Genomic DNA, 71679 nt, shown 5'->3' with positions numbered 1-71679 from the left:
ATTTTTATTAGCACTAAAAACATTGAATTTGATTGTTTGATCATGCACAGTCATTGTAAGATCACCACTAGCACAATCAATGAGAGTTTTCGACGTGGCTAAAAACGGTCTCCCTACGATAAGAGGTATCTCCCTATCCTCATCTATATCTAGTATCACGAAATCAACAGGGAAGATAAATTTATTGACTTTCACTAGCACATTCTCTAAAATACCTTTTGGGTAAACTAAAGATCTATCGGCTAATTGAAGAGTTATAGCCGTCGGTTCAATTTCTCCTAACCCAAGATTTTTAAAAGTAGAGTACGGCATAAGATTAATGCTAGCGCCTAAATCAATGAGCGATCTAAAATTTTTACCTCCTATAGTACAAGGAATAGTAAACTTACCTGGATCGCCGAGTTTTTGTGGAAGAGGCCGAGTAAGAATTGTACTAATTTGCTCCGTGAGTTGGATCATCTCGTTCCCTTGCAATTTCTTACTTTTCTTCACGAGGTCCTTGAGGAACTTCACCCACTTTGGCATCTTTTGTAGTGCTTCAATGAAAGGAATATTTATGCGAATTTCCTTCAACTTGTCCAAAAATCTTTGATATTCGGCATCGAGCTTCTTCTTTATAAACTTTTGAGGATAAGGAATAGGAGGGACTTGTGAAGGCACCGTCGATGGTGGCTCGTCATGAGATGATTCTTTTTCCTCATTCTTTTTCGGCTTCTCGATTACCGTGCTTCTCTTCTCTTTTCGTGGGGCTTCCTCCAATTGCTTACCGTTCTTCAAGGTGACTGCTTGGCATGTCTCAACCTCGATCTTTTTCGTTAGCAATCTTTGTGGATATGGGATCGGCTCGACCCATTCGGCTACAGTGACTTGCGGCTTGATTTGAATTTCTTCCCTTTTTTCGCTCTTGACATCGATAGCTTGGCACGTCTCGAACTTTTGATTTCGAGGATCTTCCGTATTCGATGGCAATGCTCCCGGCGGGCGGTTCTCTTGCTTCAAAGCTAATTGAGCGAGTTGATTCTCCAAATTTCGCAACGAGGCTTGGGTAGCGTTCATGAATTGGGCCAATATCTCATCCGTGTTTGATTTTTGGGCCGGTGGATTGTTGCCTTGATAGCTTTGTTGAGGAGGGGCTTGATTTTGGAATTGACCTTGAGGTCTTTGATATCCTTGGCCTTGTTGATTTCCTCCATATTGCCCTTGTGATCTCCACCCTTGATTTTGAAATTGGCGAGGCGCGTTGTTGACGTAGTTCAGCGACTCCACATCTTGTTGGCATTGGAGTGTGTAGTGATTTCCCCCGCAAATTTCACAACATGGAGATTCAATTGCTTTGACTTGTTGTGGTGGACTTGCTTTGATGTGCTGCAGAAGGAGTTGATTTTGTTGAGCAATTTGGGTCACTTGAGCTTGAAGGGCCGTAATTGCATCTAACTCCAACACTCCGGGAACTTTCTTGGCTCCACTAACCGTCCTCTCGCTTGACTTGGCAAACCGATTTTGAGCTATTTGATCCAACATGATAAACGCATCGGGTATTGATTGACTCATAAAATTACCTCCGGTTGATGCATCTAAGACGGTTCGTGCATTCTCGTTAATCCCTTGGTAAAAGATGTGGATTTGCCGCCATTGTTCGACTCCATGTGTTGGACACTGCCGCAAAAGAGTTTTAAATCTCTCCCATGCCTCGTATAATTGCTCGCCTTGCTCTTGGACAAAATTGTGAATTTCTCGCCGGATTCTCTCGTCCTTCTCGGGTGAGCTATAGACTTTCATGAAAAGGTTGAGGAGTTGAGGCCACGACGAGATAGAGTGGGGTGCTTGGGACATCAACCACTGGCGAGCTCTTCCTTGTAGGGAGTGCTTGAAGAGAATTAATTGAAGCGCCTCTTGGGAAACGCCGTTTTGACGGTGGGAATTACAGGTATCTAGAAAATTTACAATGTGAAGATGGGGATCTTCACCTGCCAACCCACTAAATAGCCCGTTATTTTGGAGCATCGTCAAAAGGCCTTGCTTGATCTCAAAATTGTGCGCCTCAATGGGTGGATATTGGATGCTCGGGCGGAATCCGTCTAGAGTTGGGATTATGTAGTCTTGAAGTGCTCGTGGACGAACTGCCGGCTGTGCTGGAATTTGAGGGGGTGGGTCTTGGACTTGGTTTCCGTTGGCCTCGAGTAAATTGCCCGCGGCTCGTCTGCGTTCTTCGTCCTCCATTGTGTTGTGTTCGCGTTGAAGTTTCCTAGCCGCTCGAAAAGTACGTTCGATTTCGGGATCAAACGGTTCTCTAGCAAGATCGAGTCTTCTACGCATACACAGTACCTAAAAAAAAAATAAAACAAAAATTAAATGGGTGAATCGTGAAAATTGTTCAAATCTAGAGCTAGAATAAAATAAATAATTAAAATAGTCCCCGGCAACGGCGCCAAAAACTTGTTGGTCGAAAACCTACACGCAAGTGCACGTATCGTACAAGTAATATAGTGGACAATTAAGTCCGGATATCGAACCCACAGGGAATATTTAATTACTTAATCCTAGACGCTAAATTCTACCAATTATTATCAAGCCCACCCTACACAGTCGAGTTTTGAGAGAATAAACTAAATTAAACTAAATTAAAAACAAGCAAAAACAAGAAAGCAATTAAAAACGAAGATTTAATCAAAGTAGACAAGCCTAGGATTTTATTCTTCCCCCTATGTGATTATTACTCCCCCAATTCCCTCAATTATGCAAGCAATTAACCCGGATTATTAACCTGAGATGCTAAAATAATCATAACCCGCTTCCGCGTGTATTACGATTCTAATACTCTAGATTCAATTACTATATTCCTATGCAATTAATTCTAGAACACAGCATTAAGCACAAATCTCAATAATGGCTACCTAAGAGATTAACTATATTCCTATGTTAATACCACAAAGGCTCTTCTACCACAGTTCTAATTATTAACCCGATCTTCCGATTCATGCGATTAACAATAACATAAAAGCACATAAGTTGATCAAGTTCATGCACTTAATAAAACAAGTAGAAGAAATAATCCGGAATTAAAACTTGCATAAAATCATAGAATTGGGTTCATAAATCCCACATAGGGTTCCAAATAAAATCCTAGAAATAAGTAGTTTAGCTACTCATAATTAAATCAAAAACGCAAATAAAATAAATCATAGACGATAAATCTTTGCTTGGAGTCTTCGAATTCTTCGTTATTGCTTTGTTGCTCTTGAAATTGCGTAAAAAGATGGATCCCTAATTGTGTGCTTGGCTTGGTCTTATATAGGGTGAAAAACTTGGGGAAGAAGGCAGTTTCCTTGTACAATTAAGATTCCCTCACTGCGCCAACTCGCCATTCCGGACGGCCGTGTGAGATTTATGCCTAAAATCCGCACGGCCGCGCGGTCTATTCTCCAGAATTCTGCTTTTTTCACTTTTGGCCCATATTTTCTCCAAAATTGCAGTTTTGACCCCATACTTTTCCAATTCTTCAATTTGTACCTAAAATACAATAAATCAACTTTTTAAGCACCAATTATCGTTAAAACACACCAAAAGCTCAAATAAAAAGATACGATAAAGTGTAAAAATATACACTTAACAATAGTATATACAAGTCCTATAGTCATGTATAGTTATATGTAGTCATGACTATACAAGACTACATATGACTGACTATATATGACTAAATATAATTGTATATTCACCTGACTCAAATCACCAATGTAAGTAACCACTACTGGTTAACTTTCTATTACAGACAAACAAAACTCTCACACTTTAGGCATTTCGAATCATCTTCAAATAAATACAAAAAATAAATTACATACGTTTTATAATAAAAAATCAAATTACATGACAAATACAAAAAAACATGATTTTTTTTTTGATAAATTTACTGAACTGAAATCAAGTACGAATGACTATAGTATACCACAAGTTCTATAGTCATGTATAGTTATATGTAGCCATGACTATACATGACTACATGTGACTGACTATATATGACTATATATGACTAGATATAACTGTATATTCACCTGGCTCAAATCACTCATGTAAGTAACCGCTACTGGTTAAATCTCCATTACAGACAAACAAAGCTCTCACACTTTAGGCATTTCGAATCATCTTCAAATAAATACAAAAAATAAATTATAATATGATTTATAATAAAAAAAAATCAAATTAATCCAAAAAAAATATTTTAATATTAATTGTTCACCGATCTTTTAAAACATAGTAGATCTGTGTTTTTTTTTTATATAAACGCAGTAAATATATACAAATCGAACACCACCAATTCCAGATCTGAAATTCACCATTAGGTCTGACTACACATCGTCGGATCACAATTTAAAATTTTCGAATTTAGTTGATTTTTATAAAAAAAAAAAACAATAAAATAAGGTGAAATAGTGAAAAGAATTCAGATCTTAAAAAATAAATTAAAATGGATGGACATTCATAAATTAAAAAAATAACTTAAAAAAGTGAAGTGAATGGTTTAGTACCGAGTTCAAGACGGTGGGAGGATCAACGATGGAAACAAAAGTAGGAGAGAATGGGAAAAAATGCTAGGGGTTAGGGTTTTAAATTCTAACTAAAAGGGCAAAATGGGTATTTTAATTTGCGTAGGGGGTCTATCAAATTAAGATTATATTTTGGGTTTTTTACTAAAAAAGAAAAATTCATAGGACCTATTCTTATATATTTTCAAAACTAGGGGTTATCCCACATTTTCCCTTTAATTTAAAGCTCATAATTATAATATAACATTTATTGTTAATTATTTATCTTTTGATTTCTTTGTTGAATTCCTTATTTTTGCTAAATATAATTAACTGTTATTATATTCCTATAGAGACTGTTTGGTAACACTACTAAATTCATAAACTAAACAGTATAAATTAGTAATATGTTGATTGACAAGATTCCCACTGATTCATACTTGCTATTAATTTTGTAGGTGAAAATTTATTTTTAGATTCTCTATAATATACTATAAATTAGGAGAAAATCATTATTTAATCAAGAATATTATTTATAATAAGAAAACTACAAATAATTAACAATCATGCACATGCACAATGTGTACATAATTAATACATTAAAATAAGCTGACATCACTCTGAAAAATATAGCAACAAACCATTGATATTTACATTCAATTATTTATTTTATTTTTACATAATCACGAATCATTTTATTCACACGTACCGGTCACACGTGCCAAAGGCCTGGACTAGCATTCTTCTTCTTCTTCTTTCTTCCCATTTTAACAAAAACACAGAATTTATTGAAAATAAAAAATAATAATAATAATAATAAATATGGAGAGAGTTTTCACTTCAATGCAACTTCAGAAGAGCAACTATTTAAAGCCCTCTGCTGCAAGTGTCTCAAACTCTGCTCCATGCTAACCTGCACCATCTCCGAAAGCATATTCCTCGCCTTCGCCGTTTGATCCTCACCGTCAATACAGCACATAATATTACACACGATATTCTCCAAAGTCTCCCCTTCAATCTCAGCCCTCGGATAAGGTTTCTCTCTCAACAAACGCAACAGCTTCTGCGCTTTCGTACGAGACTTGACCGTTCCATGTACGGTCAGCTCAAGAAGACCGGGAATCACACCTTCTCCGAGAATCGCCTCTCGATACTTCTCCCTCTCTCTCTCGCACATAGTCAAAAGTATCCCGACGGCATATTCCCTGCTCTGAACCGACCCACCCTCCACCACTTCCACCACCGCAAGTATTGCCCCCTCTTCGGATAAAATTACATTTCTACCCTCGTCGAAATCGACCAATGACTCGATCAAGGCGGTGCATTTTTCCGCGATTTTCGAAGACTTGTTACAGGTTTTGAGCTGAGTGATTAATGGAGGTATAGGGTTTGTTTGGAGGATTAGGATAATATTATCCGGATGGATTGATAAGTTGTAAAGGGCCATTACGGAATCGGTTTTCGCTTGTGGGCCCCCGAATTTTAGGATATTTACGAGTAGAGGGATTGCACCGGAAGCACCGATTATTGGCTTGTTGAGCGGTGATGCGGATAACGTTATCAAAGCTGCAGCTGCGTGCTCTTGTAGGATTACATTTTCTGACTGAAGGAAGCTGATTATCGGTTTCAAGGCACCAGCTTCGATAATATCTATCTTGTTTCTGCAAAAACAAAAAAAAAACGACAAGGAGATTAGGATACAATTAACAATGTATGAAATATTTGAGTTGGGGGTCGAAATCGGAGAGATTAGTTCCGAATTAGCTCTTTCTGAAAAATTCCAATTTTTTTCGGAAGTCAAAAACTAATTCCAATACAGTTCCAAAAAGAAAATGGAAATTGGAGTGAAAAAATTTGTTCCAAGATCGGACATTTTCGGATCGGAATCGGTGGAATTCGGAAATTCCAGTTCTTTAGTCACCTATAACATAAAATATATAATAATGTTGATATTATTAGTGTAATTTTGGAAAATAGTTGGAAAATAGAATCGGGTCGAAAATCAGAATCTAATATGTATCCCAATCCCATTCCTAAAAAATTGAAGAATTCGGAATTTGAATTTCGGAATTTGGAATGAAAAATATAGTTCCGCAAAAAATAAAAAATGGAGCGGAATCGACGGAATTCGGAAATTCCTTTCCGATTTCCACCCCTATATTTGAGAAATCAAAGACAATGTAGGGAATAACTAGCGAACTGCAATATACATTGTTGGAGGTGATATACAAGTTCAATTTCGAAGAACGGGATAAGAATGGTTCATCCAAATAACTGCATTGTGGTAGAATACACTAGCTAGTAACAGTATTTTTCAGTTTTCGAACATACTACCCTCGTTACTTAGATAACCAAAAAAAAAAAAAAGTGCAATTATTGTGGGCAAGAACAAAGATTAACCCGTTGGTGTAAATACGAAACGGTCAAATTACTTTATCCCTAATAATCCCGACTAGCAAATAGTAAAGGGACCCAATATTTCTTACACGAAAAGAAAAGAGAACCTAATCCATGTGGTAGCTTCATAAGCAAGATTAAATAAAGAGCAAAGTTATCATTAAAGAGAAAAGAGAAAGCAACACGTGAAACAACAACAATAAAAAGATCAACCCTTCATCAAAGCTACCTAATATAGAATAATAGAAAACATTCATTCAATATATTTTCCGTAACAATTCGTATTAGTACACGAAATCATTTCAGATCCTTTATACGACTTTTAAAGTTTGAGACCTCGATTTAGTTTTACGCCATTTGCTGGAAATGGAGAACCTAACCACCAAGCACAAGTACATGTTTTTTTTTTCCTGAGTAAAAGTTTCAAATTGTGTTTTGGCATAAAATTCTGAATCAAAATTAATTTGTTCATATCCAAATAATTACTGAATCCAAGTCAAAAAGGTGTATAATAAAAAGGAAAAGTGAGAAGTTAAACCTCTATAAATTAATAGAGCCGGACTAGGAAAATTCTATTAATTTAGCGATAATTCAAATTAAATTATTGGGTTAATGATTTAACACGTTCTCAGCGAGAGAAAATTACTATTTTAGCGAGGTTATTAATTTATTGAGGTTCTACGTTAACAAAAATAAAGTGCTAAATAAAGTGATAATAATTTCAACATCATCCCTAACCCTCAAATTTGGAAAAAGATAAAGAAAATCACAGCAATTCATCCCTACGAAACTGACTTCAATTTTAAATTGACAGTAGAAAAAAATGAACTAATTAATAAATAAATAAAAATTAAATAAAAACGGAACCCTGAAAAGAGAGAGAGAGAAAAGAAATAGCATACTTTTCGTCTTTGACGGCGAGGTTAAGGAGAGCGGCGAGCGCGGCCTCGTTGGCCTCGGCGGAGCTGCATCGGAGCATGTCCACGAGGGGGCCGACGGCGCCGGAGAAATGGCGCCTGGAGCGCTGCGAAGTTTTGGTCAGGCGGCGGATATCCTTCGCCGCCAGCACTCTCGAATTGGGATCGTCCGATTGCAGAAGCACGAGCGTCTGATTGACGGTGGCGGAGGACGAAGACGAGAGGCTAGAGCTCGAAGCACAATCGTCGGCGCCCATTTTTCACTCCCTCTCTCTCTCTCTCTCTCTACCGCCCAATTTGAGTTCCCCTAGAGAGAGAAAGTAAGGTTATAATTTGGGGTTAGTCAGCGGCGGAGGCGGTGGGGGTTAGGCAGAGAGAGAAAAATCCTAGTGAGAGAAAGCAGGGATTAAATACTTGATGGAGGTAACGTAAGTTTGAGAACTCGAGCCGTGGCGTTAAGCAACAGTTACAGTTTCCACCCCGGGTGGTGGGTGGGTGGGGGTAGCCGGGTAGGGTGGTTCAAACGGCCGTTAACTTGCCAGTTAAAAAACACACGTGGCAGTTGGATTTTGGAATACTGGTAGCCCCCGCCTCGGGGGGCGGCTTTTTGTTGTAATTATTATTATTCCCTTGATTTGCAGGTAAAATTAAATTTGGTTATTTTAATTTGTGTATTCAACTAATTAAAAAAAAAACTAATTAAAACTATAGTTTAATACTCTGTTATTATTTATTTATAAAATGTTGCCAAATTAGTGGAGTTTGGAACGCGTGATATTTAACAATTCAAATTTAAATAACAAACCAACACTCATTAGAAGAGTTGATATCTAGCATTTACTAATAGCGTAAAGGTCTACGGTTCAGTCCCCCTCCCCTACTTCCTTTTATAATGAACTTAAATTTACTCAAAAAAAAATTATCTTTAAAAAAAAAATTAAATAACATGATTAGCCTACTGTGGTTTACATCTTTGATATGGATTGCAAGCTATTATACGAGACTGGAAGTTTATCCAGTACACTTATATGGTTGTCTCCGGGTTTCTAAATTTCTAAATTATTGAAATTGAAAGCTAATACTGATGGTTCACTATTTGTCAAGCATGATCGATATGGAGTTGGGTTGATTATTCGTGATTGGGAAGGAAGGTTTAATTTAGCCAAAGCCCAATCTTTTGAAGATTGTATTGATACTCCAACGATAGAGGCACTTGCTTTCCGACAAGCTTGTCAATGGCTAATGGCTACTGGAATCAAACTTCGATAATTTTTTTATTGAATCGGACTGTACTCCTATTATTTCGGCTGTAAATTCAAGTTTTGCAAGGAGTGACAAGTTAGTTAGCTGTTGTATTTTAAGAAAAGATCCATTTAGTAATAATTATCCCTATATTTTAGCACTTCTCTATGTATTCTGAATTCAGATACCATTTATTAGAGTTTATTTGCTTCGTAGTACTTTCTATGTTCCATAATATATATTTCTTTTGAAAAAAAATCATATTCCAAATTATTTGCACTTTATATTTCTAATAAAAGGTTAATTATACTTTCTTTCCAATTTTGTCATTTATCACTCTTAATTAGTTAGTTGCTAAATAATTAATGACAAGGATAAATTAGTAATTTTCTATATTTATTGCTATAGTCTATACATATTTATTGATTTTATTAATATGTGTGCAACTAGCAGAAACGTCATATAATATATGACGGAAAAAATAGTTGATTACATATCATCATCATCAACATTATTATTATATATCAAAGTTAATTATAATTAGTTGATCTATCATGACTAATTGATATTCTAAGGCCCCGTTTGGTTGACAAGATAAGATTAGCCAAGATAAGACTAAATAATCTAATGAGACCCAATTATTTTATTGGAGCTTGAAAGGTCCAACAAAAAAAACTCATTAAAAGGCAAGATAAGCCAAGATAAGACAAGATAAGCCATGATTATATAATTTTGGCGGGTCGACCCGGCAAGTTATTGAGGATACCAAACATCAAATTAAGTCCAACTATTTAGTTAATCATGGCTTATCTTGGCAACCAAACGGGGCCTAACTAATTTAATTCGTATAAAAAAATGAGCTAGAACAAATATGCACAATGCGAACACATTTAGCTGACGTGTCTTTTTCTACGTCACAAATAAGAATTGGACAATGTTTAAATGTTAATATCACTTCATAATTTTCTTTGTCGGAATATTAAAAGATGTTGACATATACCAATATCAACGGTCACTAATCTAATTTACCCCGTGTGGAATTACATTTTTGACCAAAACATTTGAATTGATGACTCTTATTTTAAACGTGCACATTGATCTTTTGATTTATATTAGTAAATTAAGCTATAATTAACTAAATAATTTTGACCAATTTGGAATTTAATTAATCCAATAATCTTTCTCTTAGAGCAACTTCAACCCATTGTTATTAAATGGGGTTATTAAATACTCATTTGATAACCATAATTATACTTTGATATCTCTATACAACTAGTGAACTCAAACTACAAGTATCAAAAAATAATTATCAAACAAATTTATGATTATTTATATATTATTTATTTTTTAATTCATTTTAAATAACAATACAAACCGATTTTTCTAGTAAACTATCCTCAAAATCAATATTAATCAAGTTTTTACCTTTTCAAAACCGAAAAAAAAAATTATATATACGTAGTGATTTTTTTTTCCGTGGAACTTTGTTGAAGCTCTAGAGAAAAAGAAATATATTGAGATTTTTTTTCCAGTGGAAGTAAAGAAAAGAAAACTCAATTATGTTGAGGTTTTTCTTTTTTGAGATTTTTACGTAAAGAAAAGAAAACTCAATTTTGTTGAGGTTTTTCTTTTTTCACGCTCCTATTTTTTAGGAGAATATTTGATAATTATTATTTGGGGTGTATTTTTACTTCTCCATGGATAAATTATCAAAATAGAACTCTATTTTAATAACCCCATTGGAGAAGAGAGTTTTTAAAATTGGGGAGTCAAATGGAGGTTAAAGGATTTGATAATCCATTTAATAACCCCATTGGAGTTGCTCTTAGTTTGAGGAATTGTGTCGTGTTTTAAATGCTACACTGAATGAAATATATGTTATACTTCCTCCGTTTCAAAATAATTGTCGTTTTAGGTTGTTGCGCACATATTAAGAAAATTAATAAATATGTGTGGATTTTAGAAAAATACATATAATATGACTAAAATAACGATGTAATTAATTATATCTCAACTAATTAAGAGTAATAACTAATAAGGACATAGTTGAGAAAACAGTAATTAATGCATCACTGGAATTTTAAAATGACAGATAATATGAAGGGTCTATTAGATATAACCCCCTTAAACATTCAAATAATAGGGGTAGACCCAAATTTATATTTGCCATTTTGATAACAGCCCAAACTTTTCATAATTACATAATTACCCTCAATCAAATCCCACAAAACCCGTTACTTTACCTTTTGAAATAAAATCAAATCCCTTCCTATTTTCCCGTTAAATCACTATCATCCCAAACCCACTATCAAATAAACTGCAAAACCTCCCAGAACAACTTCCCGGTACGGCCGATTGAAGGAGAAGACGTCGGCACTGCCGTGAAACGACGATTTTCGTGCACTCCGAGCAAGCTATCGTAGGTGCGTCGTCGCCACTCGCTGAATCGCTATCATCCATCGATTTGTTGATATGTTTTGGCTAAATCGACAATCAGGTTTGTGTAATTGCAAATTTGTTATAATCGCATACCGAATTCGAGCACTAAATCAGTGATATTGCAACAATTGATGGACAGGACATCCACCAGAAGTGATATCGTCGTTGGCCGCCGCCGTCGCCATCACTGCTCCAATCTACGGTTACTCAAATCTAGAATTACTCAAATCTAGGGTTTTGATAATTCTTCGGCCCATAGTTGATTAACGAGATGCATTGTCGAATTACATCTGTATTAATATACTATCCCATATCATTTAATAGACTATCCCACTGGTATAAGTTTACTATGGATCTCGTTAATCGACTATGGCCCGAAGAATCATCAAAACCCTATATTTGAGAAGTGACGGCGGCGGATTTGTGTTTTAAAATTAATAGACTATCTCATATCTTTTAATAGACTATCCCATGTATCTAATTCGACTATGGGTTTAGTTAATTGACTATTGGAAAAATAATAATATATATGGAAACTGAATAATATGTTTGTTTGAAATACTAATCAGTTAGGGTAATTTTCCTTATTATATGAAAACGATTAAGGTAAATAATAATATATATGAAAAATAATAATATATATGGAAACTGAATAATATGTTTGTTTGAAATATTAATCAATTAAGGTAATTTTCCTTATATCATGTAATAGACTATCTTATTGATCTAATTCGACTATGGATCTCGTTAATCGACTATGGATCCCGTATTATTCAACCACATAGTATATTAATAATTTCAATATAGTACATTGATCTGCTATGATAGTATATTACGGTTATAGTAGTGATATGAATTGTGTTACAAACAATATACCACTGAAATGACAAGAACATTGAGAACAACACCAACATAAAGTATTCCAACATAACCAATAAAATAGTACATTAATAATCTCATAATTTCAATCTAGGGTTTTGATAAAATACATAAAACACATCATAACACAATCAAACCAATATGTCGAGTTAAAACTCTAGTACATTAATAATCTCATAATAGTATAATAAAATGATAATGGTAGTATCATACGGTATTCATAATAGTATACTACTGTATTACAACGGTTTAAAACTTAACCGAAGTTACCGAGCCATTACATCGTAAACACCTCTTTATAGTAACCAACCCACCAAACCTCAACAAAATCCGTACGAAATTCGCCATCGAAAAAACCTAAAATCATGAAACAAAATTAAAATTGCAGAATACTAAAAAATGATTAAATAGACTGCAAATACATTTGAATGACAATACATTAATATCATCAAAAATAAACTTAAAATGCAAAATCCATACGCTAATTTAAAAAAGACTACGAACTATATTTTAATGTACTACCCAACATATTTAAATCGGCTGTTATAAACAAATAAACCAACTATCGATCGGGATCAAAAACATGAACTCGACCACATCGGACAATTATTCCGATTATTGCATAAACCAACTACGAAGCTTATATAAAACAACTCTGGTCCGATCTGCTTGAACCATCCTCTTCTAACTCTGTCAATCCTCTTCCAAACAAACATCATCCGCCAAAAATAACGATGTATAATATGATACGACATTAAAAATGCATAATACTAAAAAATATATTAATATGATAAAAAATAAACTTAAAATGCAAAATTCATACGATAACTTAAAAAATACTACGAAATATATTTTAATGTACTACCCAGCGTCCTAAAATCCGCTATTATAAACAAATAAACTAACTATCGACCGGGATCAGACTCATGAACTCCACGACAGCGGACAACTATTTCAATTAATGCGTAAACCAACTACGATGTTCATATAAAACAACTCTGGTCCGATATGCGTGAACCATCCTCATCTAACTCTGTCAATCATCTTCCAAACAAACATCATCCGCCAAAAATAACGATGTATATATGACGGAATAATTTTGTTAAAAAACGTTCTACTTAATAGAATCAAGTATCAACACAACTCTTAAAAATTTCTAACCACCGTAATCGACAATCCTAGACATTGAGCGAAAAATAAAAACGAATAACGCATTCATACCCGGTTAACAACGTTTAACAACGAACGCTCAAATTCGATCCTATTTTAACGACGGTGCAGAAATCTTCAAAGACGATAAAAAAACGCTGGAACGCTGAAGAGAACCTTCAAAAAATATTGTACACGATTTGATATAACGGCCAATGATCTCACGTAATTTTATTCCGTGATTTTAGGCAACGTATCAGCAAATCTCAAATCACGTAGTAAAGGAAATAAATGTCGTTTAAAAATAAAACAGGAGTATTAAAGGAAAATTATATAATATATTTTGCCAAGTTGGTAAAATTGGGTCTATCTCAAAAAGGGGAAAAAAAATTGGATCTACCTCATTAGAAAATATGAACAAGGGGGTTATCCCTAATAAACCCTAATATGAAATAAGAAAAACGACAGTTACACATACTTATAAGTTAATTTGGAATGGAGGAAGTAGTATATAATTCAACACATACTTATAAGTTAATTTGGAATGGAGGAAGTAGTATATAATTCAACACATACTTATACATACAGGTATGTGGATGTTTACAAAGTGTAAATACAAAAAAATCTCTTCTTTTTGAGAACTTACATCCATCCCTCTGCACATGGCCGTTCCTGAGATTTCGGGGGCCCTAGGCGAGTTTTGAAGATGGTTGAAAAATTGGGCGCTTCTACAATCTATGTAAAAACTTTTTTTTTCTAAAAAGATGAAAACTCTATGTTAATTCGTTTTTGTAAGATATATTGCCAGAGGCAAGGGTACAAATTTTTTATATAGTTATGTTATAGTTTTCGGGGGTTCGGGGGCAGCGGCCCCGATTTTTTTTGAAGGGTAATTTTCATTAAGTAACACTAAAACAAGTGTTAATATGTAAAATTAAATAGCTAATGAACTATAAATAGAATAACTAGCGGCCCCATAATTAGACGAATTATAGAAACAAGTAAAAAACGTTGATCAATATCTATTTATGAATTGAATTCTGAATAATTATTCATATAATATTTTTTTTTTTGAATAAGTACTAATATATAAATAAATGGTATAAAAAAATTTGGGGGCCCTAAACTTTTACGAAAATCTGGGGGCCCTAGGCGACCGCCTACTCCGCCTCCCCTCAACTGGCCCTATCTCTGCAGTTTATAAATTTCTTACATCCAACCTCATAAAAAAGGTGTTAGTGTAAGAAGTCTATAAATTAGACGGGATTTGATCAAATATGAAAACATAAAGTATTTTTTCGTAAAAAAACTTTACTTCAGAAATGATCGTAAGTTAATAGTTATCAAGCTACTTCATTGAATAGAGGTTAATTAGGAGGTTCAACTAGGCACACACCATAGCTTATTTGTTATACAATAAAACAAATATTGGAATATTAATTCATCCTTCGACTAAACTAAACTAAACCTCGTAACATTATCGAAAGATTTAAATACCAAAACGTCACTAATATCCTTCACGAATCCACCCATCGCCGCGTACTCGTCGAAAGCCCGTGGTACCACATTACACCTCAAAAACTCTGGAAAAAATAACCAAAACGCGGTAACCATAACCCACCCAATCGTCAACGGGCCCGAAATTGACTTAGTCAACCGCCACCGGCCGTTGACTACTTTCTTGACTGTCACCTCCGCGGCCAAACACACGCCGTGGAGCACGAAAAACAAGGTGATTTCTCCGCTGGCCCCCCTGTGGCCCATGTAGAAGAAAATCACCTCGTGCATTAAACCAGAGACGAGAAACGATCCCACCATTGCGGGCAGTGGGGCCCACTTCCGGCCCGTGATTGGGGTTGATAGCTGCATAACGGGCTTGTAAACCGTCGGGTGTAGAATACGCGTCACCATAAGATTCCACCTCCGGCCCCAAAATTCCTGCAACGAAGCCGAGAGGTAGGGCTCGTCGAACTGAGGCTCGAGCTCGATCCCGACAAGGGTTTTAGCCAATCCGCCAACGATGGCTAGGATAACCTCGAGCCCGAAATAAATGTGGAGGCTATACAAAACCCACGTGAATTTCGGATGGATCAGATCGGAATAATCATACATTTTTAGAAGCAAGCAGATGAGCAACACCTTGACCGCGTAATTCCACAACGACTTAAGGCCGTGTTTGGATGGGATAATTTTATCCTGGCTAGTTGTGATTAGCAGCTTGGATTTGATGGGGAGGCAAGCGAGAGCGGCAAATCTCGGAAGCGAAATCGAAGGATCGGATAACGGACCCTCTCCGAAGGCGAACATGATCAGCTTGAAATTGGCGAGCCAAGCCAAGAAGAAAGCCGACGAGCCGCCGAGATGCATTGTGTGTAGGCTTAAAGGCAGGATTAGATTCAGGATTATGACCGGGATTACAATCAAGAGCCTGGATAAGCCCTTTGGGACGTGTTTGGCTGCGAAAAAGCAGAAGCAGAGAGAGGCGAAAACGAGTGTCCATACCTTGATGAAGTTTGTTATCTCTCCTTCCGACCAATATTTCACCACTTTGATGATTTGCAGAATCATTTTTTAGATGCTTTTTGTTTCGTTTTGAATTTCTTGTTTTTTTTTTAAGAGCAGATGAATTGGATTGGATTATATATATACCGTGGAAATTGGAACGAAATTTTCGAATTATTATTTTGATTTAATTTTTCTTTTTTAATTATTTCAACTCTTTTTTTAAGTGGGGTGTAGCTTTGGCCGACTCTATTGACTTTGAATACAATTAAGTGCTTTTAGAAAAAATACATCACCATGTTTAATATGAATTATTTATTCATTTTCTATAATTATTAGAATATATATAATATATATATATATATATATATATATATATATATAATCATGTTATTTTAATATTTTTATAACAAACTATCATATGAAACGCATTTATTAGGAGGTTGTGCGCTAAAAATGCGTCACGGTTTTTGTATGTTACTAGTCTTAATAATGAGGGGGTTTTCAGCAATTTGACACAATTTGGGGGCACAATATGCTTGAAGTACTGAATATGCTTCCCTATTTATTGAGTGTAAAGTTTATTCAGTGCACTTCAAATGACTCGTGATTGTGGAGTCTATTGATAAAAACAAAGAAAACTAATATTTCAATAAAATTAAATTATTATGTATGTCCCATATTTTCATCAAACATACAAATCACATTTTGAATGTTTTGTATACATTATATTCAATGTACTACTTTTTTCTTACAACAATGAATTATGTGTGTAAAATTGGGATGCAATTTTTGTGTATACTTTCTAGTTTGATAGGGACATTCACATGCTACAACAAACTAATGTCAACACCAATTTACTCAATCACTAGGTGCAATTAATTACCGACTAAATTAGGTTGTGTAGGGAAGGAAATTGGAACAAAGTTGACAAATTCCACCTCTTTTAGTAATAGCACTTACCTCCCTTGTGGTTTGGACATTTTGCACATGACCCCTTTATGGTATGAAATTAGGTACATAACCCCCTTGTGGTTTTGACATTTTACACATGACCTCCTTATAGTATGAAATTAGCACATAATCTCATTGAATAGAAAATTGGAAAAGATTAAATCACCCCTATCGGCTATCAAGTCAAAAATTCTTGTTTTAATTTAAAAATACTTATTCTATAAAATTAAAAGCTTAATGTACTTTTTTTTAAAATGTGAAATATAATATATTATTGTGATTTTTTTTTACAGCACAAAATATATATATACTAGTTATTTTACTATTGACAATTTATTTGATTCAAAAATCAATTTAAAAATCTTTAACATTATTATTAATTATGATTATTATATTACTATTTTCTTTATAATATAATATATTATACAATCGTACAATAATTACTATTATATATCTTTTGTGCTATATAATATAATATTTTATATTATAGCAGAGTATAGCTGTTATCGAACGTTAATTTTTTTATGAAACAAAGTCTTTAGTTTTTTATTCTCTTGGAAAAATCTAAAAAAACATTTCTCTAGAGTTGAAATGAAAATTAAATAAAAAAAATATATGTGCCGTAAAATAGAAAAACACAATAATATATTATATTTCTCATTTTACAAAAAAATATATTAAACTTTTTATTTTATAGAATAATTATTTTTAAATTAAAACAAGAACTTTTGACTTGATATAGGTAATTTAGTCTTTTCCAGTTTTCTATTCAAGGGGGTTATGCGTTAATTTTCATACCATAAGGAGGTCATGTGCAAAATGTCAAAACCACAAGGGGTTATGTGCCTAATTTCATACCATAAGGGGGTCATGTGCAAAATGTCAAAACCACAAGGGGGTTATGTGCTTAATTTCATACCATAAGGGGATCATGTGCAAAATGTTCAAATCCCAAGGAGGTTAAGTGCTATTTACCCTATTTATAAATTCAAAAGTTATGGTTTCCCGAAAACCCGAAAAAAAATTTGAAACGAAATTGGAATACATATTAGACTCCTACTCTGATTTCAATTTCCGAAAAATCATATATATATATATATATATATATATATATATATATATATATATATATATATATATATATATATATATTTTTTTTTTTCAAAAATTTACTCGTATAATATCAATATTATTATGTATTGTATTGTATATAATAGGAGACTAAAAATACAGAAGTTCAAATTCCATCAACTCTGATCCGAAATTTCTGAGTTATGGAACAAGATTTTTAATTGCATATTTTCGAACTCCAAATTTCAAATATTCCGATTTAAAAAAAAAACATAATTGAAATTGGTTTTCACTTTTAAAAAAAATTGAAACTTTCCCAAAACTTTTACCATACAAAGAGTCTACAATCAACTAACCAACAATACGAGCAAGGTTCGTAAAAAGACCCTCTAAACCCAATATGAGATGCTACACCCGATGAAAAACATCACGTTGTTTTGCACTATAAATCTATACAAATAACTACCCACGAAACACACATACACATGGGTGTGTGTGTTATTATGTGTAGATCAATGGTGCTTCATCACCCGGAGTAGTTCACCGGATGTAGCATCTACAAAACCCGTAATCCAGATAAATAGGGCATGCCCGATTCTGGCATAAAACTCCACCATATTTCCCAAACTTCAATAAGTACTTACAAATTCAACAAGTACTTTTATGCATAAACTCACTTCAATATAAGGTACTTACAATATTCAATAAGTACTTTTATGCATAAACTAACTTCAATACAAGTACTTACAAATTCTAAGGAAATACTTTGCAGACAAAAGAATAAAAGAAACTAAAGAGAGAATGTATTGAAAATTGAGAGAAAAATGTCGCACAAGAAAGATACTACCATCCACAAAGTTCTTGCAACGAGTTTCAATTTCGTTCTTCAGATAAAAGAGCTAAAGTAAAATAAAATCCATCGATAAGAAATTCAATTCAGCAAAGGGGTAAAACACAATAAGAAGTAACATAATTACTGCCTCACAATGACTTCATGGGAAAACCCGAGATCATGCTTTGGACTTCGGAACGAAAAACTTGGCTTCCGGTGAACAACGCAACGAAAACCTGTTATGAAATGAAATTACGAATATATTTACGCATATATATATATATATATATATATATATATATATATATATACATTAAAGATAAGCAAATGTTAAATAAATATACCATCGGCAGTACAACAACTCAGTTAGCCACTGAAGATGAAGCCGGTACTCTGATCTGAGGAATCACGACACTGTTTAGCCTGAAACTTGTACACAAAGATGTTACCGTTTCTATGTAAAGATTGCATTGTTCATAGACTATAAACACTAAATTCAAACATTGAAATATTTGAAAATTGATGTAAGGTGTCGTTAAAGTAAATGCTTACGGAGATTGGTTGTTCCGAAGGTGACGGAGCTATTACCGGAGATGAAGCTAGGGTTCCGGAAGGTTCCGTGGAAGATTCCGGATGCATCACTTCGTGAGAAGCAAATGGCGCTAGTATGCTATGTTGTAGATTTGCATTAGCATTGACTTCTGTCTTAATAATCGGCAAATTTTCACCATTATTCTCCGATGAATGATTGACGTGCTCCGATGGGATCCCGCCAGCTGGCACATTGCCTGTCTCAGCAATCAGCAAAGTATCACCATTATTCTCCGATGAATGATTAACGTGCTCCAATGGGATCCCGCCAGCTGGCACGTTGCCTGTCTCAACAACCAGCACAGTTTCACCATTATCCTCCGATGAATGATTAACATGCTCCAATGGGATCCCGCCAGCTGGCACGTTGCCTGTCTCAACAATCATCAAAGTTTCACCATTATTCTCCGATGAATGATTAACGTGCTCCAACGGGATCCCGCCAGCTGGCAGGTTGCCCGTCTCAACATTCACCAAAGTTTCACCATTACCCTCCGATGAATGATTAACGTGCTCCAATTGGATCCCGCCAGCTGGCACGTTGCCTGTCTCAACAATCAGCAAAGTTTTATCATTATTCTCCGATGAATGATCAACGTGCTCCAATGGGATCCCGCCAGCTGGCACGTTGCCTGTCTCAGCAATCAGCAAAGTTTCATCCTTATTCTCCGATGAATGATCAACGTGCTCCAATGGGATCCCGCCAGCTGGCACGTTGCCTGTCTCAACAATCAGCAAAGTTTCATCATTACTCTCCGATGAATGAATAACGTGCTCCAATGGGATCTCGCCAGCTGGCACGTTGCCTGTCTCAGCAATCAGCAAAGTTTCACCATTACCCTCCGATGAATGATTAACATGCTCCAATGGATTCGGATTCACTACATTGGGTATAGTTCCACTGTTGACTTTTTGTCTCTTATTAAGACCAACATCCTCGTCCAATGGGATCCCGCCAGCTGGCATGTTGCCTTCATTGACACTTGATGAATCATCATTGCATGCTTTTCTCTTATTAATCAAGGAAGTTGCATCGATATTTTCCAACGAGTTCACTTCAGGCGGCGGCGCATTGTCACTCGATGGATCTTTAGCCTGCACTTCGTTAGGTGTAGTGTCGAGCTGGACGACCGCCGAATTGTTGACCGTCTTTGCATCGTAAAACCTAAATTTGGACCTGACAATTTCCGACATTGTGGTGTCGGATTCAGATTCTGCAAATAATGACGGTTTGCGGATAAGTTTCTATCTAGTAATAATGTAAGTCGTAATAGCCAAGTTTGTACAAACTCACCCAAAATAGATAGAATCGCCGAACGTGCTGCAAATTGTTCGGCCTCCTTCCTATTTCTTCCAGCAGCTCCAACATACGTAACACCGCCTAAATTCAAGGACGAACCAAATACGGGAACCGATAATTCCTTCGATTCATTAGTCAAATACGAAGGCAAGTCAATATTCATCTTCACAGCATACTCGTTGATTATCGATTTGCAAAAGGTTGCGTTCTGTTCAACAATTGAAAAAGGTTTTAGTTTATGGACAAAAAGTCGGTTAACGTAACCATTAACGTAACGACAGAATCATTAAATACACAGCACAAAACATTTCGAGAATTAAATACATTCTTAACGTGGGACCTACCGCGAGTATACGCGAAGATCCCTCGTTTTTCACTTTCTCTCGAAGGCCGATCAATGCGTGCTTGGCGGCATCCTGTTCCGATGCTTTCCTATTTGAAAAGGTATTGGGAGATGTGAAGCAAACTCCGTCCACCCAAACCCTAGATCTGAATTTGGATGCATGTTGAGCTCCTTCATTGAAAGTTTCGTATATCGGAAGCGGCATAGAAGCTCTATGCGTGTATTGCTGTAAGCGATTCTTGTACCAACTTTCCTTGGGAACACCTATATACAATCGAACACAATAAAAAACAATTGCCGATTGATAATTAACACAATCAAGTATAATAATTCAATCATAATTGTTTGTTATTGATGCAATTAAGATCACTCACGGTATAATAACATCTAATTCCATTTATTTTTCTACAGTCATCAAAGATTAAAACCAAATAAAAAATAAAAATAACAAATTAACCAAGCCCGGGAGAAAAACACACACGAATTTAGGTTAGCTAATTTAATTAAAAAAAACGAATACTTAAAAAAAAAAAAAAAAAAAATTAACGACGGCAGTAAAAATCTAACAAAAGCAAAGATGCTTTTACACATGATTTAATAGAAAATTGAAACAGGAATGAAGATAAAATGAGATAATTAATTGTATATATATGTAAAAAAAAAAAAAAACTAAAATAAAATCAGCGAATTTAGGGAAAATCAGCTGAAAGCAGGTAAGAAAAGCATGAAATTAGGGATTGGGCGGTACACGGCGGCAGAAGCAGAGAGGGGAATTTTACCAGGAAGCGGCGGCGGCGAAGCAGGCGGAGACATGTTTAACTAGGTCTGAGTTAATTAGGAGCTGACTCACTCTGATTTCAGCAGAATGGTACGATGGAATTTGCTATTTATACGTGTGAGCTCATCACTGCATTACATTTCTATTTAATCTCAACTTTATATACTTTCTTCTTTAAATCACTAAAAAACCTTCCCATGGTTTTTTTTTTTCTTAAAATATATATATATATATATATATATATATATATAATAGGAACTACCGAATCTGCCCTTAGTAATTTATGCAGTATCACTAGCAAACCCATTTAAACACAGCCGCCGCGCCATTTGCCGTCGTCGTCGTCTGCCGCCGCATTTCACGTCATCGAAATTACGGTTGAGACTTAAAATGCTAATCGAAAATAGAATTTTTGGTTTACGAAGTTGAAGATTATTCGTATGTTTTGATTTTTCTTTTTTTTTTTTTTGGTGCTTAAATCGAATTTCGAAACTCTAAAATACGGAAATGGATTTTGAAAACACAAGTATGGAAATGAATAATATAACCGGTCCGGTTATCGAAGAAGAAGACGACTAATTGTTTTTGGTGACGACCAAACGTAGCGGATACTCGTAAAAATTATGATATCATATTATTAGCATTACTATAAATACCTCGTAACAAAATCGTCATTTTAAAAATTCAAATAAAATACCAAAATCATTACCATCAATAATCGGATACGCATTGACCATTGAAATTGTATAAAAAAAATTAGTAAATTTGTTCAAAATGTACAATTTAATCAGTAATCCATAAATCATCTTCAATATTTACATAGTTAAACTTGGTAACATTAAAAAAATCACATTAGAAAGTATCGACTAGGATGATGTGTTCAAGGTCGTTCCTGAGAATTCGGGGCCCTAGGCGAGAGTTAAAGAATAACTCAAAAAGGGCGCCCCTATTTGAAAAACATAATTTGTTTATAAGGATGTTCGAGATTAAATATAGTAAAAGAATATAAATAACATATCATAAAAGTGATGAACTAAGAGATTACGGGGGTTTGGGGGCAGCGCCCTAGATTTTTTTTGGAAATGTATGAATATAAAATAACTAAAAATATGAAAAAAATTCAACATTAACCAAATGATTTGCTGGTTCACTTCCTACCATGACATATAATCTCTATAGCAAATAAACTTCATAAATATTTTATAAAAACAAACTTGAATAAACTAATGAATATTAATTCAAATTTTAGGAATAAAAATAAGTAATTAAGACATTATAAAATTTAATATTTTGGGGCCGAAGGTTAAGAAAAATATAAAATATCTACTTGATCATTAACTTTAAATTTATTTTAGAATTGATGTTTCAAAATATTATATATAATAAATTTTAAATATAAGTATGACTACTGATATATAAAGTGTATATAAAAATATTTGGGGGCCCTAAATTTTTGTAAATATTCGGGGGCCCTAGGCGACCGCCTACTTCGCCTCCCCTCAGAACCGGCCCTGGCATGTGTTGCTACTTCCATATCGATTATCGACTATCGCATGCTTCAATACGTGTTTTATTTTCTAACCTATTTTTCATAAGTTTAAGCTTCAAACTCCCGAGTTATAAAAGTATCAATCGGTCAATAATAATATATAAAATATTAAGTAACTAAACTTGAACTAATTATATGGTCGAATTGAATCCAATGGCTAAAATCAAATATGCAATGTATCTTATATCTTATATCTTATATATAAAAGAAAGAAACGCTAGGGTAACCCTAAGAAACCCTAATGTCATATTTGTCATTATTTTTTTTTTAATTTTTATCAAAATTTTATCTCCTTAATATTATTTTAAATATTATTTTCGAATTTTATCATATTTGTATACGCTAAATATTATTTTAAATATTATGTTAAATATTATTTTTGATTTTTATCAGACTTTCATCTCCTAAATATTATTATAAGATTATATTTTTTAATTTTATCAAATTTATATCTCCTAAATATAATTTTAAATATAAGTTTCAACTTTTAGCATATTTTTATCTCCTAAATATTATTTTCGAATTTTATCAAATAATTTTCAACTTTTAGCAAATTTTTATCTCCTAAATATTATTTTCGAATTTTATCAAATTTATATCTCCTAAATAATATTTTAAATATTTTTTTCGAGTTTTATCATGTTTTTATTAGGTTTTTAGCTCCTAAATATTATTTTCGTTTTTATCACATTTTGTCTCCTAAATATTATTTTCGATTTTTTATCAAATTTTTATCTCCTAAATATTATTTTAAATAATATTTTTGATTTTAATCTTATTTTATCTCCTATACATACATATATATCTTATATATAAATCAAAGAAACGCTAGGGCAACCCTAAGAAACCCTAATGCCATATTTGTAATTATTTTTTTTTCAATATTTATCAAAAAAAATTCTCCTTAATATTATTTTAAATATTATTTTCGAATTTTATCATATTTGTATACGCTAAATATTATTTTAAATATTATTTTACATATTATTTTTTATTTTTATCAGACTTCCATCTCCTAAATATTATTATAAGATTATATTTTTTAATTTTATCAAATTTATACCTCCTAAATATAATTTTAAATATAAGTTTCAACTTTTAGAAGATTTTTATCTCCTAAATATCTTATATATAAAAGAAAGAAACGCTACGGCAACCCTAAGAAACCCTAATGTCATATTTGTAATTAATTTTTTTTCAATTTTTATCAAAATTTTATCTCCTTAATATTATTTTAAATATTATTTTCGAATTTTATCATATTTGTATACGCTAAATATTATTTTAAATATTATTTTTGATTCTTATCAGACTTTCATCTCCTAAATATTATTATAAGATTATATTTTTTAATTTTATCTAATTTATATCTCATAAATATAATTTTAAATATAAGTTTCAACTTTTAGTAGATTTTTATCTCCTAAATATTATTTTCGAATTTTATCAAATAATTTTCAACGTTTAGCAGATTTTTATCTCCTAAATATTATTTTCGAATTTTATCAAATTTATATCTCCTAAATAATATTTTAAATATTTTTTTCGAGTTTTATCATGTTTTTATTAGTTTTTTAGCTCTTAAATATTATTTTCGTTTTTATCAGATTTTGTCTCATAAATATTATTTTCGATTTTTTATCAAATTTTTATCTCCTAAATATTATTTTAAATAATATTTTTGATTTTAAACATATTTTATCTCCTATACATACATATATATCTTATATATAAAAGAAAGAAACGCTAGGCAACCCTAAGAAACCCTAATGTCATATTTGTAATTATTTTTTTTTCAATTTTTATCAAAATTTTATCTCCTTAATATTATTTTAAATATTATTTTCGAATTTTATCATATTTGTATACGCTAAATATTATTTTAAATATTATTTTAAATATTATTTTTGATTTTTATCAGACTTTCATCTCCTAAATATTATTATAAGATTATATTTTTTAATTTTATCAAATTTATATCTCCTAAATATAATTTTAAATATAAGTTTCAACTTTTAGCATATTTTTATCTCCTAAATATTATTTTCGAATTTTATCAAATAATTTTCAAATTTTAGCAAATTTTTATCTCCTAAATATTATTTTCGAATTTTATCAAATTTATATCTCCTAAATAATATTTTAAATATTTTTTTCGAGTTTTATCATGTTTTTATTAGTTTTTTATCTCCTAAATATTATTTTCGTTTTTATCAGATTTTGTCTCCTAAATATTATTTTCGATTTTTTATCAAATTTTTATCTCCTAAATATTATTTTAAATAATATTTTTGATTTTAATCATATTTTATCTCCTAAATATTATTCTAATTAATATTTTTGTATGTTATCAACTTTTATCTCATTAACATTATTTTAAATATTATTTTCGATTTTTATCAAATTTTTATCTCCTAATTATTATTTTAAATTTTATTTTATATTTTTATCAGATTTTTATCTCCTAAATATATTTTTTTTATCAAATTTTTTTCTCCTAAATATTATTTTAAATATTATTAGCGATCTACATCAAATTTTTATCTCCTAATATTATTTATAATAATCTAATTTTTGATTTTTACAGAAAAGGGTAAATAAATCTGATTTTCATCCCTAGCAGATTTTGTGACATCGTTTTCCAGAATGTCTGCAACATTTGAATTTTATTTCTTCCCTATCTAAGGCTTCTTCTTTTGGTAACCCGGCTTTAGATTTTTTTTTCTTATTTTCTTCTTCATCCTATTGACTGTGTGGTAATTAGTTTACATCTTTTTCCATCATGGCTTATAGGTAATTTCATTTTGTTAAATTATGTATTTCATTAATTTATACCAAAGATTTCAAATTTTACGTATAACAATTATTTCATTTTATATGTTATTGGACATGTTATTTAAAGGGATGATTTGAGAGAATTAACCAAAAATGTGTGGAGCCACAAGCTATTGGAAGTCGACCTTCAGACTTATTGTTTGTATGCGATATTTAATTTATTGTTTATATTAATTTTTGTTTCTTAATTTTCCTGTTGTTAATTCCAGTGGCAAAACAGGACTAAAACGAGGCAGTGGAGAAGGGCTTAGTTTCGATGCAAAATGTATAGATGGCCTTTTACTAAGTTATTAAATTTAATTACTTTTAAGCTCAACAACATGAAAGACATAGTTGATGATTTTTTTTCTGGTTCAAATTTTCAATCTACTGGTATTAGCTGATTCAATTCATTTGGAAAATTATTTAACAGTAAAGTTATTTGCTTTTTTTTTTTTGTGTGTGTGTAGTATACTTAATAATGTTCCACTGATGAATTATTAATGAATGATTATAATAAAATTTTGATCATACAATACATCAAACATTTGTTTATATTCTTACATTATTAAAAACAATGCAATCTGTTGTCCCGTGCATCGCACGGGTACAATTACTAGTATTATTTATTTACCAAAACCGTAAACCCTACTTCGATAACGAGTTTTAGTAAATTCGATACTACATATAGTGTTTGAATTTTTGTCATCCCTAATATAGGTATTCTTGGTTAGCCCAATATAGATAATAACTAATTAGCTATTGAGCAAAATCAAATAGGTATGTATATCAAAATAAATAAATAAATAAATGTTAACATTTCGACGAATATATACCAAAATTGTATTTTAGCTTATATCAATGGAAAGTTTCGGATCATTTCGGTATATCCATAAAAAAAGTTACTTGTTTTTTACGCGTCCGTCAATTGTTTAACATTGTTTTGACGGATATCTATGGAAAATGTTCAATAAAAAACGAGCCATGTTCCGGATCATTGTAATCTGATCTTGGTAAAAGAATTGAATCGAATCAACGAAAATCGACAAAAAAAGTAACAAATTACATGTTGAATTTGGTTTGTATACATCGAGTTATTTTTTTCGTTGTTGTTTCTTTAAATTCCATTTCACTAGTGTTCCAGGAGATAGAAGAATTAGAGTTGAGTTAATGAATTTCATATAGAAATATAATGTGTTTGTGAGGAAGAAGATGAAGTAATTGGCTTTGTGAAATGAAAAAACATACTGTAAGTAAGTGTTAAATATAAGATTACTTTATGGGGAAATTACAGTTTTCACTATTCAAGTTTGCATCGATTACACATTTGGTCCTCCATGTTCAGAAAAAAAACACATTTGGTCCCTCATGTTCAAATAATTTAACATTTTTGGTCATTTCCGTCAATTTACCGTTACTCATTTAGTTAAGGCAGTCATGGAACATGCTTGATTCCGTTAGTTTTAATGAAAAATTGACGGAGAGGACTAAAAGTATTGAATTTTTGAAATATAAGGGACCAAATATGAAATCTTTACAAACTTGAGGGGCAAAAACTGTATTTTTCCCTTACTTAATGTATTAATAAATTGACGAAGAATTACATTTACTCGATATATATATTTTACCTCATAAACATATCAACAAGCTGGAATAGCTCAGTTGGTTAGAGCGTGTGGCTGTTAACCACAAGGTCGGAGGTTCGACCCCTCCTTCTAGCGCAATTATTTTAGATTTTATTTTTTTATTTTAAATTTGCTAATTCGCTTTTCCTTTTGGAAAGCCCAAATATACAAAAATCAAACACACCTCATATTTGGAAAAGCCCAACCCAATATTAAATCCAACTATGCCTTTCAAACTTAAATTATATATTTATATTCATTAAAAAAAAATAATTCGATGTTGCAATTAACAACTACGATAATACATGCTAATCTACTGCTCATCTTAAATCAAGAATATAATCGAGAAAACTAAGTACATTCATGATTCAACTTGACCATGTTTGTTTAATAATAAGGGTTAACTGAAAAAAATCCCCTAAACTTTGGACGTTTTTGCGCTTTACCCCCTGAACGGAAAAAAGTTGCACGAGCATACCTAAACTTGCCAAATTGTTGCACCGATGAATAAAAAGTCCATTTATAGCAAAATTTATGCCTGAATTGCACACGTGCAACTCACACGTGAAAACACAGGGCAATTTTGTCAATTCACAATATTTTTAGAAAAACAAAAAAAGAAAAAAAAAAAAAAAAAAAAAAAAAACAAAAAAGTAACCACAACCGGTCTTTTATTCCTCTCTTCCTCTTTTGCCGACGAACAGTGGAAATTTCAAAATTTCATTCACTCGCCTGAAAAACATGTTCTGAGAAGAATTGATGAAGTAATTATAACAAATATTAGCTATTTTTTATCCTCTTCTCCGTCGCCCATCTGTATGGGCTCGCCCTCACTGTTCTCACCAAACTCGCCGCTGCCGCCCACGGCTGACAAAACCGAGTTTTCAGGCCGTGCGATTGGGAAGGCGGCGGCAGCGGAGGTTGTCCACCGGTGAGGAATAGAGAGAGACGGTGTTCGTCGGAACGGAGGGCGGTGTGAATTTGGTGGCGCTGGATGGGTCCGCGGTGGTCGGGATTTGTTGGGCCCCCGTCGGGATAGCACAAACTCCACATTGGTATGATATTGTCCAGATTGGGCCGGGCCCAACTGGTTTTGCTCTTGGGTTTCCCCAAAAGGCCTCATACCAATGGAGTTACTATCCCCTCCTTATAAACCATAGATCTTTCCCATATTAAACCGATGTGGGACATTGTTTGCACCTCAACAGGATTTGCTTCGCCACTAAGGTTGCTTGCTCCAAATCTGCAATTGACTGTAAATCCACTTCGTTTTCGTCTTTGAGACCACAAATATCAAAATCCGTCAGATATTGCAGAAAATTATACAGATTTGCTTGTGCCCAGAAGAAAAAAAAAAAAAAAAAAGAAGAAAACTGAACTGTTATTGAGTGGGATTTGAAGGGCTTGATAAGATTTTGGAGTGGGATTTGAAGGGCTTGATAAGATTTTGGAGGAAGCTTTTGATTTAATCATCTACAGTTGTTACCATTTATGTGGAGAATTTTTTTGTAGGATTAATTAGTAATATGAATGAATGTATTTTCCATTGTAATCTGAAGAAATTCATGAAATTGCGTGTGAAATTTAATTTACGAAGCAGGTCAGAGTTGTTTATGTCTTGGGTAGATTTTTTTTTTCAAGGTGGTGGTGCGGTGGCGGAGCAGATGTGGTGGTGGTGTAAAAATCTCCCGTCCCCTGTTTGGCAGCAAGAGGAGAGAGGAAGAAGATGATGGGGGTGGCCACTTTTTTTCTTTTTCTTTTTTCTAGAATAAACGGGAGATAGAAAAGGGGGTGAGGGAAAATACTAATTTACCCCATCTATATTCACGTGCAACGCACGTGATTTTGATTCCGGTCAAAATTGGCCAAAAATGGACTATTTCTTAATCGGTGCTAAAAATAAGTAAGTTCAGGTATGCCCGTGCAACTTTTTTCCGTTCAGGGGGTAAAGCGCAAAAACGTCCAAAGTTTAGGGGATTTTTTTGCAGTTAACTCTAATAATAATAATAATAATAATAATAATAATAATAATAATAATAAAAGAAAAAGTTGACTAACTTTATCAAGTAGATAGTAGCCAAGTTTGATGTCATTAATTAGGTGACCTAGTAATTAATAAGGAGAACATAAGTTGACAAAACAGACAATCACACGTATGATATCATGGATTAATGACTTATTTCAGTTATTTGTCCTAGTCCCAACAAAACATGATTAATTGTACTTCTTCAATTAATTACGAATCTTGTGGCTGGCTATTCATGCAAAAATAATTGCATGTTTTTTTTCTTCTTATTTTTTTAAATGCATGTAAATAATTATTGCTTTGAAAAAGAAAAAAAGAAATTAAAGAAAAAAAAAAAGGAAAAAAAAAAGCGTGTGGCATGGCATGCACGTGTAGATGAAGAAGGTTAAAGTAACTCTTTGCACTTTATTCTTTTTGGATATAAAGAAAATAAGGTTTGGACCATATAATATATTTCGTCTATCTTCAATCAAGGTATCCAAGTATAAAAAGAAATGGAGCTCGAATTATTTCTTTATTTATTATTTATTACAATTTTTTCATTATAAATTTAGGGAGATCCTTGAGGTAAGGGAAAATTAAGAAGAAAAAAAAAATCCACCATGTTTTGGTAATTACAAACACCCTATCAACTACAGTTAAACCTCTATAAATTAATACAGTTGGAACAATCAAAATTTCATTAATTTAGTGAAATATTAACTTATCGATAAATTAATAATTATTAATTTATACATTAATTAATAATTTATTAATTTATGAAATTATTTTTATTATTATTTTCAATAAACAATTTTTTTTTTTACGTGTATATTATTCATCGTACCATTAGTTCAATGTACTATAGAGCCCGTTTCATGAACGGAAGCTCTTAAAGCAGCAATGGTATTGAACAATTTCATGCTGAGTTATGCGAAAGCTATACCAGAAGTTGTAACCATGTTAATAAAACTGAGGCACGAGATTAATAGTAATGTGAACTTCAACATGAAACAAACGGCAATTAAACTATATTTTACTAAGCCTTTATAGATCTATAAAAGTATGTATAGTACCATGTAATTTAAGAAGTATTTTAATGAATTATTAATTTATATATTATATGGGGCTTCTTAAATTTTTCGAATGTGTATTATCTTATAAATTTAGCGAATTATTAATTTAGCACGTTGTCCCCGAGTTGGGACCGGAAAAATTTATTATTTAAGCGAGATTATTAATTTATCGAGGTTCTACTATATGAATCTTTTTACACGTCCAACATGTGGTGTATTAATTGAGTGGAATCTTCTAAATTATGTGTAATATTCTCCAGTTTGTACCCGTTTTACCCCATTCGAGCTTCACGTTTTGAAACAAGATGACTAAGAAGTTGTCTCTTGGCTTGTAAATATTATTATATTGTGGTGCATCAAAAGCTGCATTTTTTGCACAAAACGAGTACAAAGTAGAGAACATTTCACGGAATCTAAAAAAATATATTGAATTTGACACCATAAGAGCAACTCCAATGCAAAACATCAAAATTGAAATATCAAATATTCATTTGATAATTAAGATAATATTTTAATATTCATTTACAATTCATCTACTCCAACCATGGTTATCAAAATTAATAATCAATTGGAAGTTTTTTAGTGGTTTTATTTGTAATTGACACGTGTCATTTTGTGATTGGATGTGTAGGTGGTTAATTTTTTGATAACTCAATTTCCAGGATGTATTTTTACTTATGAAGAGGTAGATTATCAAAATACTTGCCCATTTTGATACTCCCATTGGAGTAGAAATTTTTAATTTTGGGATATCAAAAAGGTAGTTTATGGGTTTGATAATCCATTTGATACTCCCATTCGAGTTGCTCTAAGAATAGACGTGTAAGGAAATTCATAAGTGAAGAGATATTGTAATTATCAAAATATGAGGAATTTTTTCGTAATTTACTCTTATTATATATGATTTAGTCCGTAGGTCTTCGTCTTCCTCAAGCCAGCTCCGTCCGTACTCCGGATGAATAAACCTGCAACGCCGGGAGGGGTTCCCGGCGGGAAAGCTCCGACGATCAAGTCAGTGATCGGAATAGAAGAGAAAAATGTATATGCAATGTAATAGTGATTAGTGTAAAAATCCCGTGTGTGTGTATGTTGATTCTCTTATTTATAGATGAGGAAAGCTTGGCTTCCAAGGCTTTCCTTTTTTAGGGTTTCCCCTTTCCCCCAAGTCATGTATCTTGGGCCTATATTGTCCTGGGCTCGCCTTACCGCGTTTTGGTATTGGGCTAGCGAGTTAAGGTACTCCCACGTAGTTCCGAGGTTCGCGCCATATGACGACCTCGCTCATAGGACCGAGCTATGGCATCATGGGTTCTTCATTATGGGCCTATCATATTGGGCTTACCCTAATGGGCTTATGTTTATTTATTAATTGTCAAACAAGCCCGTATCAACTACTCCCCCCTACTCCTTATTTATAAAACAAGTCGGCTTTTCTTTACCTCGTTTTATAAGTATGGAGTATGAGGCATCAGTTCGCACTTCGTACTTGATTCATGTCGGCATACGCAGCCTCTCTTCCTTTCCCTTTCATTAATTGCTCTGACACCCCGCGTGGTCGGTTCAAGTTCCCTAGGTCATTATGAGAAGATTTCCATCAGCGCTTTTCGTGCTAGGTTCGAGGTAATTTGCATTAAATCCTGTCCGTTCGGATGGGCGGTTATGATTGGTTTTTTCTCTTTCCTAGGTCATTACTAGGGGAGTCCAATCGACGCCTCTTGCATCGGATTCGGGGAGACCTACTTTGAATCTTGTCCATCCGAATAGACGGTCACGATCGAGCTTTCTCCTTTTCCTTCTTCTATAAATACCTGGTCCTTGCCATTTTTTAAGTTTTTTCCTTTTTTCACCCTTGTGCTTTCTCTTCTCTTATTATTTCTTCTCCGGCGAACCTGCTTTTCCGAGACAGAGATCTTATCCTTCGTGCCCATTTTCTTCCCCGACAAAGGTACTACTTCTTTCCCCCATCTCTTATTTCCCCCGCCTTTACTCTTCGAATTGATAATGTCTGCCCGTTCTCCCGATCCTTTCGGCCAAAAAATGCCCTCCGGGGAGGAGGGTGAAAACCCCGCTTTTTCTATCTCTTCCTCGTCGGAGGAGGGACCCTACTTCTCCCCCTCGGGCAAACTCTTAGAACGGCCCAAGAAGAGGGGCAGAAAAGAGGTTTCGTCTTCTGCGAGGAGTGGTTCTCCTTCCCTATCTGAAGGACGAGATTTGGATGACCAATGGGGACCTAGTACTTTAAGCGAGACAGATCTAAATAACTTAGTTCGCGACATAGGCCTCCCTACCGATGTCGAATTGATTCTTCCTTCGCGAGATGATCGCCCTCTAAACCCTCCTTTAGGTTTTAGTACTTGGTTTTCGGAGCAATTCTACTTCGGTCTATCTTTTCCTATCTCGCCCTGGTTTTCCGAGATTGCCCAATTATGTAACGTGTCCCTTAACCAATTCCACCCCCATGCCATAATAATTATGACCGGATTCCGCATGCTGTGCGCCTGGTCGGGGGTGATTCCTACACCAACTCGCTTCCGGAGTGTGATGGTATTGAAGAATTCGAGTCCTTTCCATATCTCTATCTCGGCTCGACCGGGTTTTAAGATTCTGATGCCACCTAATAAAACCGATGGGTGGCAAGGTCATTATTTCTTTGCCAGAAATCCTGTCGACACGCCCTATTTGTGTCCTTGGCTCGCCACCCTGCCTGAAAAGAAAAGGGGGAAACCTTTGGCGGTTGACGATTGTTTGTTAAAAATGATATCCCACTTTCAACCGAGCCACGGCGTCCCGGATAGCCTCACCAGCTTTCCGCCAATGCTTCGCCACTTTCGTTTTCACGACAACGGCACGTATTCTCTAACTCGGGAAGATTTAGGTGGGTTTGGTTATAACACTAATTTTTACCTCGACTCGTTGTCTTACTTCGGTCGGTTTGTTTTTTGTTGTTTCGCTAGTTATGTACTTGTATGTCTTGTATCTCACCCACGTATCTCCCTTGCCCGTTTGTTTTGGTGCGTAGATCTAAGGATGAAGAGGATGTTCCGAGGTGACAAGCCGGCTACCCGTCCCTCCGATCCGGAACCTGGGTTCGAGGCGTCTGAATTTCAGCGCCCTCTAATCGCTGAATCCGAGAAAAGACCCTCGGAGGAAGGGGCTCTAAGGCCCAGGCCATCGAAGAAAAACGCCGCTCCTCCTCGCGCCCGTGGTGGACCTGCTTCGCGAACTGAGGACTCTGAACCTCCTAAACAATCCTCCGCGATAGTTCTCGCCCCGTCACCGCCTCCTTCTTCGACCGAAGAGGTGGTAGAGAAAGAACCTGCTCCGAAGAAACGGAGGTCTGAGCTGGCCCTTGGGGCGGCTGGGTCATCTTTACCGGCCGACTTTGGACTGTACCTCTGCCGGAATGCTGAAAACGCTATTGCTGCGTGCCGGTCCTTGGCATTCCCCACCGATGTCGCCCACTTCGGGCAAATGAGTAAGGGCGACCGACTTGAGTTGCTTCTTCATAACATTACACAGGTTTGTTTCACGCGGTTCTTGTGAATTGGTTTTTGCCATAGCATCTTGTATTTAAGATTAACTCCATTTAACCTCTTTGTGAGTGCAGCAATTCGCCATCGCCTTTTCGGGTCCCCTGGGGTGGGATGATGTTTCACGCGAGGCGTATGATAACCAGAGGAAAGAGGTGATGCAGCTCCGGAAGGAAGTCCGGGGCTTGAAGGAGAGTTTGGGAGTGTCGGAGTCCTCGAAGGAGGGGCTGTTTGCCGAAGTGAAGAGGCTGAAAGAGAGAGAAAAAATCCTCGAGGCTGAAAAAGACTCCCTTGTATCCCATAATGCCAGTTTGGAGGAGAAAGCTAAGGGGCTTTCCAACGAGCTGTTCGCGGCTGGAGTACAAGCCTCCACCAATTTCACCGAAGGGGTGAAAGAGGGGCAAAGGTTGTTCCCGGGGTCGCCTGAGGGCCTTCGCTTCATCGAGGAGTTTGTTCGCCGCTTCTTTCACCGATTGTGGCGTTCCACCACGTTTACTCGAGAAGCTTCAGGCTTAGCTCGTTTCTTCTTTTCGTCGGCGGTTGCGGCTGTTCGGAAGAGGTTAGGCGGTGCCGGCATCGAGTTCCCGTTGGTGGAAAATGAACTGGCAGAGGACCTCCCTGACGACGTGATTCCGGGTTTTGAGGGGGATGTAAACGAGGATCCCAACTTAGAGTGGTGGAGGCCGGTTTATCAAGGCCTCGTTGAAGAATTCTCCCGGCAAGGGGCTATTACCGACTTCGCCGGAGACATCGGGGCCCTTGGGACGGTGGTTAGTTCCGAAGAGGCACAACCAAGCCTCGTTTCGCCGCCCCCTCCGGATGCTGAGAATCAGAGTGAAGCAGTTCCGAAGTGAAGGCCAAAAAGACTTAACCATTTTTTATGTTTTGTACTTTGAATATGTATTTCTCGAATATTACTCCCTTTATTTCCTTTTGTCATGTACCCTTAACAATTTCTCCGTTTTTCCATATGCTTGAAACGTCTTTATTCGCTTTTATGTCTTTGTTGTTTTGGACTTCAGACTTAGTCTGTCAATATCCTCACTGATCTCCAGTGGTGTTTTATTCCTTAAGCTCATCCATTAGTTCAATCTTGTACCATTCCTATATTTTAACTTAGCACCCACTCATAATATTTTGCTTACGAAAACGCGAGTTAACGCCACAACGAAACACGCGAGTTAACGCCACAATGAAACACGCGAGTTAACGCCACAGTAAAACACGCGAGTTAACGCCACAATGAAACACGCGAGTTAACGCCACAGTAAAACACGCGAGTTAACGCCACAATGAAACACGCGAGTTAACGCCACAATGAAACACGCGAGTTAACGCCACAGTAAAACACGCGAGTTAACGCCACAGTAAAACACGCGAGTTAACGCCACAATGAAACACGCGAGTTAACGCCACAGTAAAACACGCGAGTTAACGCCACAATGAAACACGCGAGTTAACGCCACAATGAAACACGCGAGTTAACGCCACAGTAAAACACGCGAGTTAACGCCACAGTAAAACACGCGAGTTAACGCCACAATGAAACACGCGAGTTAACGCCACAGTAAAACACGCGAGTTAACGCCACAGTAAAACACGCGAGTTAACGCCACAATGAAACACGCGAGTTAACGCCACAGTAAAACACGCGAGTTAACGCCACAGTAAAACACGCGAGTTAACGCCACAATGAAACACGCGAGTTAACGCCACAGTAAAACACGCGAGTTAACGCCACAGTAAAACACGCGAGTTAACGCCACAATGAAACACGCGAGTTAACGCCACAGTAAAACACGCGAGTTAACGCCACAATGAAACACGCGAGTTAACGCCACAATGAAACACGCGAGTTAACGCCACAGTAAACCACGCGAGTTAACGCCACAGTTATAACTTAAGTAAATAACACAAGTACTTTTTTAACGTGGAAACCCTCCAAATAAGGAGAGAAAAAACCACGGGGCCTAGCCCAGATCGGAAAATGGATGTTTATTAATGGTTGTTTTGCCTGTACAAGGTGTGTCTCGATTTCGCTGGCGTAATTGCCTCGATTTCCTTTATCTCTCTTTCTCTCTCTTTTTTTTTTTTTTTTTTTTTTTTTTTTTTTTTTTTTTTTTTTTCACGCGAAGAAGCGTTTCAGATGTATTATGTTCCAAGCCCGAGGTAACGGCTTTCCGTCGATGTCTGCCAACTCATATCCTCCGCCGGCCAAACACCTGGTGACTGTGTATGGTCCTTCCCAATTAGCCTCCAACTTTCCCGTGTGTTTTAGCGCGTCCGCTCGTCGCAAGACGAGGTCTCCGATCTGGAATGAGCGGGACCGCACCCCCTGATCATACCGAGCTTTAATCAAGTTTTTACTTCTTTCCATGTGCAAATATGCCGTTTCCCGAAGATCGAAAACTTCGTCCAGCTGTGATCTTAAAGCATCATCGTTTGTTACTTCGTCAAATGCGGCGATGCGGAGCGTGTCCATTGCCACTTCGACCGGTATAACCGCTTCAGTTCCGTAGGTTAACCGGAACGGTGTTTCGCCAGTAGCTGCTTTGGATGTGGTCCGGTAAGACCATAGGACGGAGGGTAACTCGTCTACCCAACTTCCACCCAGCTCGTCTAACCTTTTTTTCAACCCATTGACAATGGTCCGGTTTACGGACTCCACTTGTCCATTGGCCTGGGGGTGCGCTACTGCTACGAATTTTTGTGCAATTTTCATCTCTTCGCACCACGCTCGAATTTTCTTACCGTTGAACTGAGTGCCGTTGTCCGATACAAGGCTTCGAGGTAGGCCAAATCGACAGCAGATATTTTTCCAAATGAAGTGCATGACCTCGTCTTCTGAGATTTTCGATAAGGCTTCAGCTTCAACCCACTTAGTAAAGTAGTCTACCGCGACAATGATGAACTTTTTCCGACCCGTGGTTTGAGGGAATGGCCCCACCAGGTCGATTCCCCATTGGGCGAAAGGGCATGGAGCACTCATGATGGTCATTTCCTCCCCCGGCTTGTGGATGAGCGAGGCATATTTTTGGCATTGTATGCAGTGTTGAACATATCGGTACGTGTCTTTCTTCATGCCAGGCCAGTAATATCCGGCCCGGTGTAGTTTCTGCATGAGGGCCCGAGCTCCTCCATGCTCGCCACAACCACCTCGATGCACTTCATCCAGCACATGCTTTACCTCCTGCTTTCCCAAACACCTTGCATCTACTGTGGTGAAGTTTCTTTTATATAATGTCCCATGCCGTACGTAAAAGTGCCTTGCCTTATATGCTAAACGGTGCTGTTCTCTCTTGGTGCCAGCTCGCTCTCCTCTGAAGTATTTGAACAAGGGTGTTCTCCAATCCGGCTCTTTGTCTATTGTCATTATCCCCGGTGTTGGGGTGGGGGCAATAAGGATAGTGATCTTTCTTTCAATGCAGTCAACGACTGACGACCCGACTTTAGCGAGGAAGTCAGCTCGCTGGTTGTCGTTTCTCGGAATTTGATGCATGGTACAGACTTCAAAAGTTTCTTGCACAGCTCGGGCTTTATTTACATAACTCTTCATTCTATCGTTTTTTATTTCGTAGTCTCCTTCGAGTTGATGTATTACCAATTGAGAGTCGGAGTATATTCGCACCACGCGCGCTCCGAGCTCTTGGGCGATCTCCATACCTCGGATAAAGGCTTCATACTCTGCTTCATTATTGGAAACTCGAGGTAACCTGACGGCAAATTCGACTTCCGTTCCAGTGGGATCAATAACTATTATCCCTGCCCCCGCTCCCGAGGTTGTAGAGGAGCCATCCACGTAAATTTTCCACTCCTTTTCGATGGGTATCCTGGTGGTTTCTCGGATGAAATCCGCTAACGCTTGTCCTTTGACCGAGGTACGGGGTTGATATTGGATCTCGTATTGTCCCAGCTCGATGGCCCATTTAACAATTCGCCCTGACGCGGTAGGTTGACCTAGGGTCTGCCGAAGGGGTAAGCTTGTGCGAATCACCATGGTATGCGACAGGAAATAAGGCCGGAGTCGTCGCGTAGTGAGGACCAGTGCGTACGCTATTTTCTCGACTTCAGAATATCGGCTTTCCGACGTAGTGAGGATCTTACTAGTATAGTAGATCGGCCTTTGTTGATTATTAACTTCCTTAAACAACACCGAACTGATGGACTCATCGCCCACTGACAAGTACACAAACAGGGTTTCGCCCTTTTCAGGGGTGCTAAGGATCGGCAAGCAAGTGAGAGATCGTTTTAATGCTTCGAATGCGAGCTGGCATTCGGTGGTCCATTCGAACTGAGCTGTTTTCCTTAGTACTTTGAAGAAAGGCAGTCTCTTATCAGCCATTCGCGATATAAACCGAGCTAAGGCTACAACTTTTCCTGCCAAGGATTGGACTTCCTTGATGGAGCGAGGAGGTGTCATCTGAAGTACGGCCTCCACTTTATCTTGGTTTACCTTGATGCCTTCCCGATTAACAATATATCCCAGGAACTTTCCAGCTTGTACTGCGAATGCACACTTAGCAGGGTTCAACTTCATCCCATATAAACGAAGAGTTGCAAAGGTCTCAGCTAGGTCTGCGAGATGCGTAGAGCGCCTCTTGCTTTTAACTAACATGTCATCCACATAAACTTCAATGTTGCGTCCGAGTTGGGCCCGAAACATCCTATCCATTAACCGCTGATACGTGGCTCCCGCATTTTTCAGGCCGAAAGGCATCACCACGTAACAGTAAGTCCCCGTGGCGGTGACAAAACTTACTGCTGGCTGGTCCTTTTCGTCTAGCGGAATTTGGTGGTATCCTTGCGAGGCATCCATCATACTAAGTAGCTCGCATCCAGCAGTGGCATCTACAAGCTGATCTATGCGAGGTAAAGGATAATCGTCTTTCGGGCAAGCCTTATTTAAGTCCCTGAAATCGATACACATTCGTCATTGGCCATTAGCTTTCTGTACTAACACCGCATTGGACAGCCATGTAGGGAACTGAATTTCCCGGATGTGTCCGATTTCCAGAAGTCGTTGAACTTCCTTCTGTATGATTTCGTCTTTTTCGGTACCGAAGTGTCGCCGTTTCTGCTTGACGGGCCTGCACTCGGGTCGTAAATTGAGCCTGTGTACAGCAGTTCGTGGTGATATACCGGTCAAATCACTTGGTTGCCAGGCAAAAATATCTTCATTAGACCGCAATAACGCTATCAACTCATCCCGAAGAGGTGGTTCTAAATCCTTACTTATCCGGGTTTGTTTCATCATCCCAGGGACGAGGTCGATTGTCATCAATTCGTCCATGGGTTGTACATGATTAACTTTATCCTCTGGATCAACTCGGGGGCGCTTCTCGTCTCCCAAGTCTTCTTTTGTGAGGGTATCACGTCGGCCCTTCTCTGCTATTTTAACCATTTCGACATAACACGATCTCGATTGGGCTTGGTCGCCTCTGACCTCTCCTACCATCCCACCAACCGGGAACTTAAGCTTTTGATGAATGGTCGAAGGGACCGCCCGAAAGGTATGTAACATTGGTCGTCCTACCACGATGTTATATGAGGTCGGCGACCCCTCAACGATGACAAAATTGACAGTTTGAGTGCGTGTTCGAGGTGGAGTTCCTATAGTGACAGGGATTTTAACTTGTCCAATCGGCGTCAGGGACCCTCCTGTGAACCCAAATATCGCTGTGGTGACGGGAAAAACCGGGAGGTCAAGCTCCATTTGCAGGAAACACTCGTAAGATATGACGTCCACCGAACTTCCGGGGTCAACGAAGGCGCGAGCGACATCGTATCCTCCCACGTTAATCGTGATGAGGAGAGGATCACAGTGAAAATCATCTAGGTCTGTTTCATCTTCAGGACTGAACGAAATAGTGGGATAGTGACGATACTTCGGTGTAGAAATTTGGCAAACTTCATGATTATTTTTTAGGCTACCGAGATGACGTCTCCTAGCCCGGTGAGTATCTCCTCCTGTAGGACCTCCTGAAATCATCTGAATGTACCCTCTTTTCGGCGCTGGCGGTGGGGGCGGTGCTCGTGGCGGGTTCCCGAACTGGGCTTCACGTTTTTGCCCCCGAGGTGAATCTATCTTCACAAAATCCCCAATCTTGTTATCCCTGATGAGACGTTCCACTTCGTCTTTCAGATGTGCGCAGTCGTCGGTCGTATGTCCGTATTCGTTATGAAAACGGCAGAAAGTACCCAATGTCGGATCTCGACGGGGGGCTCCGCGAGCAGTTCGAGGCCACCGCAGATCGGCTCTCTTCTCGATCGCGTATAGCACCTGGGATAGAGGAGCTGTAAGGGGCTGGTATGATTGGAACCGAGATCCCTTAGCATCCGGGACAATACTCCGACTAGGAATATTGGCATCCCTGCGAGGTAACATGGGCTCCTTGCCTCTCTTTACTTCGCTGACCCGTACATTCGTGGCTTGGTGAGATTCCTCCACTTTCTGTTGGCGGGCTTCTTCTAAGTTAATGAACCTAGATGCCCTTTCTAATAAGTTATCGAAATCAGGTGATGGCTCCAGCGCTAGAGCTCGGAAAAATTCATCATCTCTCAGCCCTTGTGAAAGGGCCGCCATGAGCACCTCGTCACTGGTAGTCGGGACTTCCAGGGTGGCCGAGGTAAACCGTTTGATGTAACTCCTGAGGCTTTCCTTCTCCTTCTGGCGGATGCTGAACAACGATAGGGAGGTTTTCTTGCACTTTTTCGAGCTGGCGAACTGGTTCATGAAGGCCTTAGCAAATTGTTCGAAAGATTGCATGCTCCCGGAAGGCAACAAACCGAACCAGGCCTGCGCAGGCCCGGCTAGGGTGGTGGCAAAGGCACGACATCTCACCCCTTCCGTGAGCTGATGAAGTGATGCCGTATTGTTGAAACGGCTTAGGTGTTCGGCGGGATCCGATGTGCCATTGTACTCGAACGAAATGGGTCGGTAGCTAGCGGGTATGGGGTCGTCATCGAGGTGTTTTGCGAAAGGGCTAGATCCCACGAGATCTCGCATTGACCTGTTCCGTAAGGCCTTTAATTCGTTCATATCACGTCTCAGGCTGTCTACCTCGGTCCTGACTCCATGACTGTCGCCTCCTCGATTTTCCGAATAACTGTCGCCTTCATCATCAGTTCGCCCCTCGTTCAGAGAGCGTCTCAGGTCCCTTTTGGGTCGGTTATCCTGAGGTAAGGATTGGGCGTAATTGCGGATGGCCGTGGTGATCATGACTTCTACTTCATCTCGGGTGTACGTGCGCTCATCAGGGGGGGGAGCCGGTGCTGTAGCCGGCCTTTTCGAAGCAGCTCCAGCGCTCTGAAATTCAAAAGAAGGGCTTCCTGAAAAGAGAGGGACTCGTCTCTCTTTCTCGGGCGTGAGCAGGCTGCACCCGGACTTCTCCCTCGAGGCAGGCGGCGGATCAATGCCAGGTGTATCGTGAGCTGCTGCTTCCAGCTCCTTCTGTAGGTTTCGGGTAACCGTGTCTTCTCCTTCCATTTTTTCTCCACGTTCTTAGCTCAGATCTGGACTTCCGGGGGTAGATCTGATTTTTCCCGGAAGCTGTTTTCCCAAAACTTCAAGATTTTCCCACAGACGGCGCCACTTGATTTAGTCCGTAGGTCTTCGTCTTCCTCAAGCCAGCTCCGTCCGTACTCCGGATGAATAAACCTGCAACGCCGGGAGGGGTTCCCGGCGGGAAAGCTCCGACGATCAAGTCAGTGATCGGAATAGAAGAGAAAAATGTATATGCAATGTAATAGTGATTAGTGTAAAAATCCCGTGTGTGTGTATGTTGATTCTCTTATTTATAGATGAGGAAAGCTTGGCTTCCAAGGCTTTCCTTTTTTAGGGTTTCCCCTTTCCCCCAAGTCATGTATCTTGGGCCTATATTGTCCTGGGCTCGCCTTACCGCGTTTTGGTATTGGGCTAGCGAGTTAAGGTACTCCCTCGTAGTTCCGAGGTTCGCGCCATATGACGACCTCGCTCATAGGACCGAGCTATGGCATCATGGGTTCTTCATTATGGGCCTATCATATTGGGCTTACCCTAATGGGCTTATGTTTATTTATTAATTGTCAAACAAGCCCGTATCAATATATTAGGTGAAGGTGAGCTTAAGTTTTGTTGTTAGGCAAAAAAAAATGGCAATTAAGAGAGCTCATCTCGTTTGTCAAGTATGGTTGTTAGGTATAACAAGTTGAGAAATATAATTACAATTGGATGCTCACCAAACTAACATTATAATTAATGCATTATTATTATTATTATTATTATTATTATTATTATTATTTATTTATTTTGGAATTTTGGTACACTAAACTATTCTTTAATCACAACAAGATCTCATAAAAAATTCCATCAACCTCAACAATTTAGATGAATCATTCTTATTTATCTTGTATACGTATATATAGTAGACATTGGACACACATATTTACCTATTTGTATATAAAAATTATTTTTTTTCAAATAAAAAAACTTAAATGAGCAACCCCATCAACTTTTTTTTTTGTTTGTTTTGAGAGAAAGACAGAATTCAATTGTTTTTATTGCATCAATTGTATGAATTATTAAAAAAAATTAAAATAAAAAAAGAATCTCATGATATCACACATCTTCCCCACCCCTAAACCCCACCCCACCCCACCCCTACCCCCACCCCACCCCACCCCACCCCCCACGCTTTTCTTGTTCTTAGTATTTACTACTAAAAGGCCACAAAAGATGCAGCAGCAGCTTAATAATGTCATCCCATTTCATTTATCTGCCCCATTTTTAATTGTAAATTTTTATTTTATTTTTATTACATATATGGTGTAATAATTTGTTTAATGCACATTCAGAAAAAAAAAATGGGATTTTCAAGAAACAGTTGCACCATCTCTCTTGATCCTCAAACTCCACCCCAAACCCATGTCAAAATCGACGATTACAGAGTAAAGTTCCAATCTTTACTCTACAAAATGATCTGGGGTTTCGCCGCCCCGCGCCGCCGTCGCCGGAGCTCCGGCGATGACGCTCCAGAGGCGGCAGATTCCGGCGGCAAGAATTCTGAGTACAACAAAGCCTGGCTGCTGGCTGATTCCGGCGGCTTCGGCGGCGCGGAGGAGCCACATTCTTCATTCAGGTTCAGCTTGTGCTCTGAGGTCGAGCTCGAATCAATGGCGGACACTTACACCAGCTACTCCTCCGCCGCCACTGTTTTAATGGTGAATTTGGACAACGGCTTCTCCGATTCGAAATCTGCAGAGCTAAAATGGCGGAGAATCGAATCTCTAGAGAGAAGTATTTCTCCTCTTGCCCACTCTTTAATCCGGTTCAATTATTCCCAAATTCGATCCGCCACCGGAAATTTCTCCAAAGGTTCTTTAATATATTTTTTTAAATTAAAAAAATAAATAATTAATTAATTAATTTATTAATAATGATTTTTTTTTTTGTGAGTAGGGAGAGTATTGGGGAGAGGAGCATTGAGCTGTGTGTTTAGAGGAAGATTAGGGTTCATGCTGGCCACCACGGTTGCGATTAAGCGGCTTGATAAAGAAGACAACGAGTCGTCGAAAGCGTTTTGTAGGGAATTAATGATTGCTAGCTCTTTGCATAATCAACACATTGTTCCGCTTGTCGGGTTTTGTATCGATTCCGAAGAGGGCTTGTTCTTGGTCTATCGATACGTTTCCGGCGGAAGCTTAGAGCGATTCTTGCACGGTATATATATAATTTCGTTTAATTCTCGATTATTTAAAAAACAAAAAATCAATGTTTTTTTCGTGTTGTAGCGAAGAAGAGGGGTGGCGCGCTTTCTTGGTCGGTTAGGTATAAAGTTGCGGTTGGAATTGCGGAGGCGATCGAGTACTTGCATAACGGGACGGAAAGATGCGTTGTTCATAGGGATATTAAGCCCTCGAACATCCTTCTTTCTTCCAAAAAAATGCCTAAGGTGAACGAATTTAAATTTCGTTTTCTTGATTTATTAATTATTATTATTATTGTGAGATTTTTGGAAAGCTAAATTAATTTCGAGTTTTTATAAGTTTGTTTGTTGTTTTTTACGCAGTTATGTGACTTTGGCTTGGCTTCGTGGACCCCTGCACCATCGATACCGTTCCTCTGCACAACTGTTAAGGGCACGTTTGGGTAACGATCTCTACATTTCTAAGCGGACGAAGCATATATATATTTCTTAGGCTTTAAATTAATCAACACTCGTTGTTTTTTTTTTTTTTTTTTTTTTTTTTTTTTTTAAATTTAAATTTAACAGGTACTTGGCGCCGGAATATTTCCAGCACGGAAAAGTGTCGGATAAAACCGACGTTTATGCATTTGGAGTGGTGCTATTGGAATTGATAACTGGGAGAAAGCCGATTGAGTCGAAAATTGGATCGGGAGAGCAAAATTTGGTTTTGTGGGTAGGTCGTTTGCTTTATTAAATTTACGCCTAATTTTGCATTCTTATGAAGAAATATTAACACTGCATAATCTTTTCTTGGCTAATCTTATCGTGTAAACCAAACGAGACCTTATATTTAATCAAGAATCGGCCCGTCGTTCGTGATTAGATTAACCGTGCATCACTAAGATTTCTTCTTTGAATCTCAGTCTTGATTTAATAAACAAAATGCTGAGTGCATGTGCTTTTGTCAGATTTGTTCTTACAGAAAAAACATGCATTTGTAAGAGAATCTTGGTTTTTTTAAATATGCACATCTAATTACTAATTTTAAAATACATTTATTTTTATAGGAATTTGTTATTATTTTTAATATGGAAAATCGAGTTTGAAATACGAATTTCCATCTTATACCCTTTTCAGGCGAAGCCACTACTACAACAAGGATGTCTAGAAAAGTTGCTCGATCAACGGCCCAAATTCGTCGAAAAGAATTTCACTCGGATAAATCGGATGGTCCAAGCAGCAGCTTCGTGCATAAAGAACGATGACTCGTCTAGGGCCGATATGAAGGAGATTTTGGCTATACTTAGAGGAGGAGAAGAAGAATTACAAAGAGGCTTAATTAGCAAAACGACGGCTATTTTGGCGGGAAATAGTAATGTAATTGACTATTTTAATCCTCAGTTGAAGCGGACAAAGAGCGAGATGAAGAGCCATTTTGCATTGGCAATGATGGGGGTCGAGTTCGAGGACGATACATACAAACCCGTCTGATTCGAATCCTTTTTCTCCGGTGTTCTTATTTAAAGTTTTTTTTTTTTTTGTCGAGTAAGCAAGGTTTTTTTTTTATTTTTTTATTTTATTATTATTTTTTAAATAGGGGTTAACAAGTTTGATTTTGTATAGAAGTGATGTCCTAAAATAGGGAGAGAAGCCATGGTTATATTTTTTGCCAGCTTAAAGAGTGCAGATGAATATTTATTTTCTATAAGTAGTTTAATTATTGTAAGTCAGGATTTTAAGTCCGAGGGGCTGAATGCATTAAAAAATTATAAGTGGACCGTTAATGCTCTTCTAAAATAAATAAATAAAATATATCTATATATAAATTAATAAAGATCTGAGAAATATTGGGGGAGGGCATGGCCCTCCTTAGCCCTATGCTGGTTCTGCCACTGATTATTATAATCTGGATTTTTATTGTATACGTATGGAGATGGTCGAAATTTTAGAAAAATAAAAATAAAAATACTATTTCGAATTCTTTTAGATATTTTTTCCCCCCAACATGTTCAATAATATAATCCATGTTCATGTTACATGTAATGCATATAATTGGCATCATCCCTTTTGTAGATGTGTGTGAGTATATATATATATATATATATATATATATATATATATATATATATATATATATATATATATATATATATATATATATATATATATATATATATTATGTAGATGAAATTCCAATACAATAATGTAGATGGCATGAACATGTTTTTAATTACAATCTCCAATAAGAATTATTTAATTCCGACATTTTTTTTTGTCTTTTTTAATTCCAAGTCTCCTACATTAGGTGATTGAAAAAAAAAAATGTTTTCCGAAAGGGCAACTTACTCTGCAAATTGCAATATTTAATACTAATTCTTGGATATTACACTTTAACTACCACAAACTACTCCCTTAGAACAAAACTAATTGAGAGAAGTCTTTTTCTTTAGAGTAATTGAGAGAAGTCTTGGATATTAAAGAGCGATTTATTCAATTACTCCCGATGAAATTCACCCGGGATGTGTAATGTACTTCTATTACATAATCTACTGCATCTCTTACACACATCCATATGTACTTTTACGTGATCAACTATAACTTTATAGAGATCATTGTATTTTATCGAGCGTGACATGAATTAAATAGATATGCTGAAGAAAAAAAGAAAAAAAAAATCTCTTTGATTTCAGGTAACTACAAATTCATGTCTCCAGTTATTCTGTATTCGACCAGTTTTACATATGTAATTAAACATAAAACACACGATAAAATTCACCAGGTGCAACATATAACAAAACCTACCTACTTATGGTAATAATAAATAAATAATAAAAAATATACGGAAAATAAACCTAGAATATCTTGGCCACATCCTTAATCAATCCCCTATTGGCCCTGGCGAACTGCGTGAACTCCTCGAACGAAACATGGCCATCTCCATCAGTGTCGAGTTCGTTCATCATGCGCGTAACTTCCTCCGCAGTGACGGAGCCCAACGCCTTCAGTGCGTCTCCGAGCTCCGCGGCAGAGACTTTCCCGTCGCCGTTTGTGTCGCAGCGCTTGAAAATTCGCTCGCGGTCCAACACGTCTTGTGGATCTTCAGCCATTCTCTTTTTTCTTGATTTGTTGAGGGCTAGTAAAAAATAAAATAAAAATAAATAATTCCTTGTTAATTTTGTTTTTCTTTATAAGGAAATTGATAAATGGTAAAAGTGTTATGAGATGGGGTTTATTTTTATAGTGAGAATTATACTGTTGGATTGTATGGTAATCCTTGTGAATAGGAGCGGTTGGTAGTTATACCTTGACCAGCGGGAGATGAGTTTATTTACTACCTTAGAATGGAGCAACAAAAATGGAGTACTATTGAGTCTAAATATTAGCCTCACTTTGGTTTATTTTCTTTTTAAAATTTCAAATATCACCTTGATATAAATATAAATATATATTTGTATAAATGGCAAAGAAATTAAAATAAATATAACAAATCATTAGAAGCCCAACAAAGGGACAATATATACAAGCCTTTACAAAAAAGGCCTAAGGAAAAGAGTACTATTTGATCTTATAAGTTGATAGAAACATATATGGAATTTCGTCGGACCAACCTCCGACGCTCTAAAGTTGCATTTCACACAATCGACAATCCCGAGGAATACTCAAGATATATCGGGAGAATTACATTTGCAGTCCCTTAACTTTACACTAATTTCACTTTTCGTCCTCCATATTCTGATGTGAACAAATTTCACTCTCCATTTACTAATTTGTAAAACTTGTGGTCTACTCTGTCAGTGCATAATCACTTGCCTCGCACGTGACTTTTCCGTCCAAACTAACAGCAATTTCACGGTGGACGAAAATTGTAAAAAAAAAAAAATGGTTATTTAAGGACCAATTTTGTGTCAGAAAAAAGTTTAAGGACCATAATCTCAAATGGTATATAATATATGGACCAAAACTCTAATTATTCCTAAATTGTGGTATAAGAATTATCCATCTTTTATTGACAACATAACCTGCAACAATTCGAACTGTCCATTCAGCAAATTCAACACTCGTGCAATAATTCGTAAACCACACAAGATATATAAACCACACCACATTAATCAAATCTGACGAGCTCTACCGACAAAGTGTGTCCAGTGCAATACGAACCCGTGTTGACTATCTTATTTCACGAACTAGGTCACTCCTAGTCCTTGCACAACAATATTTACCATCTTTTCTACATGGTCATGTTGTAAATGTGACAACATGTACACAATTGTGGATAACTACAAAAAAATCAAATAATCTTTGCACTCTTGTATTATTAATTATTATCAACATCAATACATAGTAATTCAATTTTGGAGATATTAATGAAACTATAAATTTAGTCAATTTTATTTTTATAGAATATTATATTACTTAGTTCCATCGTTTTCTGTTTCAACTTGGTCTTCCTAGTGGCCCACTTGTTCCTCCGTGTAACCGTTTTAACTGATCCAACGGTTTTAATAGTACAGCTGCACAACTAAAACCTAGCATGCGAAGTACACGATCACAGCCAAATAATTCCTTATCCTGTTTTTTCAGTCAACCCTTTTGACCAATCAAAGAGCTGCACTCTCCTATCTCAACCGTCCATTACACCGTCGGTTTTTCATTGGCTGCAATATTATGATAATAAAGTAAAGCTTTCTTTGAAGCGTTATTTTCTTGACCAGATATTTCCAAGTGGATATTTTACTGATTTTTTATTGCATTTTCTTTTTCAATTATTAAGGCAATGTTTGGAACCGTTTTTATTTTGTTTTCATTGTTTCCCCAAAACAAAATAGGATTTATTACACTTTTCAAATCATTTTCTCAAAACAATTTCAAAAGTTTCTCTCTCCTTCAGACATGATGTGACTGATACAGTAAAATGATTTGATTCCTACAGTAAAAAATGTCTTCACTAAAAAACAAATAAACATCACTTCACCTTACAATTTTTTTCTTCAAAAATACCTTTTTCTAATACCTTTAAACATGATTTGACTGCTACAGTGTATTTTGTCTCCTTCCAAAATACAAACAAACATTACTTTCATTCTCAAATTATTCCCCCAAAACATATTTCCTCAAAATGAAATCAAAATAAGATCCAAAACACTTCCAAACATTGCCTAAATTTGTTTGGTTTACAAATAATTAGTTTTTACTTTTTACAAGTGTATACATTCAACTCACGCATTACAATTTCCAGGTTACAAATTATTATTTATGGGTGGAAAGACGCTCTCTAAAAAAATTTGGTATATGATCATCACTATTAAAGTAGAGGTCTAAAGTTCGAATCCTACTCAACCTCTACTCTCACCGGTTTGTAGAGAATCTGAATACTACTTTAAAACAAGTTGGCTCTACAATATTCTAATCCTATCCTATGTGATATTTTTCTATTTATGCTTCCTACTTACCTTTTTTTTCTTTTTTTTTTCTTTGCTTTAAAGTTGTGGTGCAGTCTTTAAATAATCGAATAAGATGGCGTGTGAATAAGTTTGAAAATAGATTGTTATGTAATATATATATATATATATATATATATATATATATATATATATATATATATATATATATATATATATATAATGGGTGCAAATTTAGAGCGGATGGTATGTTTTAATTGGAAAATTGGATGCCATATGATGATTGATACATGGATAGTTTAAATAAAAATATAATTAGGTTTCTAATAATTGAAAGAAAAAAAAAAGGAAAAAGAAAACTCAACAGAACCCATAACCCCTCTAAGCCTAATTATAATCAGCGTAATTTCTTAAGAGTTAAAACTTAAGAGTCCACATGTCAAAAAATTAGTGGAACCCGATCTATATTAAATATAGGCTGATCCGCTCAGAATTTAATCTCATATTAAATCTCTATTTTTCAGTACTTACAACTTTTATTTATTTATTTTGTATTTTTAAAATAAATTATTCTAAGCTATAATCTTAGAAGCATACTCTTTTTTGTTCCACAATAACTGACACTTTTGAAAATATTTTGTTCCATATTACTATATATCACTTTACGTTTTAAATACTGCAATAAATGTATATTTTCATGTTTTAACCTCATTATCTCAACTCTAATCATTACCTTTCTCTTATAAACCATAAAAAATAAATGTTTTTAGTCACTTTTATGTGATTTTACATTTTTTGAGTTTCGTAATACTTGCGCATAGGTGAAAGAATCCAGTTATTTAGGAACAAAGTGAGTAGAATATGTAGCTAAATATGAAAGTTAGTTAATTTAACATTCTTTCAATTTCACCTAACTATTATATTTTATCAATTTTAGCAAAAAAAATTGAAAAAAATGATGATTGGGAAGATGATTGTGTAAACCTTTTGTCAACTATTATTATACTCATGGGAGATGCTAAACTAGTTCAAAAGCTTTTGCTAAACTAATTTGAAAAACTCTTCACTTAATTTAATTTATTCACAAACTCTCCACAACCGTTGGATGAAAGATCAACCAAGTAGTGCAAGACCACAATATATATTTGGCAGTCTATTTTAATATGCTTCCTAGTGGTACGAGAAAAGTCCGCTAAAATATTGCAAACTTTGTGGTCAACTTATTTTGGTAGGGTGCACAAATCAACACTCCCTCCCGCTCGCAGCAGATCATTGCTCCCATCAACAAAAAAGGAAGGACAAATTACGGCCAACCCCTGAAGTATGGACAAATTACGAAAAAACTCTCATTGTTTGGGTAATTACTGTTACCACCCTCCTTTTAAATATTATGTAATTCGGTTATTTACCGAACCAAATCGTATATTCAGTTCGGAAACCGTATCAAATATTCCAAAATTTCGATTCGATTTTACCGATTCAACATCCTTGAAGTTCTTCTGGAAGGGTTTCTTTCGTAAGATAACATAATTGAGGGGGTGACAATAATTATCCAAACAAAAGAGGGATTTTCGGAATTTGACCATAACTAAGGTGTTGACCGTAATTTACCCAAAAAAGAATATTATTACCAAAAAATGTTAACTGAATTCTCACTCCACGCGTTTTCAACGCGGCGTTTACACTTGGAGATATACTTATATATATAATATACATACAGAAGCCGCAATCCGCCACCACCACTCGCCCCCATCGGAAAAAAACAAAAACCCTAATTTCTGCTGTAATTAAATTAATGGAGAAAATGGAAAAGCCAGAAGAATTCGAGAAGGTGTTCAGCAAGTTCGACGCGAACGGCGACGGGAAGATCAGCTCCGCCGAGCTCGGCGCCGTTCTGAACGGGCTCGGCTCCAAAACCTCCGACGAGGAGGTGGCGCGTATGATGACGGAGCTGGACACCGACGGGGACGGCTTCATCGACATAGTGGAGTTCAGGAAATTCAACCGCGGCGGCGACGCCGACGCCGACGCCGAGCTGAAGGAGGCGTTCGACATGTACGACAAGGATAAGAACGGTCAGATCTCGGCGAGTGAGCTGCACGCGGTGCTCAGGTCGCTGGGGGAGAACTGCTCCGTCAAGGACTGCGGCAGAATGATCGAATCCTTCGACGTCGACGGCGATGGATCGATTAACTTCGACGAATTTAAGAAGATGATGACCGGTGGTGGCTGATTCTTCGTCTCCATACTTTTCTCTCTCCTCTTCTAATTTTTTTCAATGTAATTTTTCTTTTTTAGGATTTTATTTTTCCTTTTTTGTCTGCTTTCTGATTGGGTGGCTGTTATTATATGATTATTCTAACTGTTTTGTTTCTATTATTGTTCTTTGTTTTTAGTTCATGCATAAATAATTGGATAACGATTACAATTAATTTTTGCTATTGGCTTTATTCATAGTTCGACTCCTATAATCGATCATTGAGATGCTACACTTTTTGAAATAACCGATCGTTTACACATGTACGCACTGTGTATAATTATGTGTTATTCAACAATTAATAATCAACGAATGTATCCCACTGGGTATAACATTAAATAAACCCATATAATCTAATCTAATGGATGTTTACTTTGTATGATTCAGTCAAATAATTTAAAATGATTGATTTATTCGGACAAAAAAAGAGAACTCATTCTATATTTCAATGATGTTGACTAAAGAGAGAACTCTTTTTTTTTTTTTTTTTTGATAAATTAAAATACAACTAAAGAGAGAACTCAATCTAAGATGGATTGAATTGAAATTAGAACTTTGGACAAAAATATTATTATTTTTTCGATTGCAAAACTAAATCTAATTTCGCTATAGAAATTTTGGAAACATCGAAAATCGGAGTTTCAAATATTGGAATGAAAAATTTGTTTTGAAATCGGTTTTCATTACTCACATATAATCTAAAAATTCATAATTAAATTGATCTTATAAATGTAAATTTTGAGTTTTTTATAAATAAAAAATCGAAAATTAAAACGAGGCCGAAAAAAAAATAAAAAAATTATATATATATATATATATTAATTTGAAGGTTTCAAAAAGACAAATAATTTTGAGCCCTTACCATAGGCGTACTTTGCCTGTGCTTATATTTTGGGCCAGGCCTGCAAAGCAGACAAATTGTGGATCATCTTGTTTGATTGATTGACTATCGGCCATTTAACGGTTGATTGTCTTCTTCGTACAATTAAAAATATTTTTGATCTTTTATTAAGTATAATTATATTTTTATAGTATTATACATTATGGTTATCGAATTGAAAAATATCGGTGTATCTTTTTTCCTTCGTGTATCGTATTGTATCGTTATCGTATCGTATCGTGTGAAATTTAACCAACTATCAAAAATAATAAAATATATATATTTACATAATAGAAATACTTTAAACATGTAAAATTTAATATTTTAAAGTCAAATCAAGTTTTGAAATTTAAAAATTACATTAAAATAGGAAAAAAAAATCATAGTTGCTCTTAAAATAATATCAACAAAGTTCAAATTTGAATTCCTAATTTCTAAAAAACTAATCTATCATTCATAAATTCGCACTTGAATCGTAAGGAAATAACAAGAATCTATAGAAATTAGTTAGGGTTGCCATATTATGATATTTTTTGAAGAAATTGAAGTGATAATGATTGATTAGGGTTGTGAAGTTGAAGGGTTATTTTGACATCCGTTTTCAGCCCTAAAATTGTGAATATTTTTTTTTATATATAAATATTTTGACTAATATCGTAAATATCGTATCGTATCATGATATGGCGATACAATATGATATCTCGCGATATTGATCGATATTTAAACATAGCTGATAGAGAGTCCGAATTGTATCGTTTTGATTGTAACCGTATCGTATCGCGATAAATATCGCGATATCTCGCGAGTTTAACTACCATGTTATACATAACATTTTTTTTATGTCCAAGAATTTTTAAATATGAGCATAGTACTTTTTCTATTGAACTATATGAAAATATTTTATTTAGATCTATTCAGTGCATATGCTAAAATATCAAACGTTTGGGGTGTGGTTATCAAAAGACCCTAGGAAATTAATATATATATAGACATATATATTTTTTTAAACCGGTTCAAACGGTTAGAACCGCAGTTCTAACCGTCGGTTCTCTGTTCCAAAAATGAGGAATCGGAACCGAATCGTTTTTTTCGGTTCCGGTTCCGGTTCCAGTCAAACCGATTCCCGTCCAGTTCTAAAACAGTTGACCCTGGTTCGGTTCCGGTTCTAGCTGAAGCGGTGGTCATGTCTAGGTACCTCTGCCGCTCATATGTAGCTTTCATAAATTTATATGCAAGTTAAGTAATTTACTATAAATTGATTGCTCGAAATAAATTGGTCATATAAATACACATTAAATATGAAAAACAACTCCAAGTTCAAATAGTTTTTTCCATTAAATAAATAAAAAATATTTGCACTAAAGAGAAAAAAGGAAATGGATTAATTAGAAATTATAAAGATGTTTATCTCCATTCATTTATAACTATCGAAGTATATTTAATAGTTTTTATAGTTTAGGGGTACTCAATGAAAAAGGGTATAGTTAACGAATATTTGATGGTTTCAAAGTTTAGGAGATACCAATTGATGCATATGGTATAGTTTAGGGGTAGAAAGTATAATTAATAGGAAAATAAATTTAGTCTAACTAACCATGCCTATACTTTAGATTTTCAGAATGGACTTCATAAATATAGGACGACTTTTAGTAAACGAAAAATATTTTTTTCAAAATTAAAACCTATTTAATGTATGTGTAATAGACGCTAAAACAAGAAATTTGTGCATAACTTAGACGCATTGATATATACCTTGCGTGTAATTCACGCGCAACGACGACTAACTCGGTCTATTGCAAACACCCTTTATCCGGATTTATGAAGCTTTCCTAGTTCGAAATTGTCCACCCATTTTGTTGTTCCAATCCGACAAAATTCACATAGAATTCAACAATCAAAGAAATATGATACATGCATATATAATAAATAAAACTTTAATCAATAATGATATATATTCTTTGAAGTTTGAACTTCTCTCAACAAATCCAAACCATTACATAGTTTATTTTCTAAATATGAATTAATACATATATAGTAAAACAAGTACAAACACACACAATATATACTTTAATTAAAAATATAATTAATGCAGTATAAATATATAATAAATGTGTAAAAAATAATGAGAAGGTTTTAATTCCAGCCCTCAATTAGTCCAAAAGTCCCAAATGCCCATGTGAAGATCTGATAGATCGCTCCACCCATCCAGGGCAGCATCAGGGGCAGAGTTGTCATTTCCATCTCCAAAATTCGATCGTTCTTCTTCCTGCCACGTCAGCATATTCCACGACGACCCTTCGCCAATTCCCTGAAACGCGATTCCATTTGGCGATTCCACTAATAAGGCCGAAGCTGCCTTGTCATAAGGATCAATGTTTTTATCCGACCAAATTTTTGGTTCGCATAATTCAATATTATTATTATTGTTATCATTATTATTATTATTTTCCGTGGTCGGAAGATTATTATTATTATTATTACTATTATTATTATTATTAATTTTTTTCCGACCAGGTCGGAACATTATTATTCGAATTTGCCATTTTCGAGAACGACCAAGGCCGAGGTTTTACAATCTCGTAGTAGTGTTCTGGTTTCTTCAGGGTTTTGTCCCCTTGGCCGCCAGCCACGTCATCGCCCTCTACTTCTTCTGCCACATCATCATCATCGTCATCATCATCTTCTGCCACGTCATCATCATCATCGGAGATAGATAGAAGAAGCTTCTTGTGAAGATGGGTGTTCCAGTAGTTCTTCACGTCGTTAGCAGTTCTCCCAGGTATTCTGCCGGCGATCAAACTCCATCTGCATGCATGCTTCTTCAAACAATTAAATAATATTATAATACTGCACGTGCGTTTAAGTCGTTCTTGAAAAAATTAAATCAAACAATATTCTCATGACATCATAGGTAAATTACATCTCGTGTCCTGGAGACCGATATGCACTATATATATTTGTTTCTTGCGGGGCCATTAGTGCTGTCACAGACGAAAATGTATAAATCTTATATAAAATAATAAGAATTTAACAAATGTTATGATATCCATGTCGCCTAGTAACTCTCTATATTGTCTCCAGTACTGCCTAACACTAATAGTCCGTAGGGTTTCTAACAATGTTTCAAGGGGCTGATTGTAATTAACGATACTATCGATACCTTAAAGTTATTTTAGTAGAATATTGTAGGTGTACGTAATTTACCATATATATATATGTGACAAATTGATCATATGATACTTGCCTGTTTCCTAAGAGGTTACGAAGCCTTAAAACGAGGTCGATTTCGGCATCAGAAAACGGTCCTCTCTTTCTTCCTGGTTTCAAATAGTTCAACCATCTTAGCCTGCAGCTTTTCCTGCATCTTTTCAACCCTAGATGTATATATATATATTTTTTTTTTTTAAAAAATAAAAATTATTAGGATTAATTCATTGGAAATTATGATTTTTTTTTTTTATCATTATATTATTAATAAATATACATGTTACCTGTTTTGATAGGGATCTGATGCCACTTGCCTTCTCCATTCTTCTTCACGAATTTTGTGAGTAGAAAATCCTCTTCTTTTGTCCATGCACCTTTCCTTACACTTGTGACCGGAGTCTCACTCATTTTTTCATATATAATTATTATTTATTTATTTATTTATTTATGCAAAATGAAATGCCTAATATAAAATGAAACATTTCTGAGCATTATATAAGGATACAGATATGTAATAGTGCTGTCTGACAGTTTACCTAACCTTTATTTTGTGATTAATTTATTTTCTCAAGTGAGCACCCTACTTCAATCAATTCTGTCGTGGAAAATCCCACCATATTCAAAAGGGCAAATTACAAATTACAATCACCCCGAGGTATTGTCAAATTACGAAAACCCCCTTCTGTTTGGGTAATTATAACCACCCATCAACTATAAATTTTCTTACATGTTCACCTTTGCAGTTTCAAATTTTGTGGAATCTTCTAGACTATATGGAATATTATCACTTTTGTACCCATTTTATCCCATTCGATCTCCACATTTCGAAACAAGATGATCATAATATGTGTTTTTTGGCTTGTATATATATCAGATTGTGACGCATCAGAAACTATATTTTTACACAAAACAAGTACAAACTAGAACACATTCCACGAAATCTAGATGATTATGTTGAATTTGACACCATAAGGGTGGAGGTGTAAGAAAAAATCATACTTGAGGGGTAGATGTAATCATCCAAACAAGAGGAGTTTTTTTCTCGTAAATTGACCATCTCTCAGGGGTGATTGTAATTTACCATATTAAAAAAAATTACAAAGTAAATAATTATATATATATATATATATATATATATATATATATATATATATATATATATATATATATATATATATATATATATATATATATATATATAATTATTTACTTGGTAACTTTTTTTTATATATCATGTTTGAAAGAAATATTCAATCACACAATATCGACAAATGAAGTGGGTTAATTCAAAATTCACAGGTGAAAAAAGACAAAAAACGAAAGCATTCACTAGTATTTTTACACCGGTGGATTTGTTTCTCATTTACTAAAAGTATGGAATCTCGGATGACTAATTGGTTGAAAACTGGCCAATCCGATTTTTTTTTAATGATATTAATTCAACAAGATAGTATTCTAGAAAAGTTAATAGAATCAGATGAAATCCTCTTTTTGGACGAAATGGTAAGGAATACTTGAAGAACATCTACAAAAGCTTCCAGTAGGAATCCACGATACACAATGAGGATCGTATTCATATGATTTTGCCCTTATCGACAAATTTAATTATAATATATATATATATATATATATATATATATATATATATATATATATATATATATATATATATTGTTTTTTTAGGTTCAAATAGGAGCGAATGTAGGAAATTTTTGTTGGGGAACAAGTTTACAGGGTTCAGGATCATCGCCCCGATATTTATTTTAGCAATTGCTTTAGAAAACAACAATAATTCTAATTTTTTAGTGAATGTAACACAAGCATAGATCAATATTATTGAAACTCCTTTAAATATATAAATTATGGTATTTTTATTTTTTTAGGAGGCAAATAGACTAAAAAATGGGCAAATGGCAAGTAACTCCATGACAAGAAACTTAATTACACATAGATCAGACAAAAAAAGTTTCACAAAATAAACTCATTCCCATGTTTTTTGTTTAAAGTACCCCTCATAATATAATTTTAATCAATTCCATCAATTATACCAATTTTATCAATATTTTACATTTACCCCGATTTGAATAAATATATCACATTAACCCCCAATTTTATAATTTTTTGAGAAAAGTATTTTATTTTTAGAAAATAACTGATTATTTTTCCGGCCAGATTTCGGCGTTGACCTCGCGGTTCTCCGGCGTCAATTTTTTTTTTTTTGAACTTTTTTTTACTAAATTTTTTTTCCGGCCAGTCAACCGCCGACTTCCGACGTTGACTTTTTTTTTCGAACTTTATTTTTTCTCTCTCTAAATTACTGTGTTGAGCCTATTTGTCATTTACCTAAAAGAAAACCTAATAATAAAAAAAATAAAAATAAAAATTATCTGGAGGGGCGGCTATTATCACCTTGGGTTCAAGTGTAGTTCGAATACTACTACTCATATATGATACATACCTTACATGCTCCGATGTTTTGAACATGTCCAAACATTAAAAGAGAAAAAGACATTTTAAACATATCGAAAATGAAAAGAAGAAAAAGTCCAATTTGGCACGCAACTTAGAGTCGCACGGCTTATGAGAACCTACACCTGATAAAATTTATCATATGCTTTTAAACCGTATATAGTTATGTAAATAACTATCTACTAAGCACACATATACATAAATGTGTGTGTTATTTATGTGTACATCTACAATTTAAAATCACATGGTATATTTCATGCAAGTTCGTTTTTGTGTTATTGAAGAAAAACAATATAAGTGTACACGTAGTGTGAACACGAGAGTGTGGTGAAGACAACCAAATGGCTTAGTTTTTGTCGTACTCGATGAAGTGCACATTATAAATGAATTTATGCCATTCAACTACACACAATACTTGAATGTATGTGATGTTATATGTTCGATATATGTATGGATTTTCCTTCATATTGATACGATCTCAAAAGTATCGACAGTGTTTTCTACGCAATTTGCAAGAAAAGACTAAGAAAAGAGTTTTATTATTCTGCATAAATAAATCTAAACCTACGTTCTCCTATAAATACTAACCTAATAGAAACCTAATGCATCTAGGAAACCTAATAAAAAGGATAACTATTAACTAAACCATAAAAGATAAATACTAGGCTAAACAATACGTAAGTAAATAACTCAAAGCAATTGCAATTCTATCCTAACTCTATTACGTTATATGATTGGTCGTATCACATATGTGTACGTAGCATAAAATATAATAAATCCTAAGTTAGAAAAAAAATAAAAATTGTAATATTTGCTGTATTATATGCTACACTCGAGGAAGATTGTAACGGATGATTTTTTTATCGTTGATCTACATATACTAATGTGGACGTGTGTGTGTTTGTGTGTATATGGATGGTAAATATTTACCCGGTGTAGCATAGAATAAACCATACCATATGACCTATTAATTAAGGTTCATCTATTAAAATTCAACCTCATACGATAGAATCTCGATAAATTAATAACCTCGCCTAAATAATAATTTCACCTGATTCTGGCTAATACTAGTAAAAAATAGTGTTTCGGGGTTGCGAATGGCTGATAGTTAGGGTGCGTTATGTATGATTTATTGTGTTTCGAAGGTGCAAAATGGTATTAATTTTTTTTCGAGGATGCAAAGTGCTAAAAAATTATATTTCAAGGGTGCAAAATGGAATTATGGCACAATTCACAAAATTGATAATAAACAATTGTCCAAAAAAAAAGGGGGAAAAAAAGAATATCTATAATAGAAATATATTTTAGGAGTCGAATTTAACTGGGCTTTTAGCAATTTAAGGTTCGATCTGGCCCAGTTGATTTCTCTTTATCCAATTTCTAATACATGTCTTATTTCTTATATTTTCGACTGGTTAAATTATTTTATATAGTGATAAATAAAATTAGAAACTAATAAATCATTGAAATTTTAAAGTGATATGCTATGTATGATGCATGGAAATTTTGATGCACACGCCATTTTCATGTTTCGGAAATCGAAACTCCATGACACCTGTCGTAAACGTTTTCATAAATATTTGAAAGTTTTGGGGACGTTCTGATAATGATGAAAAATTGGAAACGTGTTTCCACACAAAATAAATTCAAACTTCATTTTAAATAAAAATTTCGAATTACATACGCTTAAAAAAAAATCTTATATGTTATGTGTCATTTTCTCTTCTAGTGGTGTTTTAATATTTTTGTAGATGTTAATTTCATATTAAAATAAATTTATATTCTCCGAATGTAATTTATGGAGTGATATTAAACATTATAATATATTTTTAGAAATTATGAATGCAACCCTATATTTTCATAATTTACACATTACCCCGTTCCTGTATCCATTTTTTTGAAAAACGGAGTTTCCCTGTATCCGCGTTCCCGTGTCCGTGCTGCATAGGTGATAAGTAACATAACTTTATAGGAAAAATTACAACCACATCCCTAAAGTAAAGTGTAATTACGAAAAAAATTCCTTACACCTCGTAAATTTTTTACATCCCCGGGGCAAATGGGTGTCAACGTAAAAAAATAATAAATTGCAAGGGGTGGATTTAACTACGGAACAATGAGTTTTTTCGTAAAAAATTTACCTCGGGGATGATTGTAATTTATCTTAATTTCATAATATAAAACAAAAAAAAATCTCCAAAACCATAATTAATTAGAAATTGAGAAAAAATAAAAAATGTAAAATAGATGAACTTGTAACAAATGGAAAAACAAATATCTTTATAACAATATAATTTCTATTTTAACAAGAAAATATAATTGAAAAAAAAACACTGAAAACTGTGAAAATAAACGTGCAAGCTTAGTTCAAATAATATTATATTATATATTATTTTATTTTTTTAATATTATTAAATTAATAATTAATTAATTAGGCCCCAGTAGGCCCCACGAATCATCATCTCTTTCATCGTTGAATGTGAGAAGCTCCCAAACATCCACGTCAAGGAATAAATCATCAAACTCATCTTCATCCTCCGCCTGCACGGCGGCGCCGCCGTCATCCTCATGCAACTCCGCCGCCATTTCTCTGCACAGCTTCCCCGTTTGAATATCCTCCTCGCCGGAGACCAATATCCCATCTTCCGTCGTAGTAGTTTCAAGCAAATTCCTCCACCACCTTACGATTTCATCCGTCTCGCGCGGCGAAGCCTCCGCCTCCGCCGCCGCCGCGGCGGAAGAAGAAGAAGAAGATGGGTTTCTCTTCTTGTTTGCTTTCGTCGGATTTTCGTCTGTAGGAGGTGATAAGTTCGGGAAGGTCCGAGGTCGGGGACGTACGATGTTGGTGGACGTAATCGCTTTCTGCACAACTTTGGCGGCGTCCGCCGCCGCCCTCGCAGTAATTTCGCCGCCGTCGCCGCCGCTGTAGAGAAGCTTCTTTTCAATGTGGCTGTTCCAGACGTTCTTCACGTCGTTGGCCGTTCTTCCCGGAAGTCTACCGGCGATTAGTGACCATCTGCGTCCAAAATTAATTCATATATATATATATATATATATATATATATATATATATATAGATTTTCAAAAAAATATGGCAGTGTTTATGATTAATATAAATCTCTTTGGATCTATTTATTAACAAGTTTTTTTTGTTTTTTTGAGTAAATTTATTACTAAGATTTTTATATTAATAATTAAATCATGCTTGCATTTTAAATATAGCAAAAATAAAAATGTACAGCTTGATTAAAATCTCAGAATTGTTAGTAATTGTTTAGAAGAAATTAAATTAGCCAATTAATATTTCAAGAAAACAACAAGCTATATATTACTATATATTATTTGAATTCCAATTAATATTTAATAAATGCATTTATATATCCTCAAAACCCCATTAATTAAATTTCATTGTACTTTAATATTTCATAAACTTACATTTTCTCTCTAAAATCTCATATGTCCACACATATAAATAACTACTATAATTATTATCAAGAATTAGTAAAACATAAAAAAAAAGGCATATATATAAATATATATTATATATAAAATTTAGAATAAATAACCTGTTTCCCAAGAGCTTATGAAGCCTGATAATAAGATCAACTTCATCATTGTTAAATTGACCTCTTTTAATATTTGGCTTCAGATAGTTCAACCATCTCAACCTACAACTCTTTCTGCATCTGTTCAGCCCTGCAAAATTAATTAACTACACAATTATTACTATTATTCATAAAACCCTAAACAAAATAAAAAAATAAAAAATATATATATATAAATATTTTCATGCAAAAAAAAAAGAAAGAAAAAAAAAAGGGAATGTAATAATGACCACCTGCTCTAAGAGGTACAAGATGCCATTTTCCTTCACCAAAATTCTCAATGCATTTCCTCAGGAGTACGTCTTCTTCTGTGGACCATGCACCTTTTCTTACACCTACAGGTGTGTTTTCCATATTGTGTAATAATATATATATAATTTTTCCTTTTTTTTTTCTTTTTTTTTTTCAATCTTCAAAAAATATATATGTAAAATTGCATTTAAGACACACAGACCAAAGGGATAGTATGTATTTATAAATGGAGCAACACCTATCTACTTATCTGCTGCCTCTTTCTATTCGCGACTGTTTTCTTATCGAATGGAGCTCGATTCTCACTTATTTATACACCTTTTTTAGGGTTTCAGGTTGGTTTTTTTTTTCTTTTTCTTTTTGACTGTTTGACGAGCAGATGTAACCGTATGGTAGATGTTATACACACGTATGAGTGTGCGGAGGGGAGGACGCATGGCATTTTATTTGGGGTCGAGGGTCGGTTTTCTTTTTTTTTTTTTTTTCCGAAAATAAATACAATGAAAACGTAGATTAATGTTTTTCGGTGGTTCTAGAATTATTAAAAGAAATTGCTAAAATGCCCCCATTTTTATACTAGCAAAAATATTATGGCCGTTGGAATTGAATTATATGTAACAGACACATAGAAATCATTTTAGGTGATAAATGGAATATAAATAGGGTAACAAAAGGAAAACACATTCAAATTAAATGCACAGTAAATAACAAACAACGGTCAAGTTTTTATTTTAACTACCCCACAATGTAATACCCCACTTACATTAATAAAAATATGAAATAGTATACTCCCTCCATTTTAAAATAATTATAAAGAAATTTAATAAATAGACTCCCTTTTTATTGGAAAAATATCAATTTTCTCTTTACAAGCCTTGAAGAAAAATAAAGTAGTTGTTCAAGTTAATGAGTTTGAACAATCAATGATATATTAAGAGAGAGAAAAATAATTTAAAGTGATATTTAATATAAAAAAGAAAATGGCAAAAACCAAAATTTGGCCAAAGTGATAGTAATTTGAAATGAAGAGAGTAATGATTAAACTCTTTGTTAGAATGTATCAAGTGCCTTCACATATACACCTTGATTTAGTATTAAATATTTTTGTTTCTAGCTAGAATAAAAAAAATGAATTGATCTTTGAGGTACGTAAGAATTATATTTGGTGACGGATCCACCTTTTGGTAAGTGTAGACTTCAACCTACCCTCAACTCCAATTTACCACATTATAGTTCATTATTTATTTAATTAGTCTACTAAAGTATTTTGATCAACTAATTAAGGTGTAACTAAGCTGGAAGATCAGTCCACGTGGAAGAAAATGAAGGAGCTGATTAAAGTCAGTTGAAAGTCCCGAGTGCAGTAGATAATTTACTCTCGTAACTAACCCTATGATCAGTCAAATTCGCCAGTATTTTAAACTGTCTACCACGCAATATATCCTGAAAATGAATAGTAAATAAAATATATGGAAAATGTTTATATGCAAATGGTGTTTGAAGTGTAATGATGGGATGATTTGCAGGATATGAAATGGTTGTTGAGGTACTTGAAAGAAGCTCATAAATCGGGATTAAGGTTTGAAAGAAGTGAAGAAACTAGTGATGCACTGAAGATATTTGTTGATTTAGATTTTGTTGGAAGTGTTGATCCTATAGAGATTAGCTGATTAGTGCGATCAGTGATTGAAGTATCTTGATCAACTAATCGAAGTGGAGTTGAGCTGGAAGATCAATCCACGTGGAAGAAGGTGAAGGAGTTGATTAAAGTTCGTTGAAAGCCTCGGGTGCATTGAATAACTTACTTTCCTAACTAACTTTGTGATGAGGTGGCATATGTTAATTCGAGATAAATGGATCAACGCAGCTAGATGGGGAAGCTTCTAGAAGGATTCCTTGCGAGATATATAAGGAATGATGAGCTGCTAAAGTTAGTAAAACACTTTGTTCCATAAACACGCACTAGATTCTTGATCTCTTGTAATCTTTATAATCTCTATATAACTATGTGGTGTTTATAAATCAATAAATTAAATGATGCTCTCTCCCGTGGATGTAGGTCATTCAAGGCTGAACCGTGTAATCCTTTTGTGCAGCAAACAATCTATTAGAGTATATTATATTATAAGAACTCTTGTAATATTATGATTCTATTATGATTCAGTTACCTAGATTAGTTAGAATTTGGTTATCTAGTGAAACTCTATTACCTCGTATTATTTATCTATATATATTCCATGTAAATCAACCCATAATATAATGAATGTTTGTATTACGTATTATTATTTCTCTATTTCTCCTATTTTATTCTTCCTATACAATCATTCAAAAAATTCGGGACCCCGTACCTGAAATTCCTCCCGGTTCTTAATAGGTCCACAGCTACATACAACCTTGATTATGGTACATTCTCGATTTTGGACCACGCGCGTACGATAATGGTCGAGTCTACTAAGTCTACTAAAAATGGTAAAGAAATAGCACAAAAGACAACCCTAAACTTCTGGGTGGATTCATCGCTACAAATTGACGATGACAGAAATAATACACACTATACCATATTTGTAATGTTGGACAAGAGGGACAATTTGCTCGTGATCTCATTACATCACACAAATGTATTTAATTTAATTTTTCAAGAATTAATAAATATAAATATATCATTTAAAGAACAACAAAAATTAAATAAATTCGGCTGCACTGCAGAATTAAGCAGGTTTGTTGTAACGTGGAAAAGGGATTTTGTTGCGCTCAACATTCAACAGTTTGTTGAGTCGGTCAACGGTTGGTTTGCACTCAACAGTCAACCGTTTTCAATGGTATATATTTATGGACATACTTGTAATTAATTTATGTTTCTTTTATTTATCCATGTAAAAAACACAATTTAATAAAGTGATGTACCGAATGTCTTATAGATGCTTTTTTTTTTAATCCCGGCATTTCAGTACGGTATACAATATTGATGTCCGGTATACTGTATTAATTCTTTAATGTTATAACAAATTATAAAATACTTATAAACTGATATTTTTTATCCATTATTTACAAATTAAACTCTATTGATAATCATTTTTTTTTTGTTTTTAGGCCAATTATTGAAAATTGGTAAAAACTCTACCGAATTAATTCAGCAAAAACTGTACCGAATCGAATAGTTCGGTTCGATAAACAGTATAAATTTTCGACATACTGAAATTTCGGTTTCGTCGATTAGTGAAAACCCCTACAGCAAATATGAACTCTTTCTGACACCATAGTTCCAACTGAATTACACAAAATGCAACTTACTTCCAATTGAGTTCCTGTTTAACAACACAAACTCAACAAAAATTTGTTGAGTTCGTGTTGTTCAATAATTTAAATAAAAATTATATAAATGCAATGAAATATAATGGTATAATTACACAGATTTAATTTGTATCTTTATTTTAGTTAAATTTATTTATACATTGTTTACCAAATAATACTAATGCTTATTCAATCATACAATATTTTTATTGATACCCAAATTAGAAAATACAAAAATTCACACAGACACAAAAAAAAAAAAAAAAAAAAAAAATTAATAAATAAATACCGAAATATCACTAACTTCACATGGGCTCAATAAATAAACCTTTGGGTTTCATGCTCTTAGGATAGGCCCATTGGGCTAATATTTTCCCGTTAATCTGGATTATCTATATCGAATTAATTTGGGTTAGATAAAGAATAATTAATTATCCACGGACTAATTAGTTATTTAGTTAGAACATGTTCGATTCCTTAGATTAAATCTGCAACTAAATTCGTTAAATTCTTGATATTATATGTGATTTCACTACAACTCTAACTATGTGCGTCCAGCTCGATCTAAAAAGTATTGACAAGAAAATTCAAACCGACAATAACAGCGCACTCTCTTACTTACCCAACTAGGTGACCAGTACGTTAAACAAAACTTCAAATGTATAAATAAAACTTCAAAGGTCTAAATAAAACTTATCAAAAAATCGAGTCGAGTTTTCATCGCAAGCAAGGTTTAGGAGATTTACAAATTACACGCACTTAAAAAAATTCGAAAAACATATATGAAACACATTGAAAACAATTCACACACTTACATTTTAAAATAAGTCGAAAATAAAATTAAAAATATTTTTACACCAACATAACGAAATTAATCTTAGTGGCTTTTAGAGCCTCCGGGGACCTTGATCCACTGCAACTTCACCTCGATTTCACCGCATTCGATATTTCTAAGCCGAAGAAACATATGTTGGATAAGTTCTCCATTTTCCCATGTAATCGCACTCTCCTCCGAGAAGCAATTTTCCCTATGTGGTTTCACCGTTGTGATTATTGTTCCGCTCGGAACATTCTCTAGATGCATATCTAGATGCATCTTCAAAGCTTGTACGAACGGCTTTATGTCGAATTCCGCGTCGCCCATTTTGTCGTCTAGGAAAACATCTTCGTCGTAAACGTGCTTCAATAAATAAAAAATCAAACACAATTTTTAAGGTGTGATTTGTGAATACGTTTGTGTCTTTTACAAAAATAAAATATAAAATAAATAAAATATAAAATAAATAAAATAAAACTTACAAAGGTGATTGGAAGATGTGGATCGGTAACGCACAGCGTAAGTTCATCGTTCCACTCGGGATTGAGGGTCTTTTTCACCACGCTGGTTTTTAATTTCTGATCCAACAATTAGATCTTCACAAAATCAGCATTTAATGCTTCTAGAGTACTTACATTTACATGACAAATTAAAGGAGAAATTAGCAAAACATACGAGACCATAAAATCGACATATACTTTTGGCAAAACGAAGATAAACCCGTCAAAAATTCATATTTCAGTAGTCGGTTCTTGATTCCATCCTAACCATTGGATTTGCTTGAGCAAATATTATAGAGAGTTTATTGCATTTAGTACCCCTGTGTTATATCGAATTGTCAAAAAAACTCCTCGTATTATAAATATTAGCGAAAAGCCCTGTATGATGCATTTTTTTTATATACTACGCTCCCCTGCAGTTCGTTTGATTTTCGATCAAATCAAGCCCGAACTAGCTTTAACCGAGTCTGAATATGAACTAAGCTAAGTACCTTGATCTTTTATACATACATTATTTTTTTGTTCGAATTTCTTATCTTATTCGGCTTGTTATACTATTTAATGGAGCTCAAACAAACTATATATTATCAATCTCAAAATCCAAAAATTAACTGAAACCGAAACCCGAAACCCAAAAACCCAAAACCTGAAACCCGAAAACCCAAAACCCGACATAGAGCCCACTCCCAAAAATTAACCAACACCGAAACCGAAAACCCAGAAGAAACCAAAATCCGAAACCCAAAACCCAAAAACCCTTTTGTTCTCTGTTTTTGCTATTTGGATATAAGTAGAACAAATCCTAAATTATTAAATATTAAAACAACTACAATGGAGCATCAGGAAAAAAAAAAAAGGTCAACATACACACAAACTGAAAAAAATGGGGAATTCTAACCAAATTCTATATATTTTCAGACAATAATCTCTACAAACCTACATCAGATCAAGAAACTTACAAGTTTTAATATCAACCTATCAAAAACTTTACTTTCACAACAAGTCAAGATCGGTTTTTAAAAAAAAAAAAAAAAAAAAACCAGAAACCCAATAAACCGAATAATCAGACATACTTAATAAAAATAAATGATTTCAGAAACTAAAAAAAAAAAAAAAAAAAAAAAGAGGAACCTGTTTTCCCATTCTAACAATAATGTAAGGATCGCTGCCCAAGGCGTCTCTTTTAGCAAGCTTTATCCCTCTTATTACATTAATCCTCAGCAAACCCACCAGTTTTTCGTCCATTTGTCCCTCTCAAATTAGGAATACTGCAACACGCTCACTGTGTGTTTCAGTGTGTGTGAGAGAGAGAGAGAGAAGAGAGGGAGATGAGAGAGAGAGAGAGAGAGAGAGAGAATTCTTCGAATTCATTATATAGTGAGAGAAAACTGAGGTCGGATTCCAGATAGTAACCGCAAAATATTAATTTTCAATAACAGTGTGCTTACCTTTAACTATTATGTTAAATTACAATCACCCCCTAAAGTAAGGTTTATTTACGAAACAACCCTCTCATCGTTTCATAATTACATCCACCACTTTCAGTTTGTAGATCTATTACATTAACACCCTTTTGTAGGGGTGGATGTAAGTAATTTACAAAAATCAGGGGTCTGGATGTAATTTCTCAAAATAAAGAGGTCTTTATACTTAATTCACATTGCAGAGGAAAAAATATTATTTAATTCATTTATAATTTTTTGAAATAATTATTAAAACATTTTTTTGGAAAAGTCTGCCACAATATATCTAATTCTGGATTTGATTTTTCTGCAGTTAATATTTATTGTATATATATATTTTTTTTATTAATTTCTTTAATATTGATTTAATTCTTGATGTACACCCCTGCATTGTGATTAGTTATTCATCTTTATGTTTATGTAAGAAAGAAAATGACATTTTGTAATTATATTTCCTTCTATATTAATATTGGGTAGCATATATTAGAAGTTTTGATTAATTTATTTATTTTTCAAATTTTATTCATGTATAATATTTAATATTATCAATTACATTTGTCATTTTATTTATGATGTAAGAAGTATTATTGTAGTGGATGTCATATCTAGTCAACTTGACTTGATCTATATATAATCAATTAGATTCCTTGATTCTATTATGAGTTCACAATAAATCATAAAAATTCTACCATACTATAAACAATTAGTATTTAATCACTACATTAATCTAAGCCAATCGAAAACGTGACTAAAATATTATTTTTTGATTATATTATAAATGTCTTTTCTTTTTTCAGGAGCGCTGCCCTGAATCTCTGAATATTTAAGTCTATCGTGTAACAAAATTCTAAATCTTTTGCTCTTGGAACAATTAATGTGTCATTAATCTATTTATGAATAATTTATTTTAATATTTTAATGAAAGAAATTCGTTTTAATATTCAAGATTTCTTTCTCCTTCTTTTTCTTAATTTTTTTACTTTTTTTTTTGTGCATATTGATAATATATAATTATGTGTGTGGACATCAATACATTGAATAATTGGCCCTTTAGCTAAGTAATTTGACTTGTCAACATTAAACAGCATTAAATAAATTCAATTAAATGCATGGTGGAATGAATTGTTTATTTATTTAATATTCTCTTGCAATTATTGAATTTATTGTTATAGTCACTTGGCTTGTTTTTCTGCTTTGTTTCAGGTGTTAACTGTCTTCTTAAATCTCAAGGCTTTATGTGACGTGACGACTTCTATGTTATAATATATAATAATAATTATTATTATTTTATATATTATCAAATTTAATTACTAATTCTATTTTAAATGTAGTGCTATGCAAACAGATAAATACTGAAGGATTTGTCTTTTCTAATATTTTGAACACTGGATCAGACTGGTCGGTGTCCGACAGCTTAACCGCGAACCGTCGCCAACTTCGGTTCGGTTGGATGTGAAAACTCGAAAATGCAAAAAACCCGATCGGATGCTACAAAGAAACCGGAATCGGTCAAAATCGGGTTTTTTCATCAAAACAAAGAAAAAAAACATAGAGATAGATAAATGAAAATCAAATTTCTCCTCAAGTGGGTCTACTGGAATTTTATTTTATCATAAATATTTTAATTTATCGTTGAAGATTCTGATTCCCTTATCATCCAATAGTGAATTCCTCCTCATTAACTAATCGAGTACTAAGTTCTCTCGTGTGAAATTACAATTTTGGGCTCACCACAAATTTTTAGCCTTGTGATATACCTACTAACATTTCATTTTACAAAATCCACACTATTTTAAAATTATTCAAGCATTACATTTATTTTTAACAAAATTAAGGGGTCAATATCTTATCTTATATATAAAAGAAAAAAACGCTAAGGGTAACCTATGAAACCCTAATGACATATTTGTAAAAATAAATTAATTAATGTGTATATATAATTTTTTTTATCTTCTATTTTAGAGCAATTTTTCTCTAATTACTTTAATACGAAATCTCGGCGAGCGCAATCATAATCCACTACATTTATATTTCTTAATTATTATTATTATGTTTAATAATACACTTATTTATTTTTCTCTTTTTTAACTTATTTTACTCAAAATCATTATTATTATTATTATTATTATTATTATTATTATTATTATTATTATTATTATTATTATTATTATTATTATTATTATTATTATTATTATTATTATTATTATTATTATTATTATTATTATTATTATTATTATTATTATTATTATTATTATTATTGTAGCACCCCCTCTATTATAGGCGATAAATCGAACCGGTTTATCGGAATTAAGTTGTTTAGCGGAAGCAATTTATAGGATCTCCAAGAAAATCAACACTTTCGATTTTAAAAACCATACTTGAATATTTAGAATTCTAGTAATTTTCGCAACATTGTTTTGAAAAGCTTGAGACGATTATATTTATATATATATATATATATTTTTTTGAGAAGGAGTTTATTCGAGTGCTACACTATCATAAAACGTAGGTTCGAAATAAAAATCAGAGTTTAGAAATATTTTGGCGACGAACGATAAAAGCACGGAATAAACGAACTATTCATAAATATAAACGGATCAATATATTATAAAGTTTCAAAAGGGGATCCGTTACCTATTAAAGTCCCGTACTTTAAAAACGAGTACGATATATAGTAAACGAAACGGAAGTTACTTTATATTACATCACCAAAATAGTACTTAGCCACACTTATAGAACCCTCGTTCGAACTTCCAAAAACTCCGGGCAAGACTTCGATCCACTACTCGGTCCATTCCGGGGGAGGGTTACCACTAGCACTACCTGCAATTAGAAAATATCTATATGAGCTATTAAGCTCAGTAAGAAACTCGAGGGATTACCGAGGGTTGAAAATAGGTTATACATATATATAGTATATATAACATTCCGATCACCTTCACCGAGTCATACAACATCAAACAAGAATCGAGTCAAAAGGTACGAAAGCATATAAGTCACAAACATGCTCATGAATGCAATCCGTGTAAAAATCATTTTTTTTTCATTTATCGGATCCGTGAAAGATTAATTTCTATATTCGGATAATAAACCGTTTCGAGCCCGTCTATGGATCCAATATCACTCATATCACTCGTATCACTCCTCTCAACCCTAGTTGGATACCGGCCCACCGTATCCGATTCGTTTATTACCCAAACATTCCATTAATCTTTCAATTTTATCAAAAACAAATGCATGTCGTGGAATGACTACAAATTATGTGCAAGTCATTAAAACATCACAAATATCAATCAAGTGAATAACCACCCCAATCAAATACAATTATCAACCACTTAATTGCACATTTAACCAACACATA

The 71679-nt window shown here is 34.6% G+C and overlaps 8 protein-coding genes, 1 non-coding gene and 1 pseudogene across 11 annotated transcripts; 3 read left to right on the top strand and 7 right to left on the bottom strand.

The window, feature by feature from the left end:
* Positions 1 to 5148: 5148 nt before the first annotated feature.
* Positions 5149 to 8220, bottom strand: LOC105953478 (ARM repeat superfamily protein). Its single transcript, XM_012977141.2, has 2 exons — positions 7820 to 8220; positions 5149 to 6181 (listed from the first exon to the last, which is right to left on the bottom strand). Exons 1-2 carry the CDS (start codon positions 8089 to 8091, stop codon positions 5356 to 5358), a joined length of 1098 nt encoding a protein of 365 aa, XP_012832595.2. The 5' UTR covers positions 8092 to 8220; the 3' UTR covers positions 5149 to 5355.
* A 6656-nt stretch (positions 8221 to 14876) lies between these two features.
* LOC105953479 (acyl-CoA--sterol O-acyltransferase 1 pseudogene) lies at positions 14877 to 16290 on the bottom strand (annotated as a pseudogene). Its single transcript, XR_016034611.1, has one exon. The product of XR_016034611.1 is annotated as an acyl-CoA--sterol O-acyltransferase 1 pseudogene (transcript).
* A 2439-nt stretch (positions 16291 to 18729) lies between these two features.
* On the bottom strand, positions 18730 to 22118 carry LOC105953480 (uncharacterized). 2 transcript variants are annotated; one of them, XM_012977144.2, is made up of 6 exons: positions 21916 to 22118; positions 21138 to 21400; positions 20788 to 21001; positions 19455 to 20707; positions 19247 to 19325; positions 18730 to 19138 (listed from the first exon to the last, which is right to left on the bottom strand). In XM_012977144.2, the coding sequence occupies exons 1-5, from the start codon at positions 21947 to 21949 to the stop codon at positions 19269 to 19271; spliced, it is 1821 nt and encodes a 606-aa protein (XP_012832598.1). In that variant the 5' UTR covers positions 21950 to 22118; the 3' UTR covers positions 18730 to 19138; positions 19247 to 19268. The 2 variants fall into 2 exon arrangements, with proteins under 2 accessions (XP_012832598.1, XP_088682156.1); XM_088826030.1 differs by having other exon boundaries at positions 19247 to 19331; positions 21916 to 22117.
* Positions 22119 to 27924: 5806 nt separating this feature from the next.
* TRNAN-GUU (transfer RNA asparagine (anticodon GUU)) lies at positions 27925 to 27998 on the top strand. The gene has a single exon. It is a non-coding gene; the product is annotated as a tRNA-Asn (tRNA).
* Positions 27999 to 43228: 15230 nt separating this feature from the next.
* LOC105953481 (Protein kinase superfamily protein) lies at positions 43229 to 45902 on the top strand. Its single transcript, XM_012977145.2, has 6 exons — positions 43229 to 43865; positions 43950 to 44210; positions 44282 to 44442; positions 44560 to 44639; positions 44764 to 44911; positions 45316 to 45902. Exons 1-6 carry the CDS (start codon positions 43334 to 43336, stop codon positions 45667 to 45669), a joined length of 1536 nt encoding a protein of 511 aa, XP_012832599.2. The 5' UTR covers positions 43229 to 43333; the 3' UTR covers positions 45670 to 45902.
* A 937-nt stretch (positions 45903 to 46839) lies between these two features.
* On the bottom strand, positions 46840 to 47398 carry LOC105953443 (Calcium-binding EF-hand family protein). The gene has a single exon (XM_012977105.2). It carries the CDS (start codon positions 47283 to 47285, stop codon positions 47031 to 47033), a length of 255 nt encoding a protein of 84 aa, XP_012832559.1. The 5' UTR covers positions 47286 to 47398; the 3' UTR covers positions 46840 to 47030.
* Positions 47399 to 51188: 3790 nt separating this feature from the next.
* Positions 51189 to 52009, top strand: LOC105953482 (putative calcium-binding protein CML18). Its single transcript, XM_012977146.2, has one exon. It carries the CDS (start codon positions 51373 to 51375, stop codon positions 51808 to 51810), a length of 438 nt encoding a protein of 145 aa, XP_012832600.2. The 5' UTR covers positions 51189 to 51372; the 3' UTR covers positions 51811 to 52009.
* A 2851-nt stretch (positions 52010 to 54860) lies between these two features.
* LOC105953416 (uncharacterized) lies at positions 54861 to 56329 on the bottom strand. The gene is given in 4 exon segments (XM_088826785.1): positions 54861 to 55212; positions 55214 to 55533; positions 55991 to 56088; positions 56206 to 56329. Coding segments are annotated over 4 exon segments (894 nt in total).
* Positions 56330 to 60620: 4291 nt separating this feature from the next.
* LOC105953483 (transcription factor MYB113) lies at positions 60621 to 62546 on the bottom strand. Its single transcript, XM_012977147.2, has 3 exons — positions 62229 to 62546; positions 61957 to 62086; positions 60621 to 61406 (listed from the first exon to the last, which is right to left on the bottom strand). Exons 1-3 carry the CDS (start codon positions 62347 to 62349, stop codon positions 60818 to 60820), a joined length of 840 nt encoding a protein of 279 aa, XP_012832601.2. The 5' UTR covers positions 62350 to 62546; the 3' UTR covers positions 60621 to 60817.
* A 3685-nt stretch (positions 62547 to 66231) lies between these two features.
* LOC105953484 (protein C2-DOMAIN ABA-RELATED 4) lies at positions 66232 to 68232 on the bottom strand. Its single transcript, XM_012977148.2, has 3 exons — positions 67987 to 68232; positions 66838 to 66933; positions 66232 to 66718 (listed from the first exon to the last, which is right to left on the bottom strand). The coding sequence occupies exons 1-3, from the start codon at positions 68098 to 68100 to the stop codon at positions 66416 to 66418; spliced, it is 513 nt and encodes a 170-aa protein (XP_012832602.2). The 5' UTR covers positions 68101 to 68232; the 3' UTR covers positions 66232 to 66415.
* Positions 68233 to 71679: the final 3447 nt, after the last annotated feature.

The sequence above is a fragment of the Erythranthe guttata genome, chromosome 12, assembly GCF_056151865.1.
Source record: "Erythranthe guttata isolate IM_541 chromosome 12, IM_541, whole genome shotgun sequence".
Lineage (NCBI taxonomy): Eukaryota > Viridiplantae > Streptophyta > Magnoliopsida > Lamiales > Phrymaceae > Erythranthe > Erythranthe guttata.
This window is presented reverse-complemented; position numbering and strand designations above follow the sequence as displayed.

Bases quoted from the DNA above. Each gene is read 5' to 3' on its own strand.
- LOC105953480 (XM_088826030.1), bottom strand. From the start codon at position 21,949: ATGTCTCCGCCTGCTTCGCCGCCGCCGCTTCCTG. The intron at 20,708-20,787 runs GTGAGTTTGTAC...CATTATTTGCAG, and splicing joins GGCGATTCTATCTATTTTGG to AATCTGAATCCGACACCACA. The intron at 19,332-19,454 runs GTAAGCATTTAC...TTTGTGTACAAG, and splicing joins CTTCGGAACAACCAATCTCC to TTTCAGGCTAAACAGTGTCG.
- LOC105953484 (XM_012977148.2), bottom strand. From the start codon at position 68,100: ATGGACGAAAAACTGGTGGGTTTGCTGAGGATTAATGTAATAAGAGGG. The intron at 66,934-67,986 runs GTTCCTCTTTTT...TTGTTGGATCAG, and splicing joins TTGTTAGAATGGGAAAACAG to AAATTAAAAACCAGCGTGGT. The intron at 66,719-66,837 runs GTAAGTTTTATT...TATTTATTGAAG, and splicing joins CACATCTTCCAATCACCTTT to CACGTTTACGACGAAGATGT.
- LOC105953483 (XM_012977147.2), bottom strand. From the start codon at position 62,349: ATGGAAAACACACCTGTAGGTGTAAGAAAAGGTGCATGGTCCACAGAA. The intron at 62,087-62,228 runs GTGGTCATTATT...TTAATTTTGCAG, and splicing joins TCTTGTACCTCTTAGAGCAG to GGCTGAACAGATGCAGAAAG. The intron at 61,407-61,956 runs GTTATTTATTCT...TTTTGGACGCAG, and splicing joins CATAAGCTCTTGGGAAACAG to ATGGTCACTAATCGCCGGTA.
- LOC105953478 (XM_012977141.2), bottom strand. From the start codon at position 8,091: ATGGGCGCCGACGATTGTGCTTCGAGCTCTAGCCTCTCGTCTTCGTCC. The intron at 6,182-7,819 runs GTATGCTATTTC...TTGTTTTTGCAG, and splicing joins CTCGCCGTCAAAGACGAAAA to AAACAAGATAGATATTATCG.
- LOC105953481 (XM_012977145.2), top strand. From the start codon at position 43,334: ATGCACATTCAGAAAAAAAAAATGGGATTTTCAAGAAACAGTTGCACC. The intron at 44,443-44,559 runs GTGAACGAATTT...TTTTTTACGCAG, and splicing joins CTTCCAAAAAAATGCCTAAG to TTATGTGACTTTGGCTTGGC. The intron at 44,912-45,315 runs GTAGGTCGTTTG...TACCCTTTTCAG, and splicing joins AGCAAAATTTGGTTTTGTGG to GCGAAGCCACTACTACAACA.
- LOC105953482 (XM_012977146.2), top strand. From the start codon at position 51,373: ATGGAGAAAATGGAAAAGCCAGAAGAATTCGAGAAGGTGTTCAGCAAG.
- LOC105953443 (XM_012977105.2), bottom strand. From the start codon at position 47,285: ATGGCTGAAGATCCACAAGACGTGTTGGACCGCGAGCGAATTTTCAAG.